Genomic DNA, 55,596 nt, shown 5'->3' on the forward strand with positions numbered 1-55,596 from the left:
TGGCGGGTGCCTGTAATTCCAGCTACTCAGGAGGCTGAGGTGAGAATTGCTGGAACCCAGGAGGTGGAGGTTGGAGTGAGCTGAGATCAAGCCATTGCACTCCAGTCGAGATCAAGCCATGGCACTCCAGTCTGGGTGACAGAGCAAAACTCCATCTCAAAAAAAAAATCAGTTCCGTGGAGCTTGTGCTTTAGTGTACATGTGAGGAGAGACAAATAACAAGCACTATTATAGTATGTTAGATGATCAGTGGAGAAACAAAAAGTAAGAATGTAGAATAAGAATTATTGAGGGGAGGGGCTGCAATTGGAAATAGCAGAGCCTCCCTGAGAGAGTGATATTCTAGAAAAATCTGAAGAAGGTGTGGGAATGTGCCATGAATTTACCTGGGGAAGAGAATTCCAAGCAGGGAACAGCCAGGGCCAAGACCCTGCATTGCCATGTTGAAGGGATATCAGAGAGGCTAGTGGATCTGGAGTGGAGGGAGTAAGGGAACAGAGTAGGAAATAAGGTCAGATACGGCAGGAGTGTGGTGCTGGGGACCAGATCATATGAGAACCTGTATCAATGAAAGGGTTTTTGTTTGGCCAGGCACGGTGGCTCACACGTGTAATCTCAGCACTTTGGGAGGCCGAGGCAGGTGGATCACCTGAGGTCAGGAGTTCAAGACCAGCCTGGCCAACATGGTGAAACCCCATCTCTACTAAAAATACAAAAAAATTAGCTGGGCATGGTGGCGGGCACCTGTAATCTCAGCTACCTCATGAGGCTGAGACAGGAGAAATCTGGAACTCGGGAGGCTGAGGTTTCAGTGAGCCAAGATTGTACCACTGCATTCCAGCCTGTGCAATAGGAGCAAAACTCTGTCCCCCCCGCAAAAAAAATGCTTTAGTTTTTGCTTTGAGTGAGTCAACCACAGCAGGGCTTTAAGCAAGAGAATGCTGTCCTCTGACATATTTTAATAAAATAACTTTGGCTACTGTGCTAAGAATAGACTTAAAGGGGCCAGAGCCAAAGCAGAGAGACCAGTTGGAGACTACTGGAATAATCCAGGTGAAAGATAATGGTGGCTTGAACTAGGGTGGCAGCAGTAGCTGTGATGAGGAGTGGTCATACATTGGCTATATTTTGTAGAGCAGAGAGGATCGCTAAGGAATTAAATATAGAGCCAAGAACAACTCCAAAGGCTTTTGGGCTGAGAAACTGGAAGAACAGAGTTGCCTTTAACTGAAATAGGGAAGATTATGGAACGAGCAGGTTTAGGGGAGAGTATCAGGCACTAGTTTTTAGACATACTAATTTTGGAATGCCTGTAAGATCTCCAAGTGCAGATGTTGAGTAGGCAGTTGGATACACTGGCATGAATCTGGAGTTCAGGGGACAGTTTTGGATTGGTGCTGTTAATAGATTTGGAAGTTATATAGGTCAGTGTTGTCCAACATGGCAGCCATTAGCTCCATGTGACAATTTAAATTCATTAAATGAAATTAAAAATTCAGTTCTCGGTTGGGTGCAGTGGCTCACACCCGCAATCCTAGGAGGCTGAGGTGGGAGGATCCCTTGAGGTCAAGAGTTTGAGACCAGCCCAGCCAACATGGTCATGGAAACCCCATCTCCACTAAAATTACAAAAATTAGCTGCGGGTGGTGGTGCGTGACTATAATTCCAGCTACTCAGGAGGCTGAGGCTGGAGAATAGCTTGAACTCGGGAGACGGAGGTTGCAGTGAGCTGAGATCCTGGCACTGTACTCCAGCTTAGGTGACAGAGTGAGATTCTGTCTCAAAAAAAAAAAAACAAAAAAAAAAAGGCAGAGTGCAGTTGCTCAAGCCTTTAATCCCAGCACTTTGGGAGGCTGAGGCAGGTGGTCCACCTGAGGTTGGGAGTTCAAGACCAGCCTGACCAACATAGAGAAACCCTGTCTCTACTAAAAATAGAAAAATTAGCTGGGGTTGGTGGTGCACGCCTGTAGTCCCAGCTACTCAGGAGGCTGAGGCAGGAGAATTGCTTGAACCCGGGAGTGGGAGGCTATAGTGAGCCAAGATCATACCATTGCACTCCAGCCTGGGCAACAGAGGAAGACTCCGTTTCAAAAAAAAAAAAAATTAATAAGGGGAAAAAGATATTCAAAGACCGAACCCTTTATGTTCCTGTACTTAAATATACAAATCGGTGGTGAGGGTGGCATGATGAGGTGGTAAGGGGATGCTTCCTTTTTTATTTTTTAAATGAACTGTGCTTGATAAGTGGATAAGGGAGCAAAAGACATTTCAGGCACAGGGAATAGTGTGTGTTAATAGAGGTATAAAATGGTATGGTTGGGGAACTGTAAGAAAGCTGGCATTTCTGGAGCAAGGCCATATTATTTTAGTATAGTTGCGCGCACACACACACACACACACACACCCCAGCTCCAAACCTCTTCTTTGCTTCAACACTTTGGGATTGAGCATGTGGTGCTGAGACTAATCAGTTTAGGTCTAATTGGAAGGCAGAATGAGAAGGGGGAAAAGAATTTTCCTTGTCGGTTGTAAATTGTGAATGGAAACAGATGTAAGAATTAAGTTTAGAGAAACGAGTACCGCCTCCTAACACGTTTTTTCAGTGATAGAAATAAAATGTGATAGTCATTTTTAATTTTAGGAAGTCCTGGTCAAATAAGATCTTAAAGTTATTTAAGCTGGAACTGGATTTCTATCTGGACTGGGGCAAATGGAAGATAAGTTGATGTAGCTAATCAGCTATGGCTTTGATGAGAGGTATTCACACACAAACAATCGCCAGGCCCCATTCTGGAAGGCCAATCATTTCAGAACATGTTTCTTCAAGATGTCACTTTGTTTTAATAGTAGGTTGTTATACCCAAACTACCATATTCTTAGTTTTCTTTTTGTATTTTCTTTTTCAAGTTTGCAGAACGCAGTAACATAAGCCACAGGGAAGAAAAGCATGAAACTGCTTCTTTTCACCAATTAGAAGAAACCCTTTCTATTTACTTGTGTTTTAAACTAAAATAGCCTTTAAAAAGGTAAAGATTTCATTAGAATAAAAAAATTGAAAAGTAGAATCTATTAAAATCCTGTGTTATCATTCAATGCTCTTTACAGTTAAAGATCATGCCATTATTTTCATTATACTTACCTCCTATTTTTCTGGGCTTATTAGCCTGGCTGTAAAAACTTGCTCCAGTTGAAATTTGGCAAGCTGACAAGGCTGTGTGCCAGAAGTAATTTACTATCCAATGTGGTTTGCAAAGTAAAAGATGCTATAAATAATAGAAAAAGAAATGAAAAGTTACTAGTTCCAAATATTTTAATGTGTGTAATGTGTGTCACCTCAAACTTTTCAGCTTTTGTTTTTGGCAATGTGAGATAACATGAAAGGTTTGAAAAGTACAGATGCTTTGCATTCACATCAAACTGAGGGCTCTGATGTTCTTAGGCATCAAAGACGGGTCTGTGCCTATCACTTCTGCTCTGACTTTGAAGTCTACCAGGGCTCTCTGTATGGGAGAATCAGGCAGGGGACTTGGAACAAGGCAGGGGGATGGGATTCCAGGTGTCTTGCTTCTTATGGCTCAAACTAGGTACTTCCCTTTATCAAGTAATAATAATGAAAAAAAAAAGATGATCATCTTTTTCTCTGCTGTTTTTAACCACAGAGCTGGTTAGAACTTCAAATGTGACAATGTGAATATTCCAAGGAAAAGTTCACATTTACTTTGAAGTGTATATTTAAGTACTTTGAAGGCAAGAACAGAAATTTTAACTTAATTTGCAAACATCTGGCTAGTGTTCATCTGGCAAACCTTTTTTTTGAGATGGAATTTTGCCCTTGTTGCCCAGGCTGGAGTGCAACGGTGTGATTTTGGCTCACTGCAACCTCTACCTCCCAGGTTCAAGCAATTCTGTCTCAGCTTCCTGAGTAGCTGGGACTACAGGCACGTGCCACTGCGCCCAGCCAATTTTTGTATTTTTCTAAAAATTTTAACATATTACTTTATTGCAGATTTAATTCATAGCCAGTTCAAATAGATGCAGTGTATTAAAACCTTTCTCCTTAAGATAATGTTGATAAGTTGGGTGTTTTTCCTTCTTTTTTTGAAAAATCTGAGAATCATTTTAGATACAGCTTCTTTGCATTTAGGTTCTTACTGTCAATTTAACTCCTGATTGATTGAATTATGCTTTCACTAGATATTTCAACAAAAGGACATAGCTATTTTCTTTTCTCTTTTATTTTTTTGAGTCTACCCTAAAATATCTTTTTTTTTTATGAGATGGAGTTTCACTGTTGTTACCCAGACTGGAGTGCAATGGCATGATCTTGGCTCACTGCAACCTCTTTCTCCTGGGTTCAAGCAATTCTCCTGCCTCAGCCTCCCGAGTAGCTGGGACGACAGGTGCGCACCACCATGCCCAGCTAATTTTTATAAATATCTTTTTTTTAAAATTGCATTTTAGGTTTTGGGGTTCATGTGAAGAACATGCAAGATTGTTGCATAGGTACACACATGGCAGTGTGATTTGCTGCCTTCCTCCCCTTCACCTATATCTGGCATTTCTCCCCATGCTATCTCTCCCCAGCTCCCCACCCCTCACCGTCCCTCCCCTGTTTCCCCTCAACAGACCCCAGTGTGTGATGGTCCCTGCGTCCATGTATTCTCATTGTTCAACACCCACCTATGAGTGAGAACATGTGGTATTTAATTTTCTATTTTACAATTTTTGTATTTTTAGTAGAGATGGGGTTTCACCATGTTGACCAGGATGGTATCGATCTCTTGACCTCATGATCCGCCTGCCTTGGCTTCCCAAAGTGCTGGGATTACAGGCATGAGCCGCCGTGCCTGGCCCATCTGGCAAACTTCTTAAATGATGGTCTCAGCATCCCGAGACCCCTTTCATTTTCCAGACTGGCTGGTGAGCACCACAGTGGGGATCAAGTGTTTCTCCAAACCACAGGGTTATCAGGGTACATCTTTCTGTGATCAGTCTTACAATCTCAAAAGAAATCATAATAATTTATATTAAAGCAAATACTAACATATCGTGGGCTAGAATGCAAAATTATCATGAACTCTTTTGGAAAGGGAAAAAGACATTCATTGATCATTTGAGTGTCAATATTTCTGACCCTGCCACACACATAAAAATAACAACTGAAGCTCTTGAAGAGAGTATGTTCAAAGAGAGTGGTAAGTAATTTTTTCTTAAAGTGTAACTTCCATAAAGTGTAGATTTTTTTTTTTCCTGCCCTCTCAACCCAGCTTTTCCTGACTCCAGGAAGAACTGGGAAGAGAAGGCTGATCTTTTTTTGTTTTGTTTTGTTTTTGAGATGGAGTCTCACTCGGTCACCCAGGCTGGAATACGGTGGTGCAATCTCAGTTCACTGCAACCTCAACTTCCTAGGTTCAAGCAATTCTCCAGCCTCAGCCTCCCAAATAGCTGGGATTACAGGTGCCAGCCACCACACCCGGCTAATTTTTGTATTTTTAGTAGAGACAGGGTTTCACCATGTTGGGCAGGCTGGTCTCAAACTTCTGACCTTGGGTGATCTGCCTGCCTCAACCTCCCAAAGTGCTGGGATTATAGGTGTGAGCCACCGTGCCTGGCCTAAAGTATAGATCTTTTTTTTTTTTTTGAGACGGAGTTTCGCTCTTGTTACCCAGGCTGGAGTGCAATGGCGCAATCTCGGCTCACCGCAACCTCCGCCCCCTGGGTTCAGGCAATTCTCCTGCCTCAGCCTCCTGAGTAGCTGGGATTACAGGCACGCGCCACTGTGCCCAGCTAATTTTTTTGTAATTTTTAGTAGAGACGGGGTTTCACCATGTTGACCAGGATGGTCTCGATCTCTTGACCTCGTGATCCACCCGCCTCGGCCTCCCAAAGTGCTGGGATTACAGGCTTGAGCCACCACGCCCGGCCAAAGTATAGATCTTAAGTGTATACCTCAGTGGGTGGATTTCAACATATGTATATCCCCATATGGTGTCTACCCAGATTAAATCTAGAATATTTCCAGGACCCAGTAGTCTTCCTTGCCTTTGCTCCCAGTTAGCACTTCCTTGGCATCTATGGTGAATTTTAACGATAAAGTACATTATTTTGAAAAGTCAACTTTTCCAAGGTGCTCTAGAGGTCCAGACTCAAGAACATTTTTTCTTTGACCCTAGGGTTCCTTAATTAGAAAGGTGGGTCAGCTAAGGATTTTGAGACGTTGTAGGCTTTATGCAAACAGTTTCTTCTGTCTCAGGCTTTCTCCAGTAGGAACTTTTTTTTTGAAGGGGAGTCTCGCCCTGTTGCCTAGGCGGGAGTGCGGTTGTGCAATCTCAGCTCACTACAACCCCTGCCTCCTGGGTTCAAGCTATTCTTGTGCCTCAGCCTTCCGAATAGCTGGGATTACAGGTGCCTGCCACCATGTCTGGCTAATTTTTATATTTTTAGTAGAGAAGGGTTTTCATTATGTTGCCCAGGCTGGTCTTGAATTCCTGTCTTCTGGTTCTCCACCCGCCTCAGCCTCCCAAAGTGCTGGGATTACAGGCGTGAGCCGCCATGCCCGGCCTCCAGTAGGTTCTTTCTTTTTTTTTTTTTTAATTCAAAAAAAAAATTAATCCCTGTGCTTCAGGGAAACGTTGTGTGTGTATGTGTGTATTTTTTGGTGAGACAGAGTCTTGTCTGTCACCCAGGCTGGAGTGCAGCAGAGCCATCTCAGCTCGCTGCAACCTCTCCTTCCTGGGTTCAAGCGATTCTCCTGCCTCAGCCTCCTGAGTAGTTGGGATTACAGGTGTGTGCACCACCACACCCGGCTAATTTTGTATTTTTATTAGAGGTGGGGTTTCACTTTGTTGGTCAGGCTGGTGTCGAACTCCTGACCTCCAACGATCCACCCACCTCGGCCTCCCAAAGTGCTGGGATTACAGGCATAAGCCACCACGCCTGGGCTGGTACTTCCTTTTTTCTTTCTTTCTTTTTTTTTTTTTTTTTTTTTTTTTAAAAGATGGGGTTTCACCATCATGGCCAGACTGGTCTTGAACTCCTGACCTCAGGTGATCCACCCACCTCAGCCTCCCAAAGTGCTAGGATTACAGGTGTGAGCCACCGCGCCTGGCCTGGCCTGGTACTTTCTATCTCTTCTTGAGTTGGTACTTTCTGTCTCTTCTTGGGCTCCTTCTTGAGTTGATATTTCAAAATATTTATGTGATGCTATTAGGTGATTTAATACATAAAGGACTTAGAACAGTGCACATAGTAGCTGGGCATACAATAAACCCTACATAATGACAGCTATTATTATGAAATGAAGTGAAAAGAAGGCTTTGCCATTTCCATCATTATAATTCTCTTTCAGGCCAGGCGCGGTGGCTCACGCCTGTAATCTGAGCACTTTGGGGAGGCCAAGGCAGGTGGATCACAAGGTCAAGAGATTGAGACCATCCTGGACAACATGGTGAAACCCTGTCTCTATAAAAAAAAGAAAAAAAGAAAAAAGAAAAAAAGAAAATAATAATAATTATTTTTTCTTTTTTTTTCTTTTTTTTTTTTTGAGATAGAGTCTCATTCTCTTGCCCAGGCTGGAATGTGGTGGCATGTTCTCGACTCACAGCAGTCTCAGCCTCCCGGGTTCAAGCGGTTCTTGTGCCTTAGCCTCTCAAGTAGATGGGATTACAGGGGGTTTTTTTTGAAATGGAGTCTTCTCTGTCTCCCAGGCTGAAGTGTACTGGCTTGATCTCAGCTCACTGCAACCTCTGCCTCCCAAGTTCAAGCGATTCTCCTACCTTGGCCTCCCGAGTAGCTGGGAGTAAAGGTGTGTGCCACCAATGCCTGGCTAATTTTTGTATTTTTAGTAGAGACAGAGTTTTTTCATGTTGGCCAGGCGTTTTTCTTTTTCTTTTTTTTTTTTTAGAGAAGGGGTCTCGCTATGTTGCCCAGGCTGGAGTGCAGTGGCTATTCACAGGCATGATACCAGTACTGATCAACATGGGATCCCAGCTAATTTTTGTATTTCTAGTAGAGATGGGGTTTCACCATGTTGGTCAGGCTGGTCTCAAACTCTTGACTTTGTGATCTGCCTCCCTTGGTCTCCCAAAGTGCTGGGATTACAGGTATGAGCCACCATGCCCAGCCCATCGTAGTAATTTTTTTTTTTTTTAAAGGCTAGTCAAGTGAAGCAGTGAGAGTGGAGAAGGAACAAAGAAATCTGTAACTGGTTGTGATCAATTAGTTGTAAACGCCACTGCACTCAGACCAGCCCATTGTAGTAATTCTTAAAGGTAAATACAAAAGCTAAACTTCGGCCAGGCTTGGTGGCCCATGCCTATAATCCCAGCACTTTGGGAGGCCAAGGAAGGCAGATCACAAAGTCAAGAGTTTGAGACCAGCCTGACCAGCATGGTGAAACTCTGTCTCTACTAAAAATACAAAAATTAGCCAGGCGTGGTGGCAGACCCCTATAATTCCAGTTACTTGGGAGGTTGAGACAGGAGAATCGCTTGGACTTGGGAGGCAGAGGTTGCAGCGAGCCATGATTGTGCTATCCCGGGTGACAGAGCGAGACTCCATCTGAAAACAAAAAAAAAAGCGAAATTTCAAAATAAGGATCACTGGGCATGGTGGCTCATATGCCTGTAATCCCAGAACTTTAAGAAGCAGAAACAAAAGGATCACTTGAGGCCAGGAGCCCAAGACCATGGTGACAATATAGTGAGACCCTGTTTCCATTTACAAAAACAACACCACCATTCTAGCCAACATAGTGAGACCCCTGTCTCTACAAAGAAAAAGAAAAAAGAAAAATTAGCCAGGTGTGGTGGGGCACACTTGTAGTCCCAACTACCTGGGTGGCTGAGGTAGGAGGATTACTGGAGCCCAGGAGGTTGAGGCTGCAGTGAGCTGTGGTCACACCATTGCACTCCAGCTTAGATAACAGAGTGAGATCCTATCTCAAAACAAAACAAAACAAAAAACATAATTAACTGGGCATGGTAGCTCATGCCTGTCATCCAAGCTACTTGGGGGATCAGTTGAACCCAGGAGGCAGAGGTTGCAGTGAGCTGAGATCACACTACTGCACTCCAGACTAGGCAACAGAGCGAGGTTCTTGTTTTTTTTTTTTGAAATGGAGTCTGAGGTCAGGAGTTTGAGACCAGCCTGGCCAATATGGTGAAACCTTGTCTCTACTAAAAATGCAAAAATTAGTGGGGTATGGTGGCATGCTCCTGTAATCCCAGCTACTTGGAGGCTGAGGCAGGAGAATTGCTTGAACTCGGGAGGCAGAGGTTGCAGTGAGCTGAGATTGAGCTGCTGTACTCCAGCCTTGGCAAGGAGAGTGAAACTCTGTCTCAAAAACAAACAAAACAAACAAAAAAACAAAATAAAGGACAAGCATATTTATAGTTAGTTTTATTTAAAAATTATGGTTAATTTGTCAAGGTCTCTATCAAATTTGCTTTGAAATGATTACAGTCTGTTAGAGCTTGCTGACTTCACTATACCTAGAGAAAGTTAGTGGTGAAGAGTCAAAGACTGAGCGGTTGTGGCCACGTTGCTGACCTTGAGCAGTGGTGGGCTTCTCCACGTGGAACCTGGGAGTAAGAGACTCAGAATCGGATCTCTTCTCCCTTCCCCATCCTGTGAGATTTTTTTGGTCTTCAGCTACATTTTCAGCTTTGTGAGAAACAGTATCATCAAACACAATGGCCAGCAATGTGACCAAGACAGAGCCTCGCTCTGTGAACTCCCGTGTGTTCACTGGGAATCTCAAGCCTCTTGTGGTCCAGAAATCTGATGTGGAGGCAATCTTTTCTAAATATGGCAAAATTGTGGGCTGCTCTGTTTATAAGGGCTTTGCCTTCCTTCACTGTTAATGAGAAAAATGCCTGGGCTGCTGTAGGAGGAGAGGATGGCAGAATGATTGCTGGCCAGGTTTTAGATATTAACCTGGCTGCAGAGCCAAAAGTGAACCGAGGAAAAGCAGGTGTGAAATGATCTGCAGTGGAGATGGTATGACTCCTTTTTTGACTTGGACTATGACTTTCTGCGGGATTATGATGATAGGATGTAGTTACCCAGCATGTGTACCTCCTCCTCCTCCTATTGATCGGGCTGTAGTGCCCTCAGGACATCAGTGTGTATCAGGAAACACCTCACCAAGGGGCAAAAGTGGCTTCAATTCTAAGAGTGGACAGCGGGGATCTTCGTGTTGACCCAGATAAAACAAAAAGTGGATTCTCTCCCGGAAAACCTGGAAAAAATTGAAAAAGAACAGAGAAAACAAGCAGAGATGAAGAATGGTAAGTCAGAAGAGAAGCAGAGCAGCAGCTCCGTGAAGAAAGATGAGACTAATGTGAAGATGGAGTCTGAGGGGGGTGCAGGTGACTCTGCTGAGGAGGTGACCTACTGAATGATGATGATAATGAAGATCAGGAGGATGACCAGCTGGAGTTGATCAAGGATGAATGAAAAGTGGCTGAGGAAGGAGAGGATGACAGAGACAGCGCCAATGGCAAGGATGACTCTTAAGCACATAGTGGGGTTTAGAAGTCTTATCCCATTCTTTCTTTCTTTCTTTCTTTTTTTTTTTGAGATGGAGTTTTGCTCTTGTTACCCAGGCTGGAGTGCAATGGCCCGATCTCGGCTCACTGCAATCTCTGCCTCCTGAATTCAAACAATTCTCCTGCCTCAGCCTCCTGAGCTGGGACTACAAGCAGGCGCCACCATGCCCAGCTAATTATTTTTTGTATTTTTAGTAGAGACAGGGTTTCACCATGTTGACCAGGATGGTCTCGATCTCTTGACCTCGTGATCCACCCGCCTTGGCCTCCCAAAGTGCTGGGATTACAGGCTTGAGCCACTGCGCCCAGCCCTTAAGATTTGTTTTCTAAAGTTGATACTGTGGGTTATTTTTGTGAACAGCCTGATGTTTGGGACCTTTTTTTGTCAAAATGAACAAGTCCTTATTAAAGCAGGAATTTGGAGAAAAATTAAAAAAAAAAGAAAGTTAGCAGGTGCCTTTTCCTAGCGTCATGCATTTATTAACTGAGTACTTATTATATGGTAGGCACTGGTATAAGCTATCTAGCGAACTAAATGGGAAAAAATTCTCTGCCCATATGGAGTTTACTATTTAGTAACTCTTACTCTCCACTCTTACTGTTAACACAGCTCCAGAGATTTAACTTTTACAATGAAATTCTATCCTTGTTTTACATTCATGATTTCCTTCCACTTCTTTCATGTCTTACAGCTGAGGAATTCAAGAGATGAAGCCCAAGCCAAACTTTTTCTCAGTTCTGAGATGAGTGGGGTAAATGTGAAAGGAAAGAAAGAAACGAAAGGCACAGAGGTGGAACGTGGTTAATTGCTGAGCCCATTCTTCTTTCATATATGACACACATTATTAGGGAGCTAATGTGAATGTTGAAATAAACAGGTCTAGGCCAGGTGCGGTGGCTCACGCCTGTTAACCCAGGACTTTGGAAGGCCGAGGCAGGTAGATCACAAGGTCAGGAGATTGAGACCATCCTGGCCAACATGGTGAAACCCTGTCTCTACTAAAATACAAACAATTAGCCAGATGTGGCTGCGGGCACCTGTAGTCCCAGCTACTCGGGAGGCTGAGGCAGGAGAATCGCTCGAACCTGGGTGGCAGAGATTGTAGTCAGCTGAGATCACGCCACTGCTCTCCAGCCTGGCAACAGAGTGAGACTATTTCTTTTTTTTTTTTTTTTTAATTAATTTACTTTTTTATAAAGACTGGGTTTCACCATGTTGGTCAGGCTGGTCTTGAACTCCTGACTTCAGGTGATCCACCCGCCTTGGCGTCCAGTGAGACTCTGTTTCAAAACAAAACAAAACAAAAACAAACAGATCTAGCAAGAACTGCTACTTTGGCTTTATGTCATCATCCAGAACTAAAAAGAACTGAACCATGTAGTTATCATTTGAGGTTTAGTAACTATACCAGCAATATTACCTCCAAGCTGGGTTGCCTGGTGGTTCTCTTAGAAATGCTAAGTTGCAATGGTTTAAGGAGGGTGTATATATCTTAGTGATTTATTTTCATAATTCCTAAACCTTTTAATACAAAAATCTCCTTTTCTAAAAAGAAATTATAGTGTCTGATATTCACCTAGGGACATAAATTTTGAAAGCTCTTGCTTACAAAGCCAGGATATTTATTCAAATAATAATTCTATTTTAAAATTATTCCGCTAATCAGAGATGCTAATTGGCACGTGAAAATCCAGTATTGTGATACTGGTTTACTAAATGTAATGAAAAGCAAAGACTGTTTTGGGGAGCCTGGTCTGTCTTAGTGCCTCTATCTTTTTTTTTTTTTTGACACAGAGTTGTGCTCTTGTTGCCCAGGCTGGAGAGCAGTGGCACATTTTTGTTCACTGCAGCCTCTGCCTTCTGGGTTTAAGTGATTCTCCTGCCTCATCCTCCCAAGTAGCTGGGACTACAGGAACACACCACTATGCCCGGCTAATTTTGTATTTTTAGTAGGAGGGTTTCACCATGTTGGCCAGGCTGGTCTCGAACTCCTGACCTTAGGTACTGCATCTGCCTTGTCCTCTCAAAGTGGGATTACAGGTGTTATCCACCGTGCCCAGGCCCTCTATGAGTTTCATGACTGACTTTCAAAGCACAGTTTTTTTTTTTTTTTTTTTTGAGACGCTGTCTCGCTCGTTCTGTCCCCTGGGCTGGAGTGCAGTGGCGCCATCTGCACTCACGTGTTCAAGTGGTTCTCCTGGCTCAGTCTCCTGAGTAGCTGGGACTACTGGCGCGTGCTACCACGCCCGGGTAATTTTTGTACTTTTAGTAGAGACGGTTTCGCTTTTTGGCTAGGCAGGTCTCGAACTGCTGACCTTAGGCGATCTGTCAGCCTCGGGTTCCCAAAGTGCTGGCATTACAAGCGTGAGCCACCGCGCCTGGCCTTCAAAAATGTTTAATCGTACAATATCCTCCTTCTTTGCTTTTTTTTGTTGTTGTTGTTCTTGGTGTTGGGACGTGGGATTGGAAGCACAATGAAAGTAGACCATATGCTGCAGAAAATGCATCTCATGCCCCTTTCAGGCTGAGGTAGCACGCCTCACTATACCCGGAGGCACTTTTCCTGCCCGCGGTCCAATTCTAGCGGCGCGAGCGCACGTAGCCCCGCCCCGCATCTAGCCCCGGCTCTCAAATCCAGTCCGCTTAAGTCTCCTCCAGCCCAAGACCAGGAGGGATTCTTGTTGCAATCCCGCAGTCGGCCACAGGGAGGGAACAGTAGCTGTAGAAGCCAAAGGGCCTTCCCCAGCGGCGGAGGCGGCGGAAGCGGAAAAGGCGGGATCTAGGAATCACGTTACGCCTGGACGTGCCGGGTAGGGCTGGATCTCCGGACTGGAAGCCGGGTGCTTCCTGTGCGTGTTTTCTGTTGAGAGTCTCTCCACTGGGTTGTAGAGTTCGGGCCTCATGGCAGAGATAATTCAGGAACGCATAGAAGATCGGCTCCCGGAATTGGAACAGCTGGAGCGCATTGGACTGTTCAGTCATGCGGAGATTAAGTGAGAGAGGGCTGGGGAGAGGGGAAGAGCTGAGGCGAGGCGCTGAGGGGAGGTTGGGAGTGTGTGGCAGGGGCCAGGTGTGGGGACGCTCGACCTGTGTTTATTTTTCCTAACGTGGTGAAAGCCCATTTCCCGGTTTCGGTGATGTCCAGAATTAATTTCTCATCCGTCGCAAGGTTATACGTCCGTCTACTTACCCATCAGACATACTGACAGCCCTTCCTGGAGCCGGGTCTTGGGGCTGTAAAGGTGATAAACTCAGGATTCCTGCTCATTAGGAGGTAATTGGGAAGTGTGTGGTGAGGGAGACAGACAAATATTTTGATGACAGTGTAGTGTAAGTTGATTGGAGTAGCGTGTACTGCTCTAGGGATGGGAATAAAGTGCTGTGGGAGCCCAGCGGGAATGGATAAATTTTCCTAACTACAGTTGAAGGTGAGGACCCTTGAAGTTAGTTTCATATGCTATCCCAGAGCCTAACCACAGCGCCTGGCACAGAGTAGGCATTCAGTAGCCTGGTAAAATTATGTTAAGTAGTTTTTAAATGGTTTTCTATGACTGTTGCTTTGTTTTGCCTTTGTCTGTGAATCTAGTAATGTGATTCAGAGCCTCAAAGTAAGCCTTCGTTAATGAAGCAGAACATAGCAGTGTGGACCTTTAGAAAGTGCTCAGTAAGGCCGGCCGGGCGCGGTGGCTCACGCCTATACTATAATCCCAGCACTTTGGGAGGCCGAGGCGGGTGGATCACGAGGTCAAGGGAACAAGACCGTGCTGGTCAACATGGTGAAACCCCATCTCTACTAAAAATACAAAAAAGATTAGCTGGGCATGGTGGCGCACCCCTGTAGTCCCAGCTACTAGGGAGGCTGAGGCAGGAGAATTGCTTGAACCCAGGAGGCGGAGGTTGCGGTGAGCCAAGATTGTGCCATTGCACTCCAGTCTGGGTAACGAGTGAAACTTGGTCTCAAAAAAAAAAGTGCTTAATAAATGTTATTGTTACTATCACTAAAGACACTTTTGCACATCTTGCATTAAAATCTCCTAATATACCCATGTCATGTGTTCACTCCTTAGCTAAGGATGCTGAATCTTCTCCCTAAGTCCTTTGTAGTAATAAGCCTTTTTTTTTTTTTTTTTTTTTCAAGATGGGGTTTCACCATGATGGCCAGGCTGGTCTTGAACTCCTGACCTCAGGTGATCCACCCACCTTGGCCTCCCAAAGTGCTAGGATTACAGGTGTGAGCCACCGTGCCCGGCAGTAATAAAGCCTTTTAAGGCAGAGATAATTCAGATTAAAAAAATTTTACATGTTGAGAACTCAGAAATAAGGAGAATTTAGAAAAGAGATTTTTTTTTTCTTTTAGAGTTGAGAGATTTGTTATTAAAACCTAAGTGACCTGAACTTGGAGTAAAAGAAGTCTTTATTAATACCATACATAAATAAATAGTACTAAGTTCTTAATTGTATTTGGTTTGCTGGTGGGAATGTCACTTGTTTTGGGAGTTGATTAAGGTAATTTTCCTGAAAGTTTAAAAATACATCCTGTTACTGGGCCGGGCGAGGTGGCTAATGCCGGTAATCCCAGCACTTTGGGAGGCTGAGGAGGGAGGATCACGAGGTTGGAAGATTGAGACCATTCTGGTCAACATGGTGAAACTCTGTCTTTACTAAATACAAAAAAATTAGCTGGGTGTGGTGGTGTGGGCATGTAGTCTCAGCTACTCAGGACGCTGAGTCAGGAGAATTGCTTGAACCCAGGTGGTGGAGGTTGCAGTGAGCCAAGATCCTGCCACCTCACTCCAGCCAGGCAATAGAGCAAGACTCCATCTCAAAAAAAAAAAAAAATTATATCCAGATACCATTAAGAACACAAAAGTAATGGTGTAAAAAATACTTTCTTATGAAAGATAACACTAGAAATTTTGTGTTTTGAATAGTATGTTGTAAATATATTAAAAATAAACTCAAACTTAATTAATTTTTACTGTTTTCAAGTGAAGTTTCAATGGCTTTCTCCTCAGGGCTATCATTAAGAAGGCTTCCGATCTAGAGTACAGAATCCAGCGAAGAACGCTTTTCAAGGAAGACTTTATCAATTATGTTCAAGTAAGTGTATAATTAATAATTTTCTTTCTTTTTTTTTTTTTTTTTTTTTGGTGAGATGGGGGTCTCACTCTTGTCACCCAGGTTGGAGTGCAGTGGTGTGAATGGTGTGATCTCTACATTCTCTGCTCACTGCCAACTTTGCCTTCCTGGGTAGCTGGGACTACAGGTGCATGCCACCATGCATGGCTAAATTTTTGTACTTTTTGGTAGAGACTGGGTTTTGCCATGTTGCCCCAGGCTGGTCTCGAACTCCTGAGCTCAAGGGATCCACCCACGTTGGCCTCTGAAAGTGCTGGGCTTACAGGTATGAACCACAATGCCTGGCCAATAATTAATAATTTTATTACTTTGTTTTGAGACAGTGTCTCACCTTTTATCCAGACTAAAGTGCAGTGGGGCCATCATGGCTCACTGTAGCTTCCACCTCCTGGGCTGATGCAATTGTTCTACCTCAGCCTCCCTAGTAGCTGGGACCACAGGTGTGTACCACCATGGCTGACTAGTTTTTGTGTTTTTTGTAGAGACAGGGTTTCGCCATGTTGCCGGCGCCCAAAATGTTGGGATTACAAGTGTTTATGAGCCACCGGGCACAGCCTTAGTTGTTTTTTTATTTGCTCTGTCACCTGGGATGAAGTGCAGTGGCACGATCTCAGCTCACTGCAATCTCTGCCTCCTGGGTTCTAGTGATTCTGAAGTCTCAGCCTCCCCAGTAGCTGGGATTACAGGCGCGTACCACCAAGCCCAGCTAATTTTAGTAGAGACTGGGTTTTGCCGTGTTGGCCAGGCTGGTCTCCAACTCCTGGCCTCAGGCAATCCACCTTCATCCACCTCCAAAATGAGTGCTATGATTCCAGGTGTGAGCCATCATGTCTGGCCTCAGCCTTACTTTTTAATCTTTTCACAAACTGATCGATTGATTGAGATGGAGTCTCTCTGTGTCACTCAGGCTGGAGTACAGTGGTGTAGTCTCTGTTCACTGCAACCTCCACCTCCCAGATTCAAGTGATTCTCCTGCCCCAGCCTCCCATCCCTTCACAAATTTAAAATCAGTTTTAGAATGATGAGCTTAACATCAATTTTTTTCAAAATTCCAGAAGTGTTTATTAGATAGATATTTCTGAACAGGAGTACAGATGATCATTGGGAGTAGAATTACTCCGCTGAGACTTTGGTTCTTGCCAAACTGAACTTACTTTCCCCTCCTCTTTTTTTTTCTTTTTTATAGAGATGGGGTTTCACCATGTTGGCCAGGCTGATCTCAAACTCCTGACCTCAGGTGATCCACCCACCTCGGCCTCCCAAAGTGCTGGGATTACAGGTGTAAACCACTGCTCCCAGCCCTTGTTTCTTTTTGTTTTCTTTTTTTTCTACTGGGTTAGTAGACCAGAGATTGTCAGAGACACAGTGTGTATCAGGACATCAGCAAGAGATCTGCCTCTTGGTGAACAAGATAAAGGAGAGTGAATTTGATGATAAGAGATAATTAAAAAGTTACTGTTTGTTTATCTGTTGTCTGTCCACTTGCAAAGAGGTGTGCTGCAAGAGTTTTTCATCTTATAAATGCATGGATGGTTTGAATAAAGATAAAACTTGGCAGACCAATTTCTGATGGGGGAAATATGTCCCGAGAGGAGTATGGTGAGCGTATGAGGGTATGACCCTATTGGCTCACTCCTGAGAATGGGCCCCTGTTAGATGGGCATGGGTGGATTAATTCCAGCAAAATGTTCTGGGCAGGGGTAAAGTGAGATGGGGTGGGGTTACCTGGCTTCGGAATTATGGGGTCATGAAGGTATTTTTTAGGTTTTAAGGTTTTATCTTGTTGCAAGAGTGGGACCCACCCAAGGGGGAAGATAGGATGTCATCCTCAGAAACCCTACAGGGGACGGTTTTTCCAGGGTGGCCTGCCACTGGAGTATGAGTGGCTGGCTGCCATCTCCATATCTGATAGCCACTGGTTTTTCATTGGCATCTCCCTTGGTTTGTCTCATTCTTCTTAGTTGAGTAGATTTTAAGTGGGATAACCCTTCTTCTAGGAGTCCCAATTATTTTTGACTAGGGGATCAGGGAGAGTTGACATTTCTGGTCCCACAGACCCTTTCTGGCCTGTGAAGCATTGCTGCAGGTGAGCCTGGGATGCCCTCGCCACCGTTCTTCCTGTCTGTCTTCCTTCACTTTTGGATCCACTGGTTGGATCTTGTTTTATATCTGCAAATAAACAGCTTGTCTGGGAAAAAAAAAATGTTGGATGATGGAATCAGGATTCAAAAAGAACTAATAACAAGATGAAATGTCTGTAAGAGTAGAAGTTTTGGCTGGGTGTGGTGGCTCACGCCTGTAATCCCAGCATTTTGGGAGGCTGAGGTGGGAAGATCACCTGAAGTCAGGAGTTCGAGACCAGCCTGGCCAACATGGGAAAACCCTGTCTCTACTAAAAATACAAAAATTAGCCAGGTGTGGTAGTGGGTACCTGTCATCCCAGCTACTGAGGAAGCTGAGGCAGGAGAGTCACTGGAACCTGGGAGGTGGAGGTTGCAGTGAGCCAAGGTTGTGCCATTGCACTCCAACCTAGGCAACGAGAATGAAACTCCGTCTCAAAAAAAAAATAAATAAATAAAGACTAGAAATTTTGAGCTTAGATTTAAAAAGGCAGCTGAACAAACAATATGTGAACCTTGGCTAAGATACTGTTTTTGGAAGAAGTCCTATGAATAGATTGCTCACTCAAGCAAAGACCATATTATATATATATATATATATATGTTTCAGATAAAACATTCACTCTTGCCCAGGCTGGAGTGCAATGACCATCACTCATTGCAGCCTCGAACTTCTGGGCTCAGGTGATCCTCCTGCCTCAACCCCCAAGTAGCTAGGACTACAGGCTTGTGCCAGCATGCCTGGCTAATTTTCTTATTTTTGTAGAGATGGGGTCTTCTTATGTTGCCCGGGGTTGGTCTTGAACTTCTGGGCTCAAGTGATCCTCCTGCCGTGACCCACTAGAGTGTTGGGATTATAGGGTTGAGCCACTGTGCTCAGCCCAAAGATTTCTTAAAACTAAATGAGACTATGAAAGCCATGAGAGAAAAGATTGATTTGATTGTATTCACAAATTTCTGGAGGTGTGTGGCAGCTCATACCCATAATCCTAGCACTTTGGTATCCGAGACAGGCAGATTGCTTGAGCCCAGGAGTGAGACCAGTCTAGGCAACATGGCAAACTCCATCTCCACAAAAAATACAAAAATTACCTAGGCATGTGGTGCACATCTGTAGTCCCAGCTGTTCAGGAGGCTGAGACGGGAAGATCAGTTGAACCTGGGAGGTGGAAGCTGTAGTGAGCCATGATGGCACCATTGCACTTCAGTCTTGTTGCTGAAGTGAGACCCTGTCTCAAAAAAAAAAAAAAAAATTGTGTGCAAAACAGACACCACAAATAATATGAAAATAAAAGCCGCAAAATAAGAGAAAATATTTGCAACACGTATAATTAGAACTACATATACACACATATAAAGAACTGTAAATCGAGAAGAAAATGACAACTGAAAAATGACAGACAACTGAAAAGAAAAATGGGCAAATCATGAGAATGTGAAAGTCACAAAGGGGAAGCATCACTCATTACATTTATGAAGATGTCAGTAATTAAATAAAGATTAAAACCAGGTATAGGGGCCGGGCATGGTGTAATCCCAGCACTTTGGGAGGCCAAGGTGGATGGGTCACTTGAAGTCAGGAGTTGGAGACCAGCTTGGCCAACGTGGTGAAATCTCGTCTCTACTAAAAATACAAAAATTAGCCAAGCATGGTAGCACATGCCTGTAATTCCAGCTACTGGGGAGGCTGAGGCAGGAGAATTGCTTGAACCTGGGAGGCAGAGGTTGCAGTGAGCCAGGATTGTGCCACTGCACTTCAGTCTGGTCAACAGAGCGAGATTCATCTCAAACAAACAAAAAACAAACCAGGTGTAGGACTGCTTTATATTCATCATAAGAGTAATCTTTTATTTATGTTATTTTTTTTGAGATGGAGTCTTGCTCTGTCTGGCATGATCTTGGCTGACTGCAACCCCCACCTCTGATCAGCCTCCCAAGTAGCTGGGACTACAGGAAGCTACCACTACATCTGGTTAATAGGGATAGAGCTAAAAGGATAATCTTGAGTAAAAATATGGATAGATGGGCCACGTGTGGTGGCTCAGGCCTATATTCCCAGCACTTTGGGAGGCCAAGGTGGGTGGATCACTTTAGGTCAGGAGTTCAAGACCAGCCTGGCTAACATGGTGAAATCCTATCTCTACCAAAAATAATAAAATTAGCTGGATGTGGTGGCAGATGCCTGTAATCCAAGCTACTTGGGTATCTGAGGCAGGAGAATGGCTTAAACCCATGGGGTAGAGGTTGCATTGAGTTGAGATTGCGTCACTGCACTCTAGCCTGGGTGACAGCAAGACTCTATCTCAAAAAAAAAAGAAGAAAAAAAAACAACCAAAAATATGGATTGATGGATGTAGCATGATACTATTTATGTAAAATTTAAAAGCATTCAAGACATTATTATAACGTCCGAAGTCATGTTTGGGAATGATAACAAAGTCCAGGTAATTGCTGCCTTTGGAAGGGAAGAAGAATAGAATCAAATGGATACATAGGAAGCTTCATTCTTTTAAGAAGTGTTTTATTTCTAAAAAAGATTTGAAGCAAATGTAGTACAATGTAGGTTTAGATGTAGCTGTATTGTAGCTGCATGGGGTATTCTGTAAGCTTAAAATATTTCATGGATTATGTAATCCCAGCACTTTGGGAGGCTGAGACGGGTGGATCACTTGAGGTCAGGAGTTCAAGACCAGCCTGACCAACATGGAGAAACCCTTTCTCTACTAAAAATATAAAATTAAGGCCAGGCATGATGGCTCACGCCTGTAATCCAAACACTTTGGAGGCCAAGGCAGACGGATCAGCTAAGGTTGGGAGTTCAAGACCAGCCTGACCAACATGGTGAAACCCCGTCTTTAAAAAAAAAAAAAAAAAAATATATATATATATATATATACACACACACATACATATGTACACACACACGTATGTATATGTGTGTGTGTGTGTGTGTGTGTGTGTATGTATATATATAATTAGCTGGGTGTGGTGGCTCATGCCCATAATTTCAGCTACCTGGGAGGTGGAGGTTTTGGTGAGCTGAGATTGTGCCATTGCACTCCAGCCTGGGCAACAAGAATGAAACTCCATCTCAATTTCATGGGATAATTTTTTTTTTTTTTTTGAAACGGAGTCTTGCACTGTCACCTGGGCTGGAATATAGTGTCGTGATCTCGCCTCACTGCAATCTCTGCCTCCCAGGTTCAAGTGATTCTCCTTGCCTCACCCTCCCAGGTAGCTGGGATTACAGGGGCCCGACACCACGTCCAGCTAATTTTTTTGTATTTTTAGTAGAGACAGTGTTTCACTGTTGGTCAGGCTAGTCTTGAACTTCTGACCTCATGATCCACCTGCCTTGGCCTCCCAAAGTGCTGAGATTACAGTTGTGAGCCACTGCGCCCAGCCTCATGGAATAATTTTTAAATGAAGCATATAATTATAAGCTTTTTAATGATTCTGTGTAAGATTTATAGCTAAGTGAATTTTAAGTGAATTCTAGATATTTATTGTAAATTGTACTTATGATAGCATATTATTTTTTATTTTATAGTCTCGATTTTTGCCTTATGATTTTAACTAAATGTATGTTCTGCATTTAAAAGGTTTTAGTTTTTCTAGCTTCTTATTTTTTGGTATGTTTTTCTTTCATAGTATGAAATTAATCTTTTGGAGCTAATCCAGAGAAGAAGAAAAGTAAGTAGAAGATTTTCTAGAAGTTGGAAAAAAATCCAGTGCACTAAGAACTAAGCAGTATGGCTGTATAGTTAGGACTTGTGTTTGGGAGACATTTAGTGTTGAGAAAACTATGTGGTGATATGCCTATAATGGATATATTTTTTTTTTTTCTGCCAATCAGTTTGAGCTTATGAGGTTGCTCAGGTTAGCCTTGAACTGATGACCTCGCCTTCGCGAGCACCATGACCTCCGGCGGGAGCCACTTTGGACCCCCTATAATGGATATTTGTAATTATTTGTTTGCTTCATCAGTACTGTTAAGTGGTCAAGTAGGAATGCTGTTTTGGGTAGATGTGATTCAGCTGAGGCTTTGATTTTTTATCCCCCTTTAGCGCATTGGATATTCATTTAAGAAGGATGAGATTGAGAATTCTATTGTACATCGGGTACAAGGTGTTTTCCGACGTGCCTCAGCAAAATGGAAAGTAAGTGATCAAGGAATCTTTAAGAGATGCGAAGATATGTATTGATCGTATTGTGTTAGGTATTCAAATGCAGTTTTTTGTTTTTATCTTGGCTATCTTTATACTTATTCTAATGATGGTATCATTGCTCAAAACATTTTTTGAGCCACTTAACAAACCAGTAAGAAAATTGATCTTATTACCCTATAGTTATTCTGTGAAGACAGTGCTGAAAACAGTGTATTTGATACACCTATGGGACATTTGGGAGTTATTTGTATATATCAGTAAGTACACTGAAGATTTAAAGCTAGAAGATAAATGGTTATGTAGGGGCAATACCTCAGAAACTTGATTTTTTTTTCTTTTCTTTTTTTTGAAATGGAGTCTCACTGTGTTGCCCAGGCTAGAGTGATACCGGTTCACTGCACCCTCTGCCTCCTGGGCTCAATCGATTCTCTCACCTCAGCCTCCCAAGTAGCTGGGATCACAGATGTGTGCCACCATCCATGCCTGGCTAATTTTTGTATTTTTGGTAGACATAGGGTTTCCCGTGTTGCTCAGGCTGGTCTCCAACTCCTGGGCTCCCTATCTGCCTATCTCAGCCTCCCAAAGTGCTGGAATTACAGGAGTCTTTGGGATTGGATATATTATATGAGAAGTATTTTGGATTCTTGGGAATGACAAAGGTTATATTACTATCCCAGATTGAGATCCTTTAAGAACTGCATTGAACAAAATTGGATGGATAACAGTTTTTTTTTGGAGCATTGTGAGTAGAAGTTGGGGGAAAGGTTGAATTATCATACTTAAAAGATCTGAGGTCTCTGTGGGGAAGAACCAGATAGGCTGAGGGTTATGGTAACACACTGAATCTTCTGAAATCTGCTTTTTATTTGTCTGTTTTGGGACAGAATCTCTCTCTGACCCCCAGGCTGGAGTGCAGTGGCATGATCTTGGCTCACTGCAACCTTTGCCTCCAAGGTTGAAGCAATTCTCCTGCCTCAGCCTCCCCAGTAGCTGGGACTACAGGCGCAAGCCATCACGCCTGGCTAATTTTTGTATTTTTAGTAGAGGCAGGGTTTTGATATGTTGGCCAGGCTGGTCTCAAACTCCTGCCCTCAAGTGATTCACCTGCCTCAGCCTCCAGAAGTGCTGGGATTATTGGCCCAAGCCACTGCACCCAGCTTTTTTTTTTGGGGGGATGGAGTCTTGCTCTGTCACCCAGGCTGGAGTGCAGTGGCATGATCTTGGCGGCTCACTGCAACCTTTGCCTCCTAGGTTCAAATGATTCTCCTGCCTCAGTCTCTCTAGTAGCTGGGATTATAGCACATACCACCACGCCTGGCTAATTTTTTTTCTGAGATGGAGCCTTGCTCTGTTGCCCAGACTGGAGTGCAGTGGCATGATCTCAGCTCATTGCAACCTCCGTCTCCTGGTTTCAAGTGGTACTCCTGTCTCAGCTTCCCAAGTAGCTGGAATTACAGACGTCTGCCACTACGCCTTCCTAATTTTTTTATATTTTTAATAGAGACGGGGTTTCACTATATTGGCCAGGCTGGTTTTGAACTCCTGACCTCAAGTGATCCACCCACCTTGGCTTCCCAATAATTTTTGTATTTTTAGCAGAGGTGTGGTTTCACCGTTTTGGCCAGGCTGGTCTTGATCTCCTGACCTCAGATGATCTGCCCACTTCAGCCTCCCAAAGTGCTAGGATTACAGGTGTGAGCCACTGCACCCAGCTGGAAATCTTTTTCTTTTCTTTTTTCTTTTTTTTTCTTTCCACAGAACTCTACTTTATCATCAAGAAATCTGGTTTTTATAAAAATTAATTAATATAAGGTATATTATATATAAAGGTCAAATTCAAGTAGCTTACTACATTGCTTTTCTTGCAGGATGATGTTCAACTTTGGCTCTCCTATGTGGTTTTTTGTAAGAAGTGGGTGAGTAAAGCTATGTCTTGCTTCCTCTTACTGTCTTTTTGTTAATCTGCCCTTTAAGCTTCATGGCAGATTACTGAACCCCGTGCTTTTTCCTGAAGTGTAGGGTTAAAATGTGAGTAAAGAACCAAAGAAGGCTGAACCTCAATATAACATTGGATATCTGAATGACTATAAATAGTTTCCAAGTCAATTGAAAAGAATATAATTTTTACGTATATTTCTTCAGTTGAATCTTTTTTTTTTTGAGACGGAGTTTCGCTCCGTTACCCAGGCTGGAGTGCAATGGTGCCATCTCGGCTCACCGCAACCTCCGCCTCCTGAGTTCAGGCAATTCTCCTGCCTCAGCCTCCCGAGTAGCTGGGACTACAGGCGCTCGCCACTATGCCCAGCTAATTTTTGTATTTTTAGTAGAGACGGTGTTTCACCATGTTGACCAGGATGGTCTCGATTTCTTGACCTCGTGGTCCACCTGCCTCGGCCTCCCAAAGTGCTGCGATTATAGGTTTGAGCCACCGCTCCTGGCCCAGTTGAATCTTTTTAAAACGATATTTAAAGTGTTTAGTGGTTTAGTTGAGGTAGAAAATTATGAGGGTCTGTGTTTATTGATATGTTCCTAGCAATAGCATGTCATGCTCCATTGGATTTTATAATTGGTAAAGTTAGGATACATATTACTTAGAGAGTAAGATCAATTATTTCTCTGTGCTGGAAGTAGAAATATTTTCCTGTTTTCCAGGCTACTAAAACTCAACTTAGCAAGGTATTCTCTGCCATGTTGGCCATTCATTCCAACAAGCCAGGTATGGTGAGATCTTTGTCAATTTTCTGTATTTTATTTAGACTCAAGACATTTTGGATTTTATTTTGCTTGGTTAACCTAAGATAAATTATTTTGAGGACTTGAGCTTAGGCAGTTGGCCTCAGCAGTTTTTCTTAACCAAATAGCTGCCTAGTAGTTCACCCCGCCTATTATATACTAGTTACTGTCCTAGGTGTTGTATCTGCAGGCAAGAAAGACTGTATTTCTTTTTAGATGATGACAAAATAAACTTTTGAATCCTTTGAGGGACATATTACTTGGAGGCAGTCAAATCTGAGGAATTTTAGAAGCTTAAAAGGGAAAATAGCAATATAAATTTTGGAAGAATGCTGGTGCAGAGTAGGTTCATGTTTTGTAAGAGAAAGACTTGTGCATAATATATAAATGGTCTATTTTATAGTATCAGGGCTTCAGTACCTATTCTCAGGATATTAGGCTTAATCAGACATCTTACACCACACAACTCAAATAGACTACATTTGGCACCAGTTTACTCAGAAAGATACAGCAGGATAGGATTAGGTAGGTTTTTTTCCATAGAATGCTCTTAGCAGAATTGAAGCAGTTTCTGGTTCCTGAGGTGACTGTTCAGGTGTGAGGGGATGAGATCATATCAGTAGGTAGGGGATCCACTCTGGCTTAGAAGCCCTGTGGATGGCCATGGCTTCTGCAGATCCAAGAAAGGTCATGCTCACTTTTAGGAATCACATGCTCAGGAAAGCCCAAAGCAATTGCTTGCCACCATTGCTGACCCTCCTATTTCAGGTATGGTTACCAACCAGGTGTAATTTTTTTTTTTTTTTTTTGAGGCAGAGTTTCACTCTTGTTGCCCAGGCTGGAGTGCAATGGTGTGTGATCTCAGCTCACTGCAACCTCCACCTCCTGGCTCAAGCAGTTCTCCTTCCTCAGCCTCCTGAGTAGCTGGGATTACAGGCACGTGCCTCCACAGCCAGCTAATTTTGTATTTTTAGTAGAGACAGGGTTTCTCCATTGTTGGTCAGGTTGGTCTCGAATTCCCAACCTTAGGTGATCTGCACATCTTGGCTTTCCAAAATGCTGATATTACAAGCATGAGCCACTGTGCCAGGCCTTAGGTGTCATTTTTGACAAAAGCAGTGTTGGTTGTTTTGTAAGATAGCTGACATATTTAAAGTTTCTAGGGAAATAGCTAGAATGTTAACTTAAGAGTTAATTTCTCATGTAGAAGGGCAGAGTTTTAGAGAAAATTATGAATTAGAATTTATTTAATTTTTAATTTTTTTTTGAGACAAAGTCTGCCCCTGTTGCTTCGGCTGGAGTGCAGTGGTGTGATCTCGGCTCACTGCAACCTCCATCTCCTGGGTTCAGGTGATTCTCATGCCTCAGCCTCCTGAGTAGCTGGGATTACAGATGTGTATCACCACGCTTGGGTAATTTTTGTATTTTTAGTAGAGATGGGGTTTCGCCATCTTGGCCAGACTGGTCTTGAACACCCGGCCTGAAACAATCTGCCCACCTCAGCCTCCCAAAGTCCTGGGATTACAGGTGTGAGCCACTGTGCTCACCCTAGAATTTCTCTAAATATTGAGAAAAGAGCAAAAAATAATTTTATTCATTATAAGATAAGCAGTTTTTTCTGGCCTTTTTTAAAAAAAAAATTTTGAGACAGCATCTCACTCCGTCACCAGGCACCAGGCTGGAGTGGAGTACCTCGGCTCACCGCAACCTCCGCTTCCCGGGTTCAAGCAATTCTCCTGCCTCAGCCTCCCGAGTAGCTGGGACTATAGGCATGCACCACCATGCCCAGCTAATTTTTTTGTACTTTTAGTAGAGACAGGGTTTCACCATGTTGGCCAGGATGGTCTCAATCTCTTGACCCTGTGATCCACCTGCCTCAGCCTCCCAAAGTGCTGGGATTACAGGTGTGAGCCACCAAGCCTGGCTTTTTTTTTTTTTTTTTTTTTTTTTTTTTGAGATGGGGTCTTGCTCTGTTGCCCAGGCTGGGGTGCAGTGGTATGATCTCAGCTCACTGCAGCCTCCACCTCCCAGGTTCAAGCGATCTCCTGCCTCAGCCTCCCTAATAGCTGGGACTACAGGGGGGTGCCACCACGCCAGGCTAATTTTTTTGTATTTTTTAAGTAGAAACGAGGTTTCACCATGTTGGCCAGGGTGGTCTCAAACTCCTGACTTCAAGTGATCTGCCTACTTTGGCCTCCCAAAGTGCTAGGATTGCAGGCATGAGCCACTGTGCCTGGTGTTTTTCTGGCATTTTACTATCTTTAAAATTTGTATTTAGGCCAGGTGCAGTGACTCATGCCTGCAATGCCAGCACTTTGGGAAGCTGAGGCAGGTAGATCACTTGAGGTCAGGAGTTTGAGACCAGCCTGAGCTACATGGTGAAAACCCGTCTCTACAAAAACTACAAAAATCAGCTGGGAGTAATGGCCTGTTCCTGTGGTCCCAGCTAGTTGAGGGGCTAAAGAGGGATACTGGGAGGTGAAGACTGCGGTGAGTTGTTTATGCCACTGTACTCTAGCCCGGACAACAGAGCAAGACCATGTTTCAAAAAAAAAAAATTTTATGTGACTTAAATTAATGTTGTCCTTAGATCATGTGAAATATAGGCTGGATACGACGGCTCATGCCTGTAATCCCAGCACTTTGGGAGGCTGAAGTGGGTGGATCACGAGATCAGAAGTTCAAGACCAGTCTGGCCAAGATGGTGAAACCTCGCCTCTCCTAAAAATACAAAAATTAACCGGGCATGATGGCAGGCTCCTGTAATCCCAGCTACTCGGAGGGAGGCTGAGGCAGGAGAATTGCTTGAAACCGGGCATCAGAGGTTGCAGTGAGCTGAGATGCGCCACTGCGCTCTAGCTGGGGTGGGTGATAGAATGAGACTCCGTCTCAAAAAAGAAAAAAAAGATCTGATGAAATATAGTTACAGATACTTATGTACTCATCGTCTAGATTGAACATTTGCTTCATTTACTCTATTGCTTCAGAATACTGTTTCTAACGTTAGATAATGTAACCAAGCTTTGTAGTTAGAAACTTTCTGTCTGAACCCCTTCCCCTTTTAGTAAGGTTTTTTAAAAAAATTCTTTGAGTATTAAAATTAGATCATTGGTTCTTTTCTTGACTAACTTGATTAATTTATTGAAATGAAATCTGATGTTTTTTCACTTACAGCTTTGTGGATTATGGCAGCCAAATGGGAAATGGAAGATCGATTGTCTTCAGAAAGTGCAAGGCAACTATTTCTTCGGGCACTGCGCTTTCATCCAGAGTGCCCAAAACTTTATCAAGAAGTGAGTGTGTCTGCACATAGGATGAGAGAGTGATGTCTCAGTTTGGTCCTCTGGAGACATATATTCTTCTTTTTTCCCCCGGGTTCAAGCAATTCTCATGCCTCAGCCTCCCGGGTAGCTGGGATTATAGGCGCCTGCTACCACACCTGGCTGTTTTTTGTATTTTAGTAGAGACAGGGTTTTACCATGTTGGCCAGGCTGGTCTTGCATATATTCTTTTTTTTCTTTTTGTGACAGAATTGCGCTTTTGTTGCCTAGAACCTCTGCCTCCTAGGTTCAAGTGATTCTCCTGCCTCAGCCTCTTGAGTAGCTGGAATTACAGGCATGCACCACCACTCCTGGCTAATTTTTTTTGTATTTTTAGTAAGATGGGGTTTTTCCATATTGGTCAGGCTGGTCTCAAACTCCTGACCGCAGGTGATCCGCCTACCTCAGCCTCCCAAAGTGCTGGGATTATAGGCGTGATCCACTGTACCGGGCTGTATATTCTTTACTAAATAAAAAAAGGCAGGGCCAGGCATGATGGCTTACGCCTATAATCCCAGCACTTTGGGAGGCCGAGCTGGGTGGATCATGAGGTCAGGAGTTTGAGACCAGCCTAGCCAATGTGGTGAAACCCCGCTTCTACTTAAAATACAAAAATTAGCTGGGCGTGGTGGTGCATGCCTATAATCCTAGCTACTCTAGAGGTTGAGGCAGGAGAATTGCTTGAACCTGGGATGTGGAGGTTGCAGTGAGCCAAGATTGCACCACTGCACTCCAGCCTGGGTGACAGAGGAAGAGTCTGTCTCAAAAAAAAAAAAGTTTCAATTTCTGTAGGTTAGGAATAAGTGTGGAGGTGTGAGGAGGGAAAAACACTTTTTTTTGAGACGGAGTTTCCCTCTTGTAGCTGGAATTACAGATATGTGCCACCATGTGCTGCTAATTTTTTTAAAATTTTTGTATTTTTAGTAGAGTCAGGGTTTCACCATGTTGGTCATGCTCGTCTCAAACTTCTGACCTCAAGAGATCTGCCTGCCTCTGCCTCCCAAGGTGTTGAGATTACAGACATGAGCCACCAGCCTGGCCTGCTATTTAATTCTTTAATTTTTTTTTCCACCCTTCCCGCCCCCGCCCACCACCCTGCTACTGAATTCTTAAATGAAAATTAAGGTTGGGAGCAGTGACTCATGCCTTTAATCCCAGCATGTTCAGAGGCTGAGGCAGGAGGATCACTTGAGGTCAGTTGTTTGAGACCAGGCTAAGCAACATAGCATGCTTCTTTCTCTATAAAAAATAAAAATTAAAAAAAAAATTATCTGAGTTTAATGGCATGCAACTCTAATCCTAGCTACTCAGGAGGCTGAGGGCAAGGGGATCACTTGAGCCCAGGAATTTGTGGCCGAAATGAGCTGTGATCACCATTGCACTCCAGCCTGGGTGACTGAGGGAGACCCTGTCTCAACAGAATTTAAAAAAACATCTCCAAAGATTTTCAGTTTATTTCCCTTCTGTAGTACTTTAGGATGGAGCTGATGCATGCTGAAAAACTGAGGAAGGAAAAGGAAGAATTTGAAAAAGCCAGCATGGACATGGTAAGGTCCTAATTATTTTATTCTCACTTGCCAACAATGTATAGCATTTTGCGTCTGCTTAGGAGTAAGAGAAAATGTTTGGAATATACTTTTTCTTTTTTTTTGAGACAGAATTTTCCTCTGTCTCCAGGTTGGAGTGCAGTGATGTGATCTCAGCTCACTGCAACTTCTGACTCCCTGGTTCGAGTGATTCTCCTGCCTCAGCCTCCAGAGTAGCTGGGATTACAGGCATGAGCCACCACACCCAGCTAATTTTATATTTTTAGTAGAGACGGGGTTTCACCATGTTGGTCAGGATGGTCTCTATCTCCTGACCTCGGAATCTGCCTGCCTCAGCCTTCCAAAGTGCTGGGATTACAGGCGTGAGCCACTGCGCCCTGGTCTATATTTTTCTTTTCTTTTCTTTGAGACAGGTTGCACTCTGTCGCCCAGGCTGGAGTGCAGTGGCACAATTTCAGCTTACTGCAACTTCTGCCTCCTGGGTTCAAACTTTAATGTTGTTACATTTCAAAACTTCCAGATGAGTCTAGTGTTAATTATAAATGGACTTAGTTAGGAAAATGAAGTTTTATGCTTTAAAAATAGATATTTGGACTAATTAATGTGGTCCTCAAAATTACTTACAGAATAGCCAGATGCTATTCTGTAACACTGTATGATCATCTCATAAAGTGATATATTAATGGATTGAAGGAGCTGGAGAAAGGTTGTGAAATGTGTGGTTTCCTGGCCTTCTTTCTTTCCCTTTTTATATAATTTTGTATGTGACAGAATAATTAAAAAAAAAAGGATTTAGATATTTTTGGAAGATTGAATAAAAATAAAATAAAAGATTTAGAATGTTAGAGCTGAGAGGAAGCTTTGCTATTGTCTGTTATTGTGGTTTCCAGCTTAGAACTTTTTTATTTAAATAAAATGTTACACAGAAGCATGAATAAGACTGCAAAATCTGACCTGTTTTGGTTCAAATGGAGAGTGAGGCCTTAAGTTGTGTGATCTTGCCACCACTCCAGGAGCCTGAGAGAACACAGTTGGAAGGTCAGTGATCTTATTCAAGCTGCACACTTTACAAGTGAGGGAACTGGCCCAGAGAGACATGCTTTACCAGTAGTCATATGGCACAGGTAGTCTAGGATTGTTAATTTTCATCATAGTGCTTTTCCTCCCTGTACTCCTGTTAAGTTGCATTTCATATAACACTGTTTAGGAGAATCCTGATTATTCTGAAGAAATCCTTAAGGGCGAGTTGGCACGGATCATCTACAAAAATTCTGTAAGCATAATTAAAGGTAGGTATCTTTTGAACATTATTTTTGGTAAGAAAGAGAAACATTCTTTTCCTAATGAAGAAGGTCTTTAGCTAATTTTGAAATTTTCCATTAGAATGTATATAAAACTCTGTAGGCATAGTGTCCTGTTTTTTTCAGAAAATACTTATTTTCCTAGGCTATAATTGAATATTTTAGTTATTTCTTTTTAAAATTTATATTATACTACCATTTTTTGTTTTTGAGATGGAATCTTATTCTATCACCCAGGCTGGAGTGCAGTGGCACTATCTCGGTTCACTGCAACCTCTGCCCCCCAAGTTCAGGTGATTCTCCTGCCTCAGCCTCCCAAGAAGCTGGTACTCCCATTCTTTTCCCCCTTACATTTCAATAGGTTTGGTCTGGGCTTGGTGGCTCATGCCTGTCATCCCAGCACTTTGGGAGGCCGAGAGGTGGGTGGATGACCTGAGGTCAGGAGTTCGAGACCAGCCTGGTCAACACGGTGAAACCCGTCTCAATTAAAAATACAAAAATTAGCTGGGTGTGGTGGTGGGCACCTGTACTCCCAGCTACTTGGGAGGCTGAGGCAGGAGAATCGCTTGAACCAGGGAGGTGGAGGTTGCAGTGACTCAAGATTGTGCCTGGACAACAGAGCAAGACTGTTAAAAAAAATTTTCAGTAGGTTTTTAGGGAACAGGTTTAGTGGTGATTTCTGAGATTTTGGTGCACCCATCAACGAGCAGTGTACACTGTACTTAGTATGTAGTAATTTATCCTTCCATTTATTTATATATTTTTTCAAGACAGGGTCTCACTTTGTTACCCACATAAGAGTGTAGTGGTGCAATCATTGCTCACTGTAGTCTCAACTGCATGGGCTCAGGTGATTCTCCCTCCTTAGCCTCCTGAGTAACTGGGCATGGACCTCTATGCCTGGCTAGTTTTTGTACTTTTAGTAGAAATGAGGTTTCACCACGTTGCCTAGGCTAGTCTTGAACTCCTGATCTCAAGTGATCCTCCTGCCTTGGCCTCCTAAAGTGCTGGCATTACTGGCATGAGCCATTGTACCCAGCCTCAGTAAGTTCTTTTTTTTTAAAATAGAGATGGGGTTTCACCATGTTGGCCAGGATGGTCTCAATCTCCTGACCTTGTGATCTGCTTGCCTTGGCCTCCCAAAGTGCTGGGAGGCATGAGCCACCCCACCTGGCCAGTAAGTTCTTTTTTTTTTTAAACACTTCCACTGCCAGTAAGTTCTTTTTTTTAGAAGGAGTCTAACTCTGTCGCCCAGGCTGGAGTGCAGTGGCTCGATCTCCGCTCACTGTAACCTCTGCCTCCCAGATTCAGGTGGTTTTTCTGCCTTAGCCTCCCAGGTAGCTGGGATTATAGGTGCCCACCACCATGCCCAGCTAATTTTTGTATTTTTAATAGAGACGGGGTTTCATTATGTTGGCCGTGCTGGTCTTCAACTCCTGACCTCGTGATCTACCCACCTTGGTCTCCCAAAGTACTGGGATTACAAGCATGAGCTGCTGCACCCAGTCCTCAGTACGTTCTTATGGAGTAGTTAAATCATGTGGGCAGTTGAAAATTAGTTAGTTTTTTTTTTTTTTTTTTTTTTTTTTGAGATAGAGTCTTGCTTTGTTGCCAGGCTGAGGTACAGTGGCACGATTTTGGCTCACTGCAACCTCCGCCTCTCGGTTTCAAGTGATTCTCCTGCCTCAGCCTCCTGAGTAGCTGGGAATAAAGGTGTGCACCACCATGCCCAACTAATTATTGTATTTTTAGTACAGATGAGGTTTCACCATGTTGGCCAGGATGGTCTCAATCTCTTGACCTGGTTATCCTCCCGCCTCAGCCTCCCAAAGTGCTGGGATTACAGGTGTGAGCCACCACACCCGGCCGAAAATTAGTTGTTTTTTAATGAAACTCCAAAACTATTAACAATAGCTTTGCTTGAGTAGGGGGGCGATGGTGTGAGAGGACTATGGGATGACTTCTTCTATTTTTTCCTATTTCTCATAAAAAAAAAAAAACAAAAAGATTATATTAACTCCAGTACACGAAGAGAATGCTACTTTTAAAGTAAAATGATTCTTTTTTTTTTTATTATTTGTTTTAAGGCTAGTCAAGTGAAGCAGTGGGAGTGGAGAAGGAACAAAGAAATCTGTAACTGCTTGTGATCAATTAGCTGTAAACACCACTGCACTCAGACCAGCCATAAAGTGATTCTTAAGAGTCTTATTGGCAATAAACCTCCTCTCCCCTACTTTTTAAATTTAGGTGCAGAATTTCACGTGTCACTGCTTTCAATTGCACAGCTATTTGACTTTTCCAAAGATCTACAAAAAGAAATTTATGATGCGTAAGTAAAGTTAGTAGAAAGGTGAATATATCCATTTCTCATCTTTAGATTAAGGGTTTGATGTTGGATATTTAGTAGAAAAGAAACAAGATACTACACTAAATCCCTAGAATAAAAGCTAATATCGGCCAGGTGTAGTGGCTCACGCCAGTAATCCCAGCACTTTGGGAGGCGGAGGTGGGTGGATCACCAGAGATCTGGAGTTCAAGACCAGGCTGGCCAACATGGTGAAACCCTGTCTCTACTAAAAATACAGAATTAGCTGGATGTGGTGGTACATGCCTGTAATCCCAGGTACTTGGGAGGCTGAGGCAGAAGACTTACTCGAACCTGGGAAGTGGAGCAGCGAGCCAAGATCACACCATTGCACTCCAGACTTGGCAACAAGAGCGAAACTCCATCTCAAAAAAACCTTATTTCATATTATGTTAAAAAAAATTTTTTTTTTTTGGCCAGGTGTGGTAGCTCACACCTATAATCCCAGCACTTTGGGAGGCCAAGACAGGTGGATCATTTCAGCTCAGAGTTTGAGACCAGCCTGGGCAACATAGTAAAACCCTGTCTCTACAAAAAGTAAGCTAGGTGTGGTAATGCATGCCTGTGGTCCTACCTACTCTGGAGGCTGAGGTGGGAACATCACCTGAATTTGTGAGGTTGAGACTGCAGTGGCATGATCCTGGCTCTCTACAACCTCTGTCTCCTGGATTCAAGTGATTTTCGTGTCTCAGCCTCTCTAATAGCTCAGACTGTAGTCACACCCCACCATGCCTGGCTTATTTTTGTATTTTTTTTTTTTTTTTTTTTTCAGTCGGAGTTTCGCTCTTGTTACCCAGGCTGGAGTGCAATGGCGCCATCTCGGCTCACCACAACCTCTACCTCCTGGGTTCAGGCAATTCTCCTGCCTCAGCTTCCTGAGTAGCTGGGATTACAGGCAGGCGCCACCATGCCCAGCTAATTTTTTGTATTTTAGTAGAGACGGGGTTTCACCATGTTGACCAGGATGGTCTCGATCTCTTGACCTTGTGATCCACCTGCCTTGGCCTCCCAAAGTGCTGGGATTACAGGCTTGAGCCACCACGCCCGGCCCTATTTTTGTATTTTTAGTAGAGATCTGGTTTCACCATATTGGTCAGGCTGGTCTTGCACTCCTGACCTCAGGTGATCCACCCGCCTTGGCCTCCCAAAGTGCTGGGATTACAGGTGTGAGCCACTGGGCCCGGCCTGGGAAATAGTTTTTATGGTACTGCAGTTGTTACAGGGATGTCCTGTGTAGATTTTTAAAGCATAGGTAACTGTTTCTCTGATAATCTGAGTTAGTTTCTTGTTGTTGGGATAGATACCAGTAAATTGTATTTTTCAGCCTTCAGGCTCTACACACTGATGATCCTCTCACTTGGGATTATGTGGCAAGGCGAGAATTAGAGATTGAGTCACAGACAGAAGAGCAGCCTACGACGAAACAAGCCAAAGCAGTAGAGGTTGGCCGGAAGGAGGAGAGGTGCTGTGCTGTATATGAAGAGGCAGTGAAGACTCTGCCAACAGGTGAACTTCACCAAACCGTGGTGTGATATAGAAGGAATGGTATCCCTAAGGGTGAAACTTAAGCTTTTGTTCTCATTGCCAAAATCAATATTGGGGATCTCTCTGCAGTATAGTTTGTGATGTGCCTGTTCCTGGCTTGCTTTTTTTTTGAGACAGAGTCTCACTCTGTCACCCAGACTGGAGTGCAATGGTGTGATCTTGGCTCACTGCAATTTCTGCCTCCTGCGTTCCAGCGATTCTCTTGCCTCAGCCTCCCAAATAGCTGGGATTACAGGCTTGTGCCATGACGCCCAGCTAACTTTTGTATTTTTAGTAGAGACAGAGTTTCACCATGTTGGCCAGGCTGGTCTAGAAAACTCCTGATGTCAGGTGGTTCACACATGTTAGCCTTCCAAAGTGCTGGGATTATAGGCGTGAGCCACCGTGCCTGGCCATGCCTCTAACTTGGTCTTTCTCTGATGGTAATGGTGCATTTATGACCTTCTTCCATAATAGTGGTATTTATATTCATTTATTTAGAGAAAATGATACTTTGGAAATAATTCCTAAGATTCTATAATTATTATTCCTTAATTATCATTATTATTTTTCGAGATGGAGTTTCGCTCTGTTACCCAGACTGGAGTGCAATGGCACGATCTCGGCTCACTGTAAACTCTGCCTCCTGGGTTCAAGCAATTCTCCTGCCTCAGCCTCCTGAGTAGCTGGGACTACAGGCGTGCACCACCATGCCCAGCTAATTTTTATATTTTTAATAGAGATGGGGTTTCATCTTGTTGATGAGGATGGTCTCGATCCCTTGACCTCGTGATCCACCTCGGCCTCCCAAAGTGCTGGGATTATAGGCGTGAACCACTGCGCCCAGCCAGTTATCTTATTATTATTATAATTATTATTTTTGAGACAGGATCCTGCTGTTTCACCCAGTGCAGTGGTACGATTGTGGCTCACTGCAACCTCTGCTTCCTGGGTTCAAGTGATCCTCCCGCCTCAGCTCCCTAAGTAGTTAGTAGTAGTAGTAGTAGTAGTAGTGCATAGTAGTAGTGCCACCATGCCAGGTCAATTTTAATATATTTTTTGTAAAGATGGAGTTTTGCCATTTTGCCCAGGCTGGTCTTTAACTCCTGGAATCAAGTAATCTTCATGCCTCCCAAAGTGCTGGGATTACAGACATCCTTAATTATTCTTTTTTTTTTTGAGATGGAGTCTTGCTTTGTTGCCTAGGCTGGAGTGCAGTGACATGATCTTGGGTCACTATAACCTCTGCTTCCTGAGTTTAAGCAATTCTCCTGCCTCAGTATCCCGAGTAGCTGGGATTACAAGTGCATGCCACCATGTCCTACTGAATTTTGTATTTGTAGTAGAGATGAGGTTTTACTATGTGGCCAGGCAGTTTTGAACTCCTGACCTCAGGTGAGCCACCTGCCTCAGCCTCCCAAAATGATGGGATTACAGGCATGAACCACTGTGCCCGGCCTTTAATTCTCTTTTGAAAGAGATTTAACTTTTATTTTGTAATAATGCAGAATAAAGGCAGAGGGTATATATTACCTGGATAAGGCTTTCAATTTTTATATTTAAATTGTTACCCAGTTGTTTTCCCCAATATTTGAGGTGTTTGATTGGCTGTAATCAGAGTAACACTTTTTAAAAACAGGCTGATTTAAACTCTTCTTCAGACGAGAGTTTTTCCCCTTGAAATATGATGATTTTTTTTCCATCTCTTTTAATAACTTTGATGCGATGAATGTTGAACTAAGTGATCAGATCAACATAATCTTTCTGACTTTTCCAGAGGCCATGTGGAAGTGTTACATCACCTTTTGCTTGGAACGATTTACTAAGAAGACAAATAGTGGATTCCTCAGAGGGAAGGTGAGGATGTTACATGGTTACATGGTTACAGTGGTTGACTAGATAGTGACTGTCTTCTGAAAGAAGAATAGAAGCACAGCTCTTTGGGTGTCTGGAACAGCTTCGGAGAACTTTTTGCTAGCCACTCTCTCCTTGTGGGTGATGTGTCATTCTAAAGGTCTGAGTCTGATTTGCCGCCAGGTTAGGAGGGGCTCTCATGTAACTGGGCTCTTTTGGTGCAGCTGCCCAGTGCATCTATTCATAAGTGAAACCACCATGCAGGAGCAAGTTAGCTTCTTTGAGTTCTCCGAAATGCATAAAACTGCTTTTGTTCATGTCAGAGGCCGGAGGCCCCTGCCGGGATCTTTGTAATGAACTGAGGGATTTCTCTGTTTTCAGAGGCTGGAAAGAACCATGACTGCATTCAGGAAGGCACATGAACTGAAGCTTCTGCAGGAATTCCAATATAAGCAGTTGGTAAGGACATGGAAAATATATTATCTGCCAGTTACAAATACCTTATTCCAGTTGTTTTGTTTTAAATATTAAAAAAATTTTTTTTTTTGAGATGGAGTTTCCCTCTTGTTACCCAGGCTGGAGTGCAATGGCGCGATCTCAGCTCACCACAACCTCCGCCTCCTGGGTTCAGGCAATTCTCCTGCCTCAGCCTCCTGAGTAGCTGGGATTACAGGCACGTGCCACCATGCCCAGCTAATTTTTTGTATTTTTAGAAGAGACAGGGTTTCACCATGTTGACTAGGATGGTCTCGATCTTTTGACCTCGTGATCCACCCGCCTCGGCCTCCCAAAGTGCTGGGATTACAGGCGTGAGCCACTGTGCCTGGCCTTAAAATGTTTTAAATATATATAGTCTTATGACAAAGGCCATTCGGGAGTTTGACATGTAAAGTGTGTTTATATTTGTTTGCCAGTATTTGGCATATGCTAAAAATGAAATCTGTACCAGCAAAGGGAGGAATATTATATAGTAAAAAACACTCAAAACAAGAGTCATGATTTGGGTTTTTTTTTGTCTACCCATTCCTTTTTTTATTTTATGAGATGGAATCGCCTAGGCTGGAGTGCAGTGGCGCAATTTCAGCTTACTGCAACCTCTGCCTCTTGGGTTCAAGTGATTCTCCTGCCTCAGCCTTCCAGGTAGCTGGGATCACAGGCACATGCCACCACATCCGGCTAATTTTTATATTTTTGATAGAGATGGGATTTCACGGCCGGGCGTGGTGGCTCATGCCTGTAATCCAAGCACTTTGGAGGTCAAGGTGGGCGAATCACCTGAGGTTGGGAGTTCAAGACCAGCCCGACCAACACGGCGAAACCCCATCTTTAAAAAAAAAAAAAAAAGAAATAATAAGGGAGCTGCGGTGGCTCTGGCCAGTTGTCCTGGCACTTGAGGAGGCGAGGCTATGAGTTCAGGGCCAACCTGAGCAACATAAGAAGCTCTCATTGATTAATCAAAAAAAAAAAAAAAAAAAAAAAGATGGGTTTCACCATCTTGGTCAGGCTGGTCTCTAACTCCTGACCTCAAGTGATTTCACCTGCCTCTTCCTCCCAAAGTATTGGAACTACAAGTGTGAGCCAGCATGGCTGGCCAAATTTTTTATTTTTAGTAGTAACAGAGTTTCACCATGTTGGCCAGGTTGGTCTCAAACTCCTGACCTTAAGTGATCTGCTGCCTCATCCTCCCAAAATGCTGGGATTACAGGCATGAGCCACTGTGCCTGGCCTAGATAATCCATTTTCTGTCAGAAGAAACATATCAAACCCTTTCTTCTGTTAGACTCGAGGCTCTATGGGTGGTAGAGAATGCACCTGATTTGTTCACTGTTGAATCTAGCATATATAGTGTGCAGGAAGAACACTTTCTGAATGTACTGATTATATATTGCCATTTACTTTTTCACAAATTTATACAATTCAAGTGGTTTTAGGATTTTTTTTTCCTTTTGTTAAAATAATGTGGATATAAGCATGCAAGGTAAGATTTCCTTTCAGTCATGTACTTTTTGGGCCATATTTGTTGAAGTAAAAGTCCCAAATTGAAGCATTAAGCACTTTCATGACTCTTGTCACAAATTGTCAAATTGGCCAGGCGTGGTGGCTCACGCCTGTAATTCCAGCACTGTGGGAGGCTGAGGTGGGAGGATCATAAGATCAGGAGTTCGAGACCAGCCTGGCCAACATGGTGAAACCCCGTCTCTACTAAAAATACAAAAAAAATTAGCTGGGCATGGTGGCATGCACCTGTAATCCTAGCTACTTGGGAGATTGAGGCAGGAGAATCGCTTGAACCTGGGAGATGGAGGTTGCAGTGAGCCAAGATCGCACCACTGCACTTCAGCCTGGGCAACAGAGTGAGACTACATCTCAAAAGAAAAAATTGTCAAATTGAATTTCAGAAAAATTACCTTAGTTTATGTTACGTCCAACTGTTTGAATGAGTACACGTATTTCCTTGACACTCAACAAATACTAATTTTGTATTTGTATTTATTGATTTTTTTTTTTTTTTTGGTGACAGTCTCCTTGCTCTGTCACTAGCCTGGAGAGCAGTGGTGCAATCTCTGCTCATTGCAACTTCCACCTCCCAGGTTTAAGTGGTTCTCCCACCTCATCCTCCTGAGTAGCTGGGATAACAGGCGCGTGCACCACCACGCTTAGCTAATTTTTTTTTTTTTTTCCCCAAGACATTGTCAACTCTGTTGCCCAAGCTGGACTGCAGTGGCATGATCTGGGCTCACTACAACCTCCGCCTCCTCGGTTCGAACTATTCTCCTGCTTTAGCCTCCCCAGTAGCTTGGACTATAGGCTTGCACCACCACACCCAGCTAATTTTGTAATTTTTAGTAGAGACGGGGTTTTACCATATTGGCCAGGCTGGTCTTGAACTCCTGACCTTGGGTGATCCACTTGCCTTGGCCTCCCAAAATTCTGGGATTACAGGTGTGAGCCACTGTGCCCGGCCTAGTTTTGTACTTTTAGTAGAAATGAGGTTTCGGCCGGGCACAGTGGCTCATGCCTATAATCCCAGCACTTTGGGAGGCCGAGACAGGTGGATCATGAGGTCAAGAGATCGAGACCATCCTGGTCAACAAGATGAAACACCGTCTCTACTAAAAATACAAAAATTAGCTGGGCATGGTGGTGTGAGCCTGTAGTCCCAGCTGCTCGGGAGGCTGAGGCAGGAGAATTGCCTGAACCCAGGAGGTGGAGGTTGCGGTGAGCCGAGATCGCGCCATTGCACTCCAGCCTGGGTAACAAGAGCAAAACTCCTCAAAAAAAAAAAAGAAATGAGATTTCACCATGTTGGCCAAACTAGTCTCGAGCTTTTGACCTCAGAGGATCCGCCCACCTCACCTCCCAAAGTGTTGGGATTACAGGTGTGAGCCACCACGCCCAGCCTATTTATTGATTTTTCATCTTCTGTTTGGTGAGCATGTGTTCTGGCACAGCGAACTGTTTTTTTAATAAAAAACTTAACTTGCAGCCTAAATTCTTTAGGCTCTCTAGTTTTTACCTCTTCTCTGTTTTTAGATAGCCTTCATGGGTAGGAGCAGTAAAAGAGGAGGAATTCCAAATTATTCACTTTGCACCTGTTTAACAGCCATGGAAAATTTGTTTTGATACCTATGAATTATCACATAGCTCATATCTTTTTTATTTTAAATTGTAATGGAAAGGTTGGTGAAATTCTTGCTTCAAATGAGGTTTTAATTATCTCCATTTACATAGGTCGTTTAGGTTTCAGTAATTAATTTTCCAGTTATCCTTCATCTTATCTAGATTAAGTCCTTGCTGAGTCATAAGTTCCTGAGAGAAGCTCTGGAGGTGGCAGTAGCTGGAACTGAATTGTTTAGAGACTCTGGGACAATGTGGCAGATGAAGCTGCAGGTGCTAATTGACTCAAAGAGCCCTGACATAGCCATGCAATTTGAAGAATGCTTTGTGCACCTGAAACACCAGGTCTGTGAGTAGGGTCTTTTGTATTCATTATATATGGGAAACCTTTTAAGACTTTAGCCAAAGCTCATTTGGAATGTACTTGTCTATTGAAAGCCAACTCTAGAGTGGCATTTGTAATTAAGTGGTGATGGTTCATAGGTCAAGAGTAGAAGAATTTGCTTCTATTTAATATCTTATCTGGAAGTTGATCACGTTATATAAAACTTCCTATTCTATTTAGATATCTTATAAAGTTAGAAATCCCAGTAGAATATGTCATTTGCTGAACATAAGCCCAACTTTTTTTTTTCCTTTTCTTTTTTTTTTTTTTTTTTTTAAGATGATGTCTCACCATGATGGCTAGGCTGGTCTTGAACTCCTGACCTCAGGTGATCCACCCACCTCAGCTTTCCAAAGTGCTAGGATTACAGGCGTGAGCCACTGCTCCCAGCCAAGCCCAACTTTTAAACACAAACATATTTGTAACTTAAAGGTTTAAATCTTGTTTGCTTGTTTGTTTGTTTGTTTGTTTGTTTTTGACTCTGTGGCCCAGGCTGTAGTGCAGTGGCACAATCTTGGGTCACTGCAACCTCTACCTCTGGAGTTCAGGCAATTCTTGTGCCTCAGCCTCCTGAATAGCTGGGATTACAAGCATGAGCCATGGTGCCCAGCCTAATTTTTGTGTTTTTAGTAGAGACAGGATTTCCTCATGTTGGCCAGGCTGGTCTGGAACTCCTGGACTCAAGTGATCTGCCCACCTTGGCCTCCCAAAGTGCTGAGATTACAGGTGTGAGCCACCGTGTATGGCCAGATTTACTTTGCAGTGAATTTTTTATTTTAGTAGGAAAAAATGTATTCCAGAAGTTGAAGTAGGAAAAAAAACTGCTCATTTGGTGGTGTTGCTGTTGTTTTTATTTTTAGATGAAGAATTACTCTGTTGCCCAGGCTGGAGTGCAGTGGTGCAATCTCGACTCACTGCAACCTCCACCTCCTGGGTTCAAGTGATTCTCCTTGCCTCAGCCTCCCAAGTAGCTGGGATTATAGGCATCCATCACCACACCCAGTTAACTTTTGTGTTTTTAGTAGAGATGGGGTTTCATCATGTTGGCCAGGATGGTCTCAAACTCCTGACCTGAGGTGATCTGCTTGCCTCAGCCTCCCAAAGTGCTGGGATTTCAGGCATGAGCCACCGTGCCCGGCCTTTTTTTTTTTTTTTTAAATAAAAAAAGTCTTACTCTTTCACCTAGGCTGGAGTGCAGTGGCACAATCTCAGCTCACTGGAACCTCTGCCTCCTGGGTTCAAGCAATTCTCATACTTCAGCCTACTGAGTAGCTGGGATTATAGGTGTGTGCCAACATGCTTGGCTCATTTTTTGCTTTTTTTTTTTGAGATGGAGTTTCACTGTTATTGCCTAGGCTGGAGTGTAATGGCATTATCTTGGCATACCACAACCTCTGCCTCCTGGGTTCAAGCAATTCTCCTGTCTCAGCCTCCCAAGTAGCTGGGATTACAGGCACATGCCACCATGCCTGGCTCCTTTTTTTTTTTTTTGTATTTTTTTTTTAATAGAGATGGGGTTTCACCATGTTGGTCAGGCTGGTATTGAACTCCTGATCTCATGATCCACCTGCCTCGGCCTCCCAAAGTGCTGGGATTATAGGCCTGAGCCACTGTGCCTGGCCCATTTTTTGCATTTTTAGCAGAGATTGGGGTTTTGCCATGTTGGTCAGGTTGGTGTTGAATCCTGGCCTCAAGCGATCCACCTGCCTCCACCTTCAAAGTGCTGGAATTACAGGCGTGTGCCACCTGCCTCGCCTTTGCTGCTCATTTGTAGGTACCTCTGGGACATGAGTGAAGATCAGATAGTTCAGCCTAGATTAATTAGTCTTGTGTTATGGGTCTTAGACAGCAGAGACATGAGCCGGGTAGCTGTGGGTCTAATTGTGTAGGCTGTTAATTGCTTACTTAACTAAAAGATGATTGATGATGATAACTACAGGAAATATTTCCCAGTAGAAAGGAACTAAAATGGCCGAGTGCAGTGGCTCACCCTTGTAATTCTAGCACTTTGGGAGGCCGAGGTTTATGTATCACGAGGTCAAGAGATTGAGACCATCCTGGCTAACATGGTGAAACCCTGTCTCTACTAAAAATATAAAAATTAGCCAGGTGTGATGGCATGTGCCTGTAGTCCCAGCTGCTCAGGAGGCTGAGGCAGGAGAATTGCTTGAACCCAGGAATCGAAGGTTGCAGTGAGCCAAGATCATGCCACTGCACTCCGGCGTGAGCAACAGAGCAAGACTCTGTCTCAAACAAACAAAAAGAACTAAAATTCACAGAAGAATGTTCTATTAGTGACTTGGTCAGAAGGCTGGCTATGTTCTTGTGTGCTACTCCTGCTGGGCAATGAGAATTCTGTTACAATGAGGACAGTTTGGGAACAAATCCATATTTTACATGTTGATTATCTTAGGAGGAACCTACATTTTATTTAGTTTTCAGAGAATAGGACTAAGCTGTCATTTTATAACATTTAAAAAATTGATACATAATAATTTGCATATTTTTAGGGTATATGCAATGTTTTGTTATATGCTATTTTCTAACTAATATTTTTTAAACTGGGAGTAGGTTTGTCTGTCATTGTGGATTTCTTGGGCAGAGTGGAGTGAAGGTGCCAAAAGCCAAGAAGACACTGAGGCAGTCTTTAAGGTATAGGCTCCAGAGCGTGTTCTAAGTTTTGTGGTGTGGGGAATGGCAGATGGGTTCCCTGGTTGGCCAGCTCTAGTGTTGTTTCATCAGCAGGTGTGCCTAAAGCACTATGGAGTGGCCTCAGGTGGTTCTGGGAAAATCTGTTTTGATATCTATAAGTTTCCTCACGTAGCTTATTTCTTTTTTCTTTTAAATTGTAGAAAGCTCTGTTAGCTGTCATTGGTGCCGACTCAGTAACCCTGAAGGATAAGTACCTGGATTGGGCTTATCGAAGTGGTGGCTACAAAAAGGCCAGAGCTGTGTTTAAAAGGTACTCACAGATGTTCACAGTTACTAGTTTCTTCTCCCCATACTCAGCCCTTCATACCCAGATTATTTGTATCACAAATATTAACTGAGGGAGTAATCCAATATATACTTTTTCTTTCTTTTTTTTTTTTTTTAAAGATGGAGTCTGGCCTTGACCTGGGCTCAAGCAATCCTCCCACCTCAGCCTCCCAAATATCTGGGACTATAGGCATGTACCACCATGTCCAGCTAACTTAGAATTTTTTTTTCCTTTCTAGATGGTGAGTTTCACTGTGTTGTTCACTCTAGTCTCAAACTCCTAGGGTCTAGCAGTCCTCCTGCCTCAGCCTCCCAAAGTGCTAAGATTATAAGTGTGAGCCACCATGCCTGGCCTTCTTTTTATTTTTTTGAACAATAAAAGTGGTTCATTGTGGTGGGGGAAAACATAACAATGTTAATTTATTACATCATCAATTATATATTATCATATAACATAAAATTATATGTTTTAACAAATAATTTTAAAATGTGTATGTTTTTTTTTTTTTTTTTTTTTTGAGACGGAGTTTTGCTCTTGTTGCCCAGGCTGGAGTGCAATGGCATGATCTCGGCTCATTGCAACCTCCGCCTCCTGGGTTCAGGCAATTCTCCTGCCTCAGCCTCCTGAGTAGCTGGGATTACAGGCACACGCCACCATGCCCAGCTAATTTTTTGTATTTTTAGGAGAGACGGGGTTTCACCATGTTGACTAGGATGGTCTCGATCTGTTGACCCTCGTGATCCACCCGCTTCGGCCTCCCAAAGTGCTGGAATTACAGGCTTGAGCCACTAAAATGTGTTTTTATGTAGTTGAGATAGTAGTACAATTAAAGACCGAGTTTCGCTTTTGTTGCCTAGGCTGGAGTGCAATAGTGTAATCTCAGCTCACTGCAACCTCTGCCTCCTGGGTTCAAGAGATTCTACTGCCTCAGCCTCCCGAGTAGCTGGGATTACAGGGATGTACCACCATGCCAGGCTAATTTTTTTTTTTTTTTTTTAATTGCAGGATTTTGTATTTTTAATAGAGCTGGGGTTTCTTCATTTTGGTCAGGCTAGTCTCGAACTCCCGACCTCAGGTGATCCACCCATCTTGGCCTCCCAAAGTGCTGGGATTACAGGCCTGAGCCACCATGCCCGGCCTATAATTATAATTTTATTTACGGTTTAAAAAAATTTTTCTTTTCTTTTTTTTTTTCCCTGAAATGGAGTCTTGCTCTGTTGCCCAGGCTAGAGTGAAATGGTGCAACCTCGGATCACTGGAACCTCCACCTCGGGGGTTCAAGCGATTCTCCTGCGTTAGCCTCTTGAGTAGCTGGGATTACAGGCTTCTGCCACCACACCTGGCTAATTTTTTACATTTTTAGTAGATATGGGGTTTTGCCATGTTTGCTGGGCTGGTTTAGAATTCCTGACCTCAGGTGATCAGCCTGCTTCAGTCCCCCAAAGTGTTGGGATTACAGGTGAGAGCCACCGTGCTGGGCCTAAAATTTTTTTTCTTGCTCCGTTTCCCAGGCTGAGTGTAGTGGCACCATCTTGGCTCACTATAATCTCTGCCTCCCTGGTATAAGTGGTTCTTGCACCCTAGCTTCCCACATAGTTGGGACTACTGGTGTGTGCCACCACACCCAGGTAATTTTTAAATTTTTGGTAGAGATGGGGTTTCATCATGTTGCCCAGGCTGGTCTTGAACTTCTGGGCTCAAGTGATCTGCCCAGCTCAGCCTTCCAAAGTGCTGGGATTACAGGTGTGAGCCACCACGCCTGGCCATGCCCAGATAATTCTTAAATTTTTTTTGTAATTGGGGGTCTCGTTTTGTTACTTAAACTGATCTTGACCTCATGGGTTCCAGTGATCTTCCTGCCTTGGCCTCCCAAAGTTCTGGGATTGTAGGTGTGAGACACTGTGCTCAGGCAAAAATTCTTTATAAACATCAATTATTAAACAAAGCTATATGAGCTGGGCACAGTGGGTCAAGATGTGTAATCTTAGCACTTTGGGAGACTGAAGCAAGAGGATCGCTTGAGCCCAAGCATTTGAGACCAGCCTAGGCAACACAGCAGGACTTTATTTCCACTAAAAATGCTTAAAAAAAAAAAAAAAAAAAAAAAGTTGGGTGTCGTTACATGTGCCTGTGATTTCAGCTGCTTGGGAGGCTGAAGTGGGAGGATCACTTGAGTCCAGGTGGTTGAGACTGTAGTGAGCCGTGTTTATACTACTATACTCCAGCCTTGGTGACAGAGCGAGACCCTATCTCAAAACAAAAACAAAACCCCAAACAAAACAAACATAGTAGCCGTATTGAAGGCAGCCAATGTACATATGAGAAAATGCTCAACATGACTAACCCTTAGACAAATGCAGATCAAAACCACAATAAGACACCGTCTCACTAGTCAGAATTGCTATTATCAAAAAATCAAAAAATTATAGCTATTGGCAAGGCTGCAGGGAAAATCTTATACACTGTTGGTGGGAATGTGAATTATTCAGCCACTGTGGAAATCAGTCTGGAGATTTCTGGTAGAACTTAAAACAGATCTGCTATTCATCTCAGCAATCCCATTACTAGGTATATACCCAAAGTAAAATAAACAGTTCTATCAAAGAGACATGTACTTGTATGTTCATGACAGCACTATTCACAATAGTAAGGGCATGGAATCAAACTAGGTGCTTATCGCCAGTTAATTGGATAAATAAAATGCAGTATATATACTCTATGGAATACTATGCAGCCATTAAAAAGAACAAAATCATGTTCTTGGCAGTAGCACGGATGCAGCTGGAGGCCATTGTCCTAACCAAGTTTTCACAGGAACAGGAAACCAAATACCACATGTTCTCACTTATAATTTGGAGCTAAACACTGGGTACACATTGACATAAAGACAGAAATAGTAGATACTACAGGGTGGGGGAAGGAGGAAAGGGCTGAAAAGCTACCCATTGATTACTATGCACATTACCTAGGATATGGGGTCAGTCTACCCCAAACCTCAGTGTCACAAAATATACCTGTATAACAAACCTGCACATGTACTCCTGAATCTAAAATAAAAGTTGAAATTAAAATAATACATGGCTGCCAGGTATGGTGGCTCCCGCCTGTAATCCCAGCACTTTGGGAGGCTGAGGTGGGAGGATCACGAGGTCAGGAGTTCGAGACCAGCCTGGCTAACATGGCAAAACCCCATCTCTACTAAAAATACAAAAATTAGCTGAATGTGGTGAAAGGTGCCTGTAATCCAGCTACTCGGGAGGCTGAGGCAGGAGAATTGCTTGAACCAGGGAGGCGGAAGTTGCAGTGAGCTGAGATCATGCCATTGCACTCCAGCCTGGGTGACAAGAGCAAGACTGTCTCTCAAAAAAAAAAATGACTGATGGGCACTGTGGCTCACACCTGTAATCCCAGTGCTTTAGGAGGCCAAGGTGGGAGAATTGCTTGAGGCCAGGAGTTAGAGGCTGCAGTGAGCTATGATTGTGCCTCTATACTCCAGCCTGGACAACAAAGGGAGCGCCTGTCTCAAAAAATAAAAATATTTTAAAAATAAAGAGGTCAGGCATGGTGGCTCCTGCCATTCCGATAATCCCAACACTTTAGGTGGCCAGGGCTGAGGTGGGATGATCGCTTGAACCCAGGAGCGGAAGACTAGCCTGGGCAACATAGCCAGACCCTTTTTCTACTAAAAATGAGTAACAATTAGCCAGACATGGTGGTTTACATGAATGGTCCCAGCTATTCAGGAGGCTGAGGCAGGAGTATTGCTTGAGCCCAGGAATTCTAGGCCACAGGGAGTCATGATCTCAGCACTGTACTCCAGCCTGGGTGACGGGGAGACTTTGTCTAAAAGGAAAAAGAAAAAAAAGAAGAGAAAGCTGTATGATACACCACTCTGGGGATGCATGCAGTATCACTTTTTTTTTTTTTGAGACAGAGTCTCTGTTGCCCAGGCTGGATCTTTGCTCACTGCAACCTCTGCCTCCTGACTTCAAGGCATTCTCCTGCCTCAGCCTCTGAGTAGCTGGGATTACAGGCGCCTGCCACCATACCCAGCTAATTTTATATTTTTAGTAGAGATGGAGTTTCACTGTGTTGGTCAGGCTGGTCTCAAACTTCTGACCTCAGGTGATCCACCCACCTTGGCCCCCTAAAGTGCTGGGATTATAGGTGTGAGCCACCCCACCTGGCAGTGGATGTAGTATAACTTGTTTGACCACAGTGATACTGTTTTGATGAATATATCAGCACAATTATTTGTCCATATTAGAAATCATTTCCTTATAACATATTCCAGAAATGGAATTACTGATTTTCCCAAAGACTTTGACATGTAGTTGAGGGTACTTGAAAACTCTACAATTGAGAAAGAAGAGCATAATAAGAAAATTGAACCAGGTATGGTGGCTCACGTCTGTAATTCTAGCACTTCGGAAGGCCGAGGTGGGAGTATTGATTGCTTGAGCCCAGGAGTTCGAGACTAGCCTGGGTAACCTACTGAGACCTCTTCTCTACAAAAAATTTGAAAAATTAGCCATGTGTGGTTGTGCATGCCTACAGTTACAGTGACTCTAGAGAGTAAGGCAGGAGGATTTCTTCAGCCTGGGAATTCAAGACTGCAGTGAGCTATGATTGCAATACTGCACTCCAGCCTGGGTGACAAAGTGAGACCTTGTCTCAAGAAAAAAATAAGAAAGAAGGCCGGACGAGGTGGCTCACGCTTATAATCCCAGCAGTTTGGGAGGCCTAGGTCAAGAGATTGAGATCATCCTGGCCAACATGGTGAAACCCTGTTTCTGCTAAAAAATACAAAAATTAGCTGGGCGTGGTGGTGAGCACCTGTAGTCCCAGCTACTCGGGAGGCTGAGGCAGGAGAATTGCTTGAACCTGGGAGGCAGACGTTGTAGTGAGCCGAGATCACACCACTGTACTCCAGCCTGGCGCTTGGCACCTGGCGACAGAGCAAGACTCTGTCTCAAAAAAAAAAAAGAAAGAAAAATATGGTTATGAAGAGAAAGTCATTAGTGGTCATTGAGTTATGAGAGTGACTGGCCATCAGGTCAAATCCTTGCATTGATTTGAAGTCAATTCTTTATTAAACCATGTATTGTGGAGGCACTCGTCTGGGTATTTACATTTATGAGCTGTAAGAAGCTTTTTGTCTTTGTGGAAGATAACAGTTTCTTCCTTTTTAGTTTACAGGAGAGTCGTCCATTTTCAGTTGACTTTTTCAGGAAAATGATTCAGTTTGAAAAGGAGCAAGTAAGTTTTCTGTTTCAGCATTTCTTGTCTGGAAATGGATTAGTGGTTACTAATCTATGGAGTGTTTTTTTTTTTTTAGACTGAGTCTCGCTCTGTTGCCAGGCTGGAGTGCAGTGGTGCGATCTTGGTTCACTGCATCCTCCGCCTCCCAGGTTCAAGCCATTCTTCCGCCTCAACCTCCCGAGTAGCTGGAACTACAGGCACGAGCCACCGCACCCAGCTAATTTTTTTAGTTTTAGTAGAGATGGGATTTTACCATGTTGGCCAGGCTGGTCTCAAACTTCTGACCTCATGATCCGCCCGCCTTGGCCTCCCAAAGTGGTGGGATCACAGGTGTGAGCCACCGTGCCTGGCACAAATACATTTTTTTTTTAAGATGGGGTTTCACCATGTTGGCCAGGGTGGCCTTGAACTCCTGACCTCATGATCCACCTGCCTCAGCCTCCCAAAGTGCTGGGATTACAGGTGTGAGCCACAGAGCCCAGCACAAATACATTTTTAAAAAATAGGTAGAGAATGAGCAGTTATTGATTGTAACGTTAGTTATAGCTAGTCTGCTAGGTACATAATTCATCAGCATTTTAATCTAATACTTGTAGCTGTGCTAAGAGATACTATCCTTGTTTTATAGGTGAGGAAATATTTAAGGTCAGAGGGTTTAAAAATTTGCTGAAGGTCATATAACTAGTATTTATTTTAAGGTGGATATAACAAGAATCAGGGCCCAGATATTCAAAAGGAAGAAATCCTCACTCAAAACGAGTAGAACCTTTGATGTTTCTTTATTTAAATCCCACTAATTCCTCAACGCCTTCAAATACTGTTTTCTGTGAAGCTGCCCATGTCCCCCACTTTTTTCTAATAGCGCCTTTCTCCATGCTACTACAGCTTTGATGTTTGACACTTAATTCACTCTGTTGAGTGGCTTTGATTTTTTTTCCTGGAAAAGTTGAGAGACTAGTTGTGTTCATGTTAAACTCTGACCCACCTTATCCTTCAAATACCTGACAGACAATAGCTGCTTAACAATATGTTTGGAACGAATTTGTTATGTTATAAATCAGGCTTTCGAGGTAAGATTGTCTGTCTTTGTCAGGAATCCTGCAATATGGCAAACATAAGAGAATATTATGAGAGAGCTTTGAGAGAGTTTGGATCTGCAGATTCTGGTAAGTAAACCTTAATTTGTGACCAATTAATATGGTTAGAACAGTGTTTCTTGGCTGGGTGCAGTGGCTGACGCCTGTAATCCCAGACTTTGGGAGGCTGAGGCAGGCAGATCACCTGAGGTAAGGAGTTCAAGACCAGACTGGCCAAAATGGTGAAAACCCATCTCTACTAAAAACAGAAATTAGCTGGGTGTGGTGGTGTGTGCCTGTAATCCCAGCTACTCCTGAAACTGAGGCAGGAGAATTGCTTGAACCCGGGATGTGGAGGTTGCAGTGAGCTGAGAATTGTGCCATTGCACTCCAGCCTGGGTGATAGAGCAAAACTCTGTCTCAGAAAAACAGAAAAACTACTTTTTTTTTTTTTTTTGGCATCCTAAACCCCTTTTAAAATAAAGCTCGTATCCTTCCTCTGCCTCCTCAGTTGCTTTGTGCATAAATACTTGAGCATATAATTTTATTTATTATTTCAAGATCATAAGCTCAGGGGTCCATGGGCCTTCTGTTAAAAACTCTGGATTTCTCAGGAATATGAGACCAACCTGGGCAACATAGTGAGACCCACATCTCTACAAACATTAAAAAAAATTAGCTGGGTGTGGTGGTACTTACCTGTGGTCCCAGCTACTCGGGAGGCTGAAGTAGGAGGATTGTTTGGGCCCCAGGAGGTTGAGGCTGCGGTGCATTTAGCCTGGGTGATAGAGTGAGACCCTGTTCCAAACACAAAAACCAAAAACACCCCCTCTGGATTAGAGAAAGGTTTGCATGGTTTTGTTCTCTTAAAAAAATGTATTTAGAAAAACTGTCCCTCCGCCACACACACACAAAAACAAAAAAATGTATTTAGAAAAATGAAACAAAACAAAACAAAAATATATTTAAAGGGGTAAATGTGAGAGGCTAATTGAGAAAGCATTAGAGAAAGATTTGCATGGTTTTGTTCTTTTTTTTTTTTTTTTTTTTTTTTTTGAGACAGAGATTCGCTCGTTACCCAGGCTGGAGTGCAATGACGTGATCTTGACTCACCACAACCTCCACCTCCTGGGTTCAGGCAATTCTCCTGCCTCAGCCTCCCGAGCAGCTGGGATTATAGGCACGCGCCACCATGCCCAGCTAATTTTTTCTATCTTTAGTAGAGATGGGGTTTCACCATTTTGACCAGGATGGTGTTGATCTCTTGACCTCATGATCACCTGCCGCGGCCTCCCAAAGTGCTGGGATTACAGGCTTGAGCCACCGCGCCCGGCAGTTTTGTTCTCTTAAAATAAATGTATTTGGAGTTACATCACAGGTGTAAACGTGAGATGCTAATTGACATCTGTTGTAGGCTGTCTCCACATTGCCCTCATTTGTATGACTTATACAACATACTTCGGGGTATAGGTATGTTGTATAAAATCTGTGAATTTTATTTATGAACTAATAAACATTGATTTGTTTATTTTTATTTTGTTTTGAGATAATGTCTTACTCTGTCACCCAGGCTGGAGTGCAGTGGCGCAATCTTGGCTCACTGCAACCTCGGTCTTCCAGGTTCAAGCGATTCTTGTGCCTCAGCCTCTCAAGTAGCTGGGATTACAGGCATGCATACCACCATGCCTGGCTAATTTTTGTATTTTCAGTAGAGATGGGGATTCGCTATGCTGGCTAGGCTGGTCTTGAACTCCTGACCTCAGGTGATCTGCTGGCCTCAGCCTCCCAAAGTGCTGGGATTACAGGTCTGAGCCACTGTGCCTAGCCAAAACGTTTAGTATTTTTGAGTTCATTAATTAATACAGACTTTTATGATTGATGTGAAGGTTTTCTACTGAAAAAGAAAAAAACTGGTAAGGCACGGTGACTCACACTTGTAATCCCAGCACTTTGGAAAGTCAAGGCAGGAGGATTTGCTTGATCCCGGGAGTTAAAGACTAGCTTGGGCAATATGGTGAGACCCTGTTTCTACAAAAAATTAAAAGTTAGCCAAACATGGTGGTGTACTGTGGTCCCAGCTGCCCTGGAGGCTGAGGCAGGAGGGTTGCTTGAACCCAGGAGGTTGAGGCTGTAGTAAGTTGTGGTCCCGCCACCACACTCCAGCCTGGGCAACACAGTGAGACCCTGTCTCAAAAAACAAAAACAAAAAACATACAACCCCAAAACCTTAATGTTTAAAGAAGCTAAGAGAAGTATTGTTAAACAAAGCATTCTAGGGAAATAACAGTGAGAAGTTAAATTTCTTAGAAATCTTGATTTGAATTGATATTTAATAAGGTTACCTAATGGTACTCTGTCAGTTATATAATTGTGTGTGGGTTTTTTTTTTTTTTTTTTTTAAAGATCTTTGGATGGATTATATCAAAGAAGAATTGAACCACCCCCTTGGTAGACCAGAGAACTGTGGACAGATCTACTGGCGAGCGATGAAAATGTTGCAGGGAGAGTCAGCAGAGGCATTTGTAGCTAAACATGCTATGCATCAGACTGGCCATTTGTGAAGAGGAAGAATATAGCCAGCTTTGTGAAACAGTATTGCAAGCAAGCCCTGTGGGCAAATTTGTATTATGAGTCCATCTGTAATTTGCTCAGTGATGGCAGACAAGATGGCTGTCTAGTTTCGAGATACACTTTAATTTTATGTTAGCTTGTTAGTCTTTTTTAAAAATAATAATAAAAAAATTGTGATTGAGATGGGGTCTTGTTCTTTTGCCCCAGCTGGTCTTGAACTCCTGAACTCAAGTGACCTCTCGCCTCAGACTCCTGAGTAGCTGGGAGTATAGGTGCATGACACCGTGTTCAGCTTGATGTGCTAATCTCTAATTCCAGGAAAGACAACTGCTGATTTAATGTTGAGGCCAGATCTACCACAGGTCCTAAATGTTTTCCAAAATACATGAAAGCATATGACTGGGTTTTATTTACTATCCCAGGTCAAGCATGAGTACCTCTAATCTCAATCTAGGAGCCAGTTAAAATGAAGGAGAGTGTCCAGGTGCAGTGGCTCACGCCTATAATTCCAGCACTTGAGGAGGCCAGGGTGGGTGGATGACTTGAGGGCAGGAGTTGGAGATCAGCCTGGCCAATATGGTGAAACCTATTCTCTGCTAAAAATATGAAAATTAGCTGGGCATGGTGGTGAGTGCCTGTAATACCAGCTAATTGGGAGGCTGAGGCAGGAGAATTGCTTGAACCTGGGAGGTGGAGGTTGCAGTGAGCCAAGATCACACTAGTGCACTCCAGCCTGGGCAGCAAGAGCAAAACTCAAAAAAAAAAAGCATGCACACACAACAACCAAAGAAATGAAGGATAAATTATAGTTTTGTTGGTTTATTCTCATTATAAAAGATACATGGTATGCATTTGTTCTGGAAAATAATGGAGGAAATAGAATAGTGATAAAAGCAAAAGCATCCTGTACTCTATCCTGAGTTAAACTCAGTAATTTGATTTTCTTTATCGAAATTGGATTTATACTTATTTACCCATTCATTCATTCAAGAAATATTTGAGTGCCCATATGTACAGGAAAGAAGGGAGGTCTTTAGGGATAGAAGTGGGGGTTGCAAAACCAGCTGAATGTCCTAAGAAAGCTGATTGGATCAGCAAAAAACGAAGTGCTGGATATTGTGAAAAGTCCATCAAGAAGGTTAAAACCACATCATCACTGGTCATTAGAGAAATGCAAATCAAAACTACATTGAGATACCATCTCATGCCAGTTAGAATGGCGATCATTAAAAAATCTGGAGGCAACAGATGCTGGAGAGGATGTGTGGAGAAATGGGAACACTTTTACACTGCTGGCGGGAGTGTAAATTAGTTCAACCATTGTGGAAGACAGTGTGGCGATTCCTCAAGGACCTAGAAATAGAAATTCCATTTGACCCAGCAATCCCATTACTGGGTATATATCCAAAGGTCTACAAGTCGTTGTACTATAAGGACACATGCACACGAATGTTCATTGCAGCACTGTTTACAATAGCAAAGACCTGGAATCAACCCAAATGCCCATCGATGATAGACTGGACAGGGAAAATGTGGCACATATATACCATGGAATATTATGCAACAATCAAAAACGATGAGTTCGTGTCCTTTGTAGGGACATGGATGAATCTGGAGAACATCATTCTCAGCAAACTGACAGAGAACAGAAAATGAAATACCACATGTTCTCACTCATAGATGGGTGTTGAACAATGAGTGAACAAGAACCCATGGACACGGAGGGGAGCACTACACACTGGGTCTGTTGGGGGGAATAGGGGAGGGACAGTGGGGGGTGGGGAGTTGGGGAGAGATAGCATGGGGAGAAATGCCAGATATAGGTGAAGGAGAGGAAGGCAGCAAATCACACTAACACGTGTGTACCTACGCAACTATCTTGCATGTTCTTCATATGTACCCCAAAACCTAAAATGCAATAAAATAAATACATAAATAAAATAGCCAATTGAATAAAAAAAAAAGGTTAAAACCATATAAAAGTGTCTTCTGTCTTCTGAGACTGATGATCAGAAAAGTGTTTGCATTGAGGCAACCCAGCAACAAAAGAAGGGAAGAGGGTAGGGAATAGATTCAAGTGCAGAGAAGCCTTAGCAGTGAAGAGTGGAAGGCAGGCTTGAGGCAAAAAAATAAGAGAGCATTCCAGGAGCAGGAGGCAGCTGTTTGAATTGTACCCTTTAGCTTAACATGATGTTACTGGGAGAAGCATTCAGTGTAGCTTAATGTTACATTTCACTTAGGGTTGCTTTTTTGTGTCATTAAATAGCCTTAAAAACATTTAATGAATTCATAACATTACATTGTAAAAATGAGCCATAATTTATTTTGCTAATCTTCTGGTTGGACTCTGTCATTTCTAATTTTTAAAAAAATTATAACTATGCTGTTGATGAAGATTCTTGTCAATCTTCATTCACATACCTGGCTATTTCTTTAGGAGATTGACATTTGACAGTGGAATTATTGGATTAAAGGATATTGCTTTTAGAGAACATTGATATATATTGCCAATCTGCTCCTTTCAAGCAATAGATGAAAGTATTAATATCCTAACCTGTACTGTTGTAATTACAGTTTTTATCTTTTACCATTTTATAGATGAAATGTGATATATCATTGTTTTAACATACTTTGATACTAGTGAAGTTAGTATATTTTGTGTTCCTCATCTTTTCACATCCTTTTTTTTTTCTTTGAGATGGAGTCTCTGTCATTCAGGCTGGAGTGCAGTGGTACAATCTGGGCTCACTGCAACCTCTGCCTCCTGGGTTCAAGCAGTTCTCTGCCTCAGCATCCCAAAGTAGCTGGGATTACAGGTGCCACCCTTGGGTAATTTTTGTATTTTTAGTATAGACTGGGTTTTACCATCTTCGCCAGTCTGGTCTTGAACTCCTGACTTTGTGATCCACCCGCCTCAGCTTCCCACAGTGCTGGGATTACAGGCATGAACCACCATGCCCAGCTAGCCTATTTTGAAAACTTTTTTCTTACGAATTTATTTATAAGAGTTAATTTTTTTTTTAACTGGACAGGGTCTTGCTCTGTTACCTAGGCTGGAGTGCCGTGGTGTGATCATGGCTC

The 55,596-nt window shown here is 43.2% G+C and overlaps 1 protein-coding gene and 1 pseudogene across 4 annotated transcripts; both read left to right on the forward strand.

The window, feature by feature from the left end:
* The first annotated feature begins 9,514 nt into the window (after positions 1-9,514).
* LOC100391089 (heterogeneous nuclear ribonucleoproteins C1/C2-like) lies at positions 9,515-10,518 on the forward strand (annotated as a pseudogene).
* A 2,832-nt stretch (positions 10,519-13,350) lies between these two features.
* On the forward strand, positions 13,351-52,696 carry UTP6 (UTP6 small subunit processome component). 4 transcript variants are annotated; one of them, XM_002748204.6, is made up of 19 exons: positions 13,351-13,544; positions 15,567-15,651; positions 21,462-21,503; positions 21,878-21,970; positions 23,848-23,895; positions 24,632-24,695; positions 27,887-28,005; positions 29,502-29,579; positions 30,787-30,868; positions 33,128-33,209; positions 34,570-34,751; positions 36,547-36,626; positions 37,005-37,082; positions 40,407-40,586; positions 43,198-43,278; positions 43,479-43,588; positions 48,799-48,865; positions 49,962-50,034; positions 52,348-52,696. In XM_002748204.6, the coding sequence occupies exons 1-19, from the start codon at positions 13,453-13,455 to the stop codon at positions 52,503-52,505; spliced, it is 1,794 nt and encodes a 597-aa protein (XP_002748250.2). In that variant the 5' UTR covers positions 13,351-13,452; the 3' UTR covers positions 52,506-52,696. The 4 variants fall into 4 exon arrangements, with proteins under 4 accessions (XP_002748250.2, XP_008995373.2, XP_008995375.2 ...); XM_008997125.4 differs by lacking the exon at positions 49,962-50,034; XM_008997127.5 differs by lacking the exon at positions 48,799-48,865.
* Positions 52,697-55,596: the final 2,900 nt, after the last annotated feature.

The sequence above is a fragment of the Callithrix jacchus genome, chromosome 5, assembly GCF_049354715.1.
Source record: "Callithrix jacchus isolate 240 chromosome 5, calJac240_pri, whole genome shotgun sequence".
In the NCBI taxonomy this organism is placed as follows: Eukaryota; Metazoa; Chordata; class Mammalia; order Primates; family Cebidae; genus Callithrix; species Callithrix jacchus.

Coding starts and splice junctions, on each gene's coding strand:
- UTP6 (XM_002748204.6), top strand. CDS start 13,453: ATGGCAGAGATAATTCAGGAACGCATAGAAGATCGGCTCCCGGAATTG. Junction 28,006..29,501: donor GCCCAAAACTTTATCAAGAA/GTGAGTGTGTCT, acceptor TCCCTTCTGTAG/TACTTTAGGATGGAGCTGAT. Junction 43,589..48,798: donor GCCAGAGCTGTGTTTAAAAG/GTACTCACAGAT, acceptor CTTCCTTTTTAG/TTTACAGGAGAGTCGTCCAT.